Source organism: Enoplosus armatus, chromosome 2, assembly GCF_043641665.1.
Source record: "Enoplosus armatus isolate fEnoArm2 chromosome 2, fEnoArm2.hap1, whole genome shotgun sequence".
NCBI lineage: Eukaryota > Metazoa > Chordata > Actinopteri > Centrarchiformes > Enoplosidae > Enoplosus > Enoplosus armatus.
Genome location: NC_092181.1, coordinates 18576914 through 18649002, shown reverse-complemented (window position 1 = coordinate 18649002; position 72089 = coordinate 18576914). Strand labels below are relative to the sequence as shown.

The 72089-nt window shown below is 43.3% G+C and overlaps 1 protein-coding gene across 2 annotated transcripts; it reads left to right on the top strand.

The window, feature by feature from the left end:
• Positions 1–30476: 30476 nt before the first annotated feature.
• lef1 (lymphoid enhancer-binding factor 1) lies at positions 30477–69933 on the top strand. 2 transcript variants are annotated; one of them, XM_070919455.1, is made up of 12 exons: positions 30477–30677; positions 32774–32840; positions 34150–34274; positions 53074–53206; positions 53265–53267; positions 56517–56607; positions 57919–58038; positions 58834–58996; positions 59779–59886; positions 61661–61709; positions 62365–62406; positions 69854–69906. In XM_070919455.1, the coding sequence occupies exons 1-11, from the start codon at positions 30477–30479 to the stop codon at positions 62397–62399; spliced, it is 1095 nt and encodes a 364-aa protein (XP_070775556.1). In that variant the 3' UTR covers positions 62400–62406; positions 69854–69906. The 2 variants fall into 2 exon arrangements, with proteins under 2 accessions (XP_070775556.1, XP_070775548.1); XM_070919447.1 differs by lacking the exons at positions 53265–53267; positions 62365–62406 and having other exon boundaries at positions 69854–69933.
• The last annotated feature ends 2156 nt before the right edge of the window (positions 69934–72089 follow it).

Here is a 72089-nt window from a genome sequence, read left to right as displayed (position 1 = left end):
GCTGCTGCTGTTGCTTCTGCTGCTGCTTCTGCTGGTGCCAGATAATCCCGTGTTTGTGTTTGCATGTGTATACTGAAACATGCACAGTGTCACTCCTCATCAGTACAAAGGAGCTGTGATGTGAGGATTACCACATCGAAGCCACGCGGTGCTTTTGGTTTTGGACGATGGTTGGCTGCTGCGCACCAGCAGCCTCTGTACTGTCCTAATGATGTTGTCTGAGCACTGAGGGGTGGGGATGTGGGGGTGGAGTGAGGGAGGGGGGTGCAGGGGAAAATGGGGGAGGGGGGATGTTACTTATCTCCACTGCTCCGCAGCATTTCTCTTAATTAAAACTCCTATCTGTGTCTTTGAAGTTCATGAGTCAGTTTGGTTACGCGGAGGAACAGGGAGAAAATAAGGCCAGGGCTGATATTTATGCTGTTATTTCTCCACCTCTGATTCCTCCTGGTACTCGACACCATACTGAACGCATGTTGCTGCGTGTTATGCGAGTGAACGAGCATTGTTACGTTGTTGTCTCTTATTTAGTTATTTACATGAAAACAACCTAGAGGAGTGACGACGTAAGAAATGAGGCTGATAAAAAGGCGCTAGTGCTGCTCATTTTTCATTATAGGATGTGAATGGGTTTAATCTTATCACTGGCTGCTCCTCACAGCTTGTGCTGATCTCTCTCTCTCTCTCTCTCTCTGACTGCACACTCCTGCTTTCACAGGCCTTTCAGATTACAGTCAAATATTACAGCCCGTGACCAATCTCCAATTAACCAAATGTTGTAGGGGTATAGTATCACCCTTGGCTCCTTTCATGCTCCTTTAACGCCTTTTCAAGGGGCTTGAATATTTTTCACTTCTGTACTATGAAATATCATTCTGTTAAAGCCTCCTTACTCTTCTGCACGGCACCAATGGCAGCTTAACCTAAATAAATCAGTCTTCCTGTAATGTATTCTAAATCAGCTTGGAATTAATTGAACCTCAAAATTGTATTCCAATCAAGTAAATTACCACAGCATCCCAGTTTTGAAAGGCTGACCAAGGAATTTTTGTGTCTCTAATTTTCGTCACAAACTGGCATAATCAAGCGTTAAATGAGCTGATCTTTTGACAACATGGGCTACATGCATGCTGCTGGTTTACACGCGTCTCCTTTGTGTGCGTTTTGACGTGCTTTGGCAGTGGTATCGCTGTGACGTTTTTTTTTTTTTTTTTTTACCCTTTCTCTTGTTTATGCTTCACCATCGTGTCCATATGGTGTCTGTGTTTTTTTTAAAGCAGATAGGAAAATAATTAGAGGCTAAAACGGAACATTATGGGTAAAATAAATCACAGAGAAGCAGGCGGGTCCAATAACGGCAACTGAGATGCAAACTGCTCTGCCAACATGATCTGGATGAACAGATTGAAGTCTCTCTGGTTGGGAGACTATAAATGTTTTTTACAGCGTGTGTGCTGTGATTTGTTGACCTGCACGAGACTTCAATTGCAAGCAAACACAAAGCATTTCTCCTTCAAGTTTCTGATTTTTCCTCGAGTGCTTTTCTTTTCATTTTTTCGCTCGGATGAACCTCAGAGATGAACCTGAAAACTTTCTCTATTCCTTCACCTCTCTCTCAAGCTGCAGTTGTTCAAAGCTGGCATCTTCTCTGTTTTCGTCCAAGCAAAGAAATCAGAACCTTCATGTCCAGGTAGACTTTATGTGAAACTCCAGATAGCATGTTATTTATTTCTCCTTCTTTTTCGAGAGAACTTCAAAAGAATGACCAGGTAGTGTGAAGCACGTTTGATGTCACCACGGACAAATAGCAGCCGAGACTGATGTAAAGTTTGGAGAAGGCGAGGTGAAAAGATCAATATGAGAGAGACGTACTATATACCTTTGTGTTTTGAAATGATTTTTTTTGAGTCACTATGTCGACATAGACAAACAGTCGCTGTAGTCCGACATGAGACTGACATGGATGACGACTGTGGGAATGGAGACTGTTTGGTTTGGGTTTCTGGCAGAAGGTTTCCTGTTTAAACTACCATAAAATACACTTCTTGGGTATGTGGCTTTTAATTGCTAGAGTGTCATAATTCAATCAACTTGAGCTGATATTTCTGTGTTATGGTGCTGTAAATCTACAGCAGGCTGTGAGCAACAGCATGTGTAGACTGGCTTTACTCCTAAACAAGTTCTGAATAAAAGTGGGAATCAAACACACACTTTACAAAGCTCTTAAAGATGTAACCTCATTAAATCTCATTAAATCTCATTATTTCTCGTTAAAGCAGTATTAAAAGATTTTTTTCCACTTGGGGGCAGCAGAACAATCTGTAAACACAACATTGATATATTATCAGCTCATTAAGATATTCTGGCGAATGTGACACATTATTAGCATTCATTAGGAGTCCTGACCACTTCATGAATATAAATCTATATCATAGTCACTCTCCTTTTAGCTCAGTTTTTCGCTTGAGGGAAATATCTGTCTCTTTAGCTGCTGACCAGCTAGTTGCTAACCAGTTGTCTGTCTGTCGTTTGGTGCTGCGCAGGTAACATACAATTGTTTTTTTTAGTGCTTTTTCACTGAAAACAGCTGCCTGCTGCAGCTGAAAACCCAACATGAGAGCGGTGAGACTGAACCAAAATTCAAAATTCACTTCATGTTAAAAAGCAACTGACACAGGAAAGTGATTTCTTTCTCCTTTCTATGTAATTTAGTACTAATTACAGGGCTAATTGGGTTTCACTGATAGACTTTCAATTATTGTATTATTGTATTAATGTAGTAATTGTGTAATTGTAATTTATGGGCAAGCATACTGTTCAACAAATTTGAAGAATTAATTTTCCAATAATATAATGATATATACTTAGATTTAAATAGATTTGAATGAATACTAGCTGTTGTTTCAAGGAAATTCCTCTGAAACAAATCAGCAACTACTTATTAACTCTTCACAACTACTGTCATTTCTTTGTTCCTCCGTAAAAACTAAAATCAGAGAGCTGGTTTTTACTATGTTTTCTGTCTCTGTCTCTATTCTCCTTTTGCAGAAGTATCTTAGGAAATTATTAAGAAATTGCACTGACCCGTAAAATGAAACGTTACCCAGTAAAGTTGCTGGCCGTAAAACCAAAACAATAAGCTGAAAGAAGTTACAATGCTCTGTAGCGCTGAGGGGAACTATGTTTGAAATATTTATTAGCAGCTGTGAAGCTTCAATATAATCAACTTTGAGCTCAAAATAAAAAGAAAAATTGGAGGTGCAGAAGAAAGCAAAGTTGATGTGTTTATCGCTGATATCTCAAAGGCCAGGCCTCCAGCCGATACCAGATTTTCTAGCACCTCTATTACTGACACACACACACAGCCCAGGGCCTGGAAATTGCCTTTCTGTGTCCAGAGGCAGAAATCACGGGAGCATCTTGAGAAAATGCATCTGCAAGGACACAGACGTCCTCTTCAGGTCTAAACCTTTGATCCTTAAGAGACCCCCACCTTCCTTTTAGCCCTTAGGTACAGGCATCAGTGTAATTGAAGATCATTACCAACCCACAATGCAACCCTCTCAGCGACCGTCTCCATAATGGAAATGAATTGTGCGGCGCAGAGCACCTCACAACAGCAGAAAATGGAAGCCAAGAGGTAGAAGGAGCGAGGGATGTATTCCAAATTGAAATGAAATGGAAATATCCTGTCCATGGTGCCATTGGTTAGCCAAGGAGCCGAAACGAGCAAGATTACTGGCTTACATTTGTAGCTCCTCAGTGTTTTTGTTTTGTTTCGCTGAAGTGGGGTGGTATAGGGGGGTTGTGTGCGCACTTCAAAAGAATTTGCAACAAACCTAATTCATCTGAAGCGTAGGATGAGCTGGTAAGAAAGATGAAAGATGAAAGTGAGTTGGCATGGAAACAGAAAGCACATCAGTGCTCGCTGGCACACAAAAGGGCTGCCTGTGTTGCATGTTGCATTTCTGCGGGAAAGGATCCAGAGAGGCTTCAAGTGCTATCATGACCTTACACACAAAATTAGCCAATTATGACTAACTAGGGTGCTCAATTTCCACTTTTTTATGAGACCGTGTTTATCATGTTTTTCTCTATTTTTACATAGGCCTATAATCTGGAGCATAGAATCAACATTTTTGTTACACACCTTCGAGTATATTTCCTCCACACTTGTTATGTTGGAGTGTTGCTGATCAACATGAGAGTGCATTCAAGACTTCCAAAACACCTACAAAGCTCATTCCATCTCTGTTTCACACTTTCTTTCAACCTCTGGCTGTCCCCATGTCTGTTGTTATCACTTTTCATAGACGCAGGTGAAGCCTTAATTGGAAACCAGCGAGAGCCCATATATCTTTTTTCCATTTGATCTCAGGTAGGGGAATTCCACAAGTTGCTGCCGCACAGACCTCCAGTGCTGCTGCTGCTGCTACACACATGCAAGGACCCACGCACACAGACGCATGTATGCTCGGCACATAATAACACAAAAACACAAGTCGACAGAACATAAAGAACTGTGAGGATCTGTGAAGAGAGGGAAAGTTTTTCTGCAGACTGCAGCAGCATTCATGTGCACAAACAAACAAACACAGTCCAAGTAAGAAAAGAAAAAACAAAACATTAAAGCAGACAATCATTTCCAGAAAAGCAAACACTGTACAACGCTGTTGCCCCCAAACATTTGTGGTCAGAACATTTGAAACAAAGAGGGCCTCTAAACAGGTAAACCGCCAGGACACCGTGTTTACCATTTCATGTTCTCCCTCCGCAGAGGAGTTTGATCTTTTTCTCCTGTATATCCCGCAGTGTCACAAACACAATGCAGTGTCTCCGAGCTTCAAAGGCCCATCGGTGACAGGTTCAGGGGGAAAAGATCAAATATTCATTTCTGAGACACAGAATGGAAATTTAAATGAAATACAGTGAAAATAGGAAAATAACTGCTCGTGTCACTCGTGACAGGGACTCGCTCGAGAGGAAAAACCTTTGGGCTCTCCTTTGTGTCGTGTTTTATTTTTATAACATTGTTCGGTGTGGTGAAAATCGCTGTTTTTCTTTTCTTTAAATTTGCTTGCACAGAGTTTCATCCTTAAAATGAGTTCTTTGTTTGACAGTCAGAGAAACAGACAGAGGGTCTGATTTTAATTATTACTTCCATCTAAAAACCTTTTTCAGCCCTTTATGAAACCTCTGGGTTTCTCACTCCTCACTGTAGCCAACTTTGTGTGTGAAAGATTGCAGGCTTGTTTTGCCCCTTGATTAAAACTTTTTCAGTTTGTTGCTTGTTATGGCACCAAACGTTCTCATCGTATCATCACATTAGCTGGCAATTCCCCCTCTCGGCTCACTTTTTGCCCGCTGCATACCATCAACAAAATATCCCTCTGGGCCTCCGTGGCACGCCCAGCGAAGAGCTAATTGAATTAAACTGCATTAATATGACATACTGTATGTCCTTCCAATCAGAGAAGAGCCTCACTCTCTAATGCCTTCATGTTTATGATTATATGAGATATTGATTCCAACACTTAAAAGAGATGTGTGTTTTATCATATCATCCAAACAGCTCTCTCATGGTTGCTTGTTTACAGCGAATCCCGTCTAAATCGTAAACACAGATAGCAAACACATGCATGCAAAATTCCCACAGCAATTTGAATACCAGTCCTCAGCAAACACCCTTTTTACTCTTTCGATGCACTTGCAGAGGGAGCAACTTAATCTCTCTGCTCTCGGAGGCGAGCCGGGTTGTCAGCTGAAATATGGGCGGGCTGCGATTGCTAGCTTGAGTGTTTCATCAATATAACAACGATAACAACGGGGCTGACCTCCTGAAGCCTCCAAATCCAAACTTCACAGAGGGAAGAGGAGCTCCCTGTTAAGTGTGTGAAGAGGTGGAGGGCTTTAGTGGATTATTGTGATCCCTGCCTGGCTGGCGCATGCATGGGAGCGTCTGCGCTGAAAGGCAGGATGTAAGGAGGATCCGTCACTGCCATCATTGTTTTCCTGATGTCACTTTTCTTGTGCGTTTTCAATTTGAATGTGAGCATCATTGGCCACAGGTGTGCTAAAGATCTTAATGTTTCTTATCAAACTCACCGAATTATTCACAACAGCACAAAAACATCGCACCAAACACCAGAACAGCCAGGATTTAATTACCTCCTCTTTTTCTCATGCCGCCTCCCTTGTTCTCCTCTTCCCCATACTGCGCTACATCATTCCTTCATCTCCCCCTTACATTTTCTGTATGTGTGGATGCATCAGAAATAGGAGAGACTGCTCCAGCAGAGGAGAAAGCGGAAGGGAGACCAGCCGGCACATGTTGAAAGGCATGGCTGCTCTTTAATGTGGCTCCAGCTCGGGAGTCCTGGGCCTAATGAGGTGCTGTGGAGCTCTGCTGCTCCATCTCCCATCGCCTACACACCAGCAGCCCACATACTGCCACGGCTGCACCATTCAGGATCATTAAGGAGATGCTCCCAAATTCCTCTAGGGACCCTGAGAGAAAAGAATAAAAAGCCCTCAAGATTGGCACACACAAGTTTGGTTGAGAACTACGCTCCAGTCGCCAGCAGCCACACCCTACATCCAGCGCGCACACACATTATTCACTCACAGCAGATTTATCCTTGACCAACATTCAGCAGATTTGATCAGTTCTGTTTCCGATTCTTGGTCTGTCATCTGAGTAAGAAAAGAAAAGAAAATATGGTGAGCGCCACCTTCATTTTCTGCAGATTTGAGCAACCATAAACGGCCAGATATTTTGTGGTTCTTGTGAAACGTTTCAAATGTTTCGCTTGAGTTAAACATGCTAACATTAGCTGACTCTGGAGCATTATGACTACCAGTGGCTGTAACTGTCATCGATTGATCTGACTGTTATTTTCTCAATTAATATTTTAGTCCAAACTATGTCAGAAAGTAACAAATTGCTTGTTTTGTCCAACCTACAGAGAAATTCAGTTTACTTTCACATAAGATATAGAAATGCAGTAAATCCCAACGTTTGACAAGTTGGAGAATGTTGAATGAAACAATTAAACTATTATCAAATTAGTTGCAGATTGATTAATTTGTGATGTAATAGTCATGTAGACGAATCAATAAACATGCTTCATAATGATCCCTGCTTCTTATACATTTGGAACCAAAAACATCAGGATTCCACCTATTTAAACCTTTTTCTCTCAGTCATGAATGTCATCACGAGACCTCGATGATTAGGTGAGGATCACACAGATAATGATCAGTATGATTATCCTACCAAATTATCATAAACTGGTCTAATCTCATGAGGCTTGATCGGTCCACCATGTAGTTCAAAAATACTTCTAAATGAAGAAGCGACAGTCTGGACCTCCATTTCTGAGTCTTTACATTAACATGTTGAGATTCATCTGTGCATTCTGTTACCATCACTTAATGTGTACATGACATTGGGATACTGTATATGGTGTTTTACTCTTACTCTGAACAGTTTCTCTTAAACTAACTCATTGTGGACCAAGCTGTTATCAGTAAAGCTGGAGGCTTGTTCGAAATTCTAGCCCTGCATTATTATTACTAATAGAACTGCTGTCTTTTTGCTGTAACATTTCCGCCTCACCTGCTGTTGCCAGTTTGCACTTGTGGATTAGCTTTCAGGTGACAGAACCTGTCTAGATGCTGGGTCATGTTTGTCAAACACAGTACGAGCAGTTCAGGGCTGCGTTTCCAAAATAGGAATGGAGGTCACTGAAATGAATAAAGGTTTTGTTTTGTTGAATATTTACTACACATTTTAATCCCTGACCTCTCAAATTGTTGACCTCAGTTTGTAGGTTGATGTTGTTATTGATTTTAAACAGATTTCCACAAGTGTGTAGATGTAACTATATACATTTTAGTAGTAACTAGAAATTATTGGTGACAGTAATAAAAACTGTGAGACTTTTGCTGTTAAGTTCCCACAAAAAAAGAAATAAGGAAACTAAGATGTGCTGAGAATCATCAATACTGGATAACTTTACAGTATCTTGATAACAACAGCAGTTCCAACATCAAAGTGTGGCAATGAAAAAAGTACAAATTCCTGAGTAGAAAATATTGGAGCATGTGTACGTCTGTATATGCATGTGATGCTGCTGCTGCCGCTGCTGTGTGACAGTGGTATACGGCCCAACGAACAGGATGAATAATCCCCAACACCATCAAAGGATCCTCAACTAGGGAGCTCAGGCCATGACAGCGGCACATACAGCGAGTCTCCTAGCCTGTCTCATACCCCCTGGGGACAGCAGAGGCCGAGGAGAAAGGGGAGAGAAATAGAGAAATGGGGGGAAATGACGGGAGAAGAGAAGGGGAAGGAGCCCGGGAGGGGAAATTGGAAAGGGAGAGAAAAAGTGGAGAAAAGCAAAAAAAAATAAAAATAGAAGAGAGTCGTGGTTGAGGGGAAGAGATAACGTGTAAGTTCAAGAGTATTTAAGAACTATTCCTTTCGGTGATGGAGACAAAGTGTAGTAGATAGTGTTACGTCCCAGCCTTGGGGACTAACATGCAGTGTTGACTCGTCACTCTGCTCGCTCTAAAGAATGACCAGCTTAAATCACGCCTAAAGTTCAAAGATTTTTTTTCCAGGAAAAGCTTTGGAGTGACAAAACAAACAAAGAATTCACTAATAACAGTTTTTCAGAGGCCGTGAAGTCCCCGAACATGCTATTTCTTGGTCACATTGTGCGCACAAGATAAGAACGGCAACAAACCCGGAGCTTCTCACTCCTTCCAGTCGACACTGCTACTGTGGACTGTGAAGAGTTTACAATTGACAAAATGCTTTATTCACAACTATACTTACGCAGGATTGTAGGTTATTGCCTCATGCAAACTAAAACTCGCACCACAACTATACAAGCAAAGGACTGTCCTTTAGAAGTAGTTTATAAAATCACAAATATGTCTCAGATGGATTTACAATCAACTTGAACGACAAACGACCCCCACCCTCTGCCCTTTGACCCTTGATTCCAAGAAGGAAAAAAGGGAGAAACGGTAGAGCAGCAGCAGCAGAGGGGACCCTCTTCCAGAATAGACAATAAGTGTCGTATATACAGAGCAGACAGACGTCCAGCTGATGATCTGATCCTTTTACTGTATATGCCAGATCTACGGCCAGTCGCAGGAACATCCCTTGGTGAGTTTGAGAACAAAACAGTTTGTTCTGGTGCCTCTGTTCATTTCCGCTGACGATAGGCTGCATGTCCTGGTCAAACAATCTGATCTAAACTGTGCAATGACATGGAAGGAATGGGCTACTAAGGAGCAATATGACCAAGTCCCACACTATGTGTCCACTCTACATGTTCGTCATCGTCATCATGTTTCCCCCCCCCCCCCCCCCCAACTCTCCTGTTAACAACTATCACCTCTTTTATTTGTGACTTCCCATCTCTATAAGCTTCAAATCCTCTCCTCTCCTCTCGTCTTGGCATCAGTGCGTTACTGGCCTGCCTGACAGGGAAATACAGTAGATCACAGCTGGCTTGATGCCCACAGATAGAGCGGCTCCCCATCGTCCTCACACCACCGCCTCAGATCCCGGGCCAATTCTCCTGCCCCGCCTCGTAGGTCAACCTTGGCTGCTCTCTACGCCCTCGCGCTCCGTCCCCTGAGCCGATTGCCCAACCCACCACCCCTGGCACAGACACCTCCCTGCCTTTCCCTGCCAGATTTTTACACAAATCAAAAGAGGATACAATGCAGTGTTTTTGTTAAGAGATGGACATGTAATTAACCTTGGACCATGGGTGTTTTCACTCGGTGTCAAGACTTGTGGAGAGGTACGGAAGGCAGGTTAGCTAACAGTCAGGAATGTTTTTGCAGGAATGAGCATTGTGTGTGTGTGTGTGTGTGTGTGTGTGTGGGGGGGGGGGGGGGGGGGGGGGGTGCTAAATTAATGAAAAAGCCATCCATTAACCTTTGTGGCTTACTGGCTGCTCACTCAGCCTGGGTCTCTGGATGCATCACAGCAATATAAGCTGCGGACAGCATGTTAATACTTACAACTTAGAGACGATTGACAGACAATTAATCAGCAACTATGTTGATCATTCTTGATTTAAGTCTTTTTTCATTTTTTTCTAATTTTTCAAGCCAAACATTCCCTCGTTCCAGCTTCTTCCCAATTGTGAGATTAGTGATGCCAAGTGATGTGCAGGAGTCATGACTTGTGTCCATCAGGAGCAACATCTGAAGTAGTTTAACATCGTTAAAGAGCCACGAAGTCCACAGACGGAGGAGGTCGAGATGGTTGGATGGATGTCAATAAAACATCAGACACGGGAGACCAATGTTCGTTTCCTGTTTCCAGCCCACAAGACCACGATTGTTCACTGACCACAACCAAGCGGTTATTTATATATAACAATGACGATGAAGGAATCTTAACTTTAACAAAGTAGGAATTTTAACCCTAACCACAATGTTTCCCTAACCGAGCTGCTCTTGTGCCTAAACCTAACCAAACCTTACCCACTGTGTACGGTCAGAAAATGGTTTTATTTTTGAAACAATATTTTCAGGTTGTCCGTCTGTCCTTCTCAATGATATCATAATGTCTTTGAAACACACTTTTTTGCTCATTATTCAACACCATAACTCAGACCATATTTCACAGTCAGTTGGTCGGACACTGGACAGGTGACTCTTTTGACTCAAGGGTCATCTTGACCTCAAAATAGGTTTTTAGGCATAATTAAGAATGAATTGGGCGATTCCAGTTTACAATGAGTAAACAATAACTAGCACAATACAGGCTTTCCTCCATCTTGTCCCCTCTGCCTTTCCTGCATTTCTTTTCATTCGGAATCCGAATCAAGTGACTCAACGTAAACAACATATGGGAGCTAATTGTGATCCTGTGAGTGAGTGAGCTTCACCTACAGCTCATAGAGAGGGTCACTTCTGGAATTGCAGAGAAAACAAAAGCACCACAACTTGTGTAGATGTAATCCATCTTTACATGGTAATCATGTACATGTGTACCCATTTAGCCAATAAATGTATGATAATCATGGTGATAACTTCCACCTTCCACGTAGTCACTACATATATTATATGAGTCTGGACAGACGTGGATGTAAACTGCAACTTGACTGGAGGCATACAACTAATTCTAGTCTTGGACATTCACTATTACTATTCACTATTTTTCTGACATTTGATAGATAAAATAGAAAATAATCATCCAACTAATCAAGAATGAAAACAATCATTCGTTGCAGCCTCATTTATACTGTATTTAGGAATAAAAATACATCATGCCACTTCACAGACCACGCCCACGGTTCCCTTTTACCTTTACTCACTGAGAGGCCTGAGAATCGTCTGCGATGGTGTTACACTTAATTTTAGATTTGCACAGTCATACGACTCTGTTTCCAATATAAAGATATTTCTTGTCACATGACCCTCTAAGCCGTCCCTCCCCCAATCTGCCAGTTCTGCGACATTGTTCATCAGCAATTACATAAAGCCCTCACTGCCGCTACCAATGTTAGACAGCGTCTATTCACATGCAGATGTTACTAAATCCTCTCCTTGTTTTGTTTTTTTTTCCGGGGATGGCTCATTTGTTTTGGCTCCCCCCTTCCCACAGCTCCCCCTCCTTCTGTGGCTTCTTATTTGCGTTTATTGCCAAAAAAAAAAAGAGGTTAAGCCCAAATGTGGATGGTACAGAAATGTTAATTGGTTGCATGGTCTATATAATCAACCCCCGCATGCTCTGGGTGACTGTATAGATGACGACTGATGAATATTTTATTGTAGGCGTGAAGCTGTATGTGCATCATCCCATCCGCTCCCTCCCTTTCCAAAAAAAAAATTCTGAACAATAGGTCTGATATTTCTCTCGTTGCTGATTTATTTCTCCTTCTTTCCCCTCTCGTTCTCTGCCATCCCGTCTTTAAAAACAGGCTCACAGATGCCCCATCAGCAGGGGCTCCCTTTCATCATGTGCTGAATCCATTGCTCGCCATTTTTTTTCTTTCATCACCCTCACAATAAGTCAGGAATCATGGCGACATTACGCAATATGCTGTAACGCTATTACCTCATTGTCACATTTTAGCGTCGCCGTAAAGGCGGGCACAGTGTCTTCCAACACCGTAATCCAACAAATTCAAATGTCCCCCTCACACAAGAGAGACACACTGTGACTTCCTTCCTCTGCCAGACAACCAAGTCACACTGTGGCTGGTTGGCCATCTCTAATTATTTCATGCCCCGTGGTTCTGCATGTACAGGACATACAGCATAGTGTTGAAGAAGAATGAGGATGATTGACAGCCAGCCCCCATCCCACAGGAACTCATTAGGCTTTCTGACTAAAAGCTAGTGGGCACGCTCATGCTGCTTCTGCCTCCTTCTTCCTCTGGTCCTCCTTTTAGTCCAACATTCAGTAAGTTGGAAAAAGAAATGCCTGAACTCAGCTGCAAGCACAGAGTGAACTTACTGTGCTCTTATCTCATCTGATCTGAGGATCAGCCCAGAATAAAAGTTTTTTTTTGGGCTCCGTGCTCTTTCATTTTGAGTTTCTTTTTCTCTGTGAGGGTTTCTCTGCTCATCTCAGCCTCTATGACTCTTTTGCATTTTGGTTTTAGAGTGTTCTCCCTCTTTGCTCGCTGTCTCTTGCGTTCTCTTTCTATTTCTCTTTGGCCCTCTTTTCTCCCCCTCTCCCGGGGTGATACAAGGCAGTGGTGTGGGTTCTAAGAAGCCCTTGAAGTGTTGGCTCCTCTGAGAGTACTTTAAAAGGCCATTTCATCATGTTCGTGAAGCAGCACTTGAGACCAAGCTCAAATATGACTTATGTGAAACTAGCATAAACTCCCTGGAAAGTTTTGTTGCACCCCTTTACAGTTATATACCACTTTTCTGTGCTGTGGATATCAGCTCTTGCTGCTTGTTTGTAATCTTGTAGTTGGAGTATCTTCAGATCTTCATGCACGTACATAGTGTTTCTAGTTCAGGGAAAAGGAAAAGTGAGTCACTGGGTGCTGATAGGTATTAATTATGTTGAATTGTAACCCTGATCTGAGCTCTCTGGTTTCCAGAACTATTGAATGGCAGGCCTCAAACACCAAAATTGCTGACCGAAGAGCGTGGGGTGCAAAGACGCCTACTTTTAGACGTTCAGTGTCCAGACTTCACTGGGTTTTGTGGAGTGGCAATTATGACATGCCAATTAGACAGAGACAGAAAGATGGATGTGCAGCTCTCCAGTTTTTAATCCGCTCCCATGCTGGGAGATCTACAGACCGAGTGCATCAGATTTGGTTCAGTCACTGCCATTCATTAACACATCTGTTATCACACACAGACACGAATGTATGTACGGATGGGCACGTGCACACTCATGGATAATAGGCGGGGCTTTTTGATTAATTAAAAATGAATTCAAATAAATCGCTTGAAAAGCTGAGTTTGAGTTTCTTTAAAGCTTTTACCAAAATAATATAATATAATATATACATGTAAAGCACATATTATACAGTCTGCGTCCAGGGAAGAGTCTGGGATCGTACATGCTATACAGTTGTTTATTTACTCATCCAGCAGATACAGAGGACCATTAGCACTCCTATGGAGTCATGTTTCTGGCCACCTGGCGAACACACGTCCAGTATTCACCTTCTTTTAGCTCTTTTTCTATCTGGTTCTTTAGCTGCTAAATGCCCCACTACGTTCACCAGCTAGTCCCCAACTTTGTCTGCTGAGCAGGCGCTGCTCACTGGGTTTTTAGAGCTTTTTTCTAAAACAGCTGAACCTGATAACAACACTGATGAGAGCGGTGAGAGTCAGCTAAAACTGTAACGCTGTGGGCCGTCTTTCACCATGAGCTGGAAGACGCTGGAGCGCTCCGCTGAGTTGGATGCTAATTCTCTGTAGGTTCATCATTATTGATTATAGCTACCATTACATATTAAATGACAAATGAATTTAATTTCTTAGATTTTTCCAAGTAAATGCAATCAGTTTTATATAAAACTATCTCAGAAAGGAAACAATCAAACTATGTTCAACCTCAATATTTTGTTTTAGTAGGAAATGTGTCAAATTCAAGAAGCAAAATGCTCTCAACAGGTTTTATCGTAACATTAAATTAGTTTAAAATCAAGTTCTTCCTCCTCTCTGAGCAAATAGACTAGATTGTTTAATTAATGGGTTCATTTACCACTGCCATGGTGCACACACACACACACACACACACACACACACACACACACACACACACACACACACACACAAATCCTCACACACACCATCTCGTCTGAATAGATATATTCCATGTTATTTAAACAATTTTTTTGTGTTGTTTGAATTTATATTGACCCAGCTCCCCTCACCACAGCTGCTTGCTGTTTCTGTCTCCCAATTATTTTCCAAACACATCTGAGCTGAATCTGAAGTTCCCGTTTGAGCTCATGCAATTTAATGCAGACAACTACTTCTTCTACTTGCAGTGTAGTACCAAGACTTTAAGGCTCAACAGCTTGTTGTGGGAGCCGGGGTAAATACAGTGCTGTTTGAGGAAATGTTGATGGTGAAATCTCACAGTTTCATCTGTGATTAACATTATTTACGACATTGTTTGGCCTGGGTTTAGCAGTAAGAAATTAATGATGGATTTTAAGAAGGCCATAAACACAATCTTTTTTGGTGCCAAGCCAGTGGTTAAATATAAATTAAGAAGAAAGCGGAAGATCAATGGGACCTCTATCACTCTCAAATCCCCATTACTTTATGTTCTGTTTGATGTCTCAAGTGAAGAGCTCATTCACACTAAAATCAAAGACCTGTCATCCTGGTTGCAGTAAGAGGAGATAATATCATGGTGTGGGTCTTTGGGTATGGGTTACTTTTTAAGCCTTTAGGAAATTGTTGTTTCCCCTGGAAGATTTATTTGAGCTTTTTTTTTACTCTGTTGCTCGCTGCCTGCTGACCGACATGTTTACACCACTTATTGATTGTCATCAGGGACCAGTGAACAGTCTCGTGGGATTTTGACCAAACGGACTCCGTAAGATGAGACCTTTCCAACCATTTCTGCGATTACAGTATGACTGACTGGTACAATGGATTACTAAGCAACACAAATGGCCAAAAATGTAATTTTGACAATGTACATATAAATAATAAGGACTCTTCCGTCATCCTTTATGTTGAAAATTAGTAAATCAGCAGTAAAGTATGCAAACAGGTACATTTTACCTCACACTTTTGATATTTTCCCTCCTAAAATACTACAAATCACATGATTAAATGGAGATCAACATGCATTTATGCAGACTGCTCATTCTAGGTTGTTTCTGACTCCAGCTACAAGGGAAAGCTTAGCTCAGTGAGTCATCACAGACAGTTTTGTTAAGCTTGTGATATTTCTAAATAAATTCCTTTTGTTTTAAAATTAATTGCAAGTGTTATGAGGCACTCACCTAAATGACTCACTAAGCATTTCTAAAGAGAGAATTTGTCTACTCAGACTTACACTGAAATGAAAGTGACGAGCTTGTGTTTCCCCCGGTTCCAATGGCTTACTTCCCTAAAAGAAATTGTTTATGTAGCTCCTACGGGAATAGACACACCTATAAGGTTTTCACACAGGACTGGGCCATTATAGACCTAACCCCTCGTCCACCAGGACAAACCCCAAAATCTCATCACTCTTCATTTCTGAAATACTGAAACTGGTGACTTCATCAGGTGACAGGAGACGTACAAAAAACGTCAACCAATAAATCCATCGCAGGTTTTTAATTGATCCCACCCCTCTGCCCACATCTTGAAATAAAACTGCCATATTTCCATAACTTAGAATGATCCATCTAGAGCTGAAATGATTAGTCGATTAATCAATCAATCTTCAACTATATTTTGACAATCAGTTAATCGTTTCAGTCCTTTTTCAAGCCAAATTGCCAATCAATCTCTGGTTCAAGATTCTCAAATGTTTAGATTTTATACTTTTCTCTGTTTTTATTTGATAATAAACTGAATATCTTCGGCTTTTGAACTGTCGGTCAGACAAAACATGCAATTTTAAGACGTCACCTTGAGTTCTGGGAAATTGCCAGACCCTTTCTTTTTTCACAATTGTCTGACACTTTATAGACCACACAATGAATCGATCGAAAATCATTGTTAGTTGCAGCCCCAGATCTTTCCCTGTTTTATATCCAATCCTAATATCTTACTCCTCCAGGAAAAGTTAGTGAGATGCTCTCAAAATGCTGTTTGTAATTCTTATTTGTTAATTAATTTTCTCATCCCCTGTTAGAATTGTGTTTAGATGCAACTGTCTTAGCAAAATACGTTTTGGGTAAAAATGTGATATGTTTTTCCTGAGCTCTTCTGACAGAGTGATCATTTTGAAAATATCTGGAAAAATGTCCACAGCCAACGAAAGTATGGTTAAGGTTAGGCTGCTAAAACCACTTTGTTAGGAACAGGCGAAAAATCAATGTTGAATACTAACAATGGCACAGGATGTGAACCTACACCAACATCAAACACGCACACACACACACGCACAGACACACACACACACCTCCACACTCTTACTTTCTGCTGAGCTATATGAAATCACTTTTCTTCCTGTTCTGAAAGTTGATTTTACATTTCCCCCTTTAAATAAACTACTGTGTAGAAAATCACACAAAATACTGTTTGCATGTTTTAAATGCTGATTTTCCTAGGTGATAAATTCGGCCGTATTGATGATCTCTTGTGACGTTGTGGAGCAGGATGTGGTCATGGCAGATGTGAAAAGTGTTAGAGCAGCTTATTGCATGAGCCTTCACTTAGATTGCGCATGTAAAGCTGTGGAGGAAACCCACAAGCCACATCGCGAGAGTAATGAGATGAGACCGACGCAAACCTCAAGCAAGGAACAGAAGAAAAAAAGTGTTGTCCTGTCAGACGTCATGACTGAAGGCCGCTCGATGTAAATAAACACTGCGTCTGGTGAGTGATAGAAAGAGGGAGACAGAGTATATTTCTGTAATTGTGTGTGACCATGGATTTTAATTGTGCTGCGCCCAGAATGCCTCCACCAATCGGATTCCTCACTCAGGCACGCTTCAGGGTGACCGCAGAGGAACAGAAAACAAATGCTGGGCAAACAAACCAGCCCTGATCCGACACCACTGAGCCCATCCTGTCTTAGCAGCAACAGAGCTGTCAAGAGGCTTTCAGGGACAGACCCCCATTCCTCCACGCTTTCTCCTTAAGACTTTCCTCCCAGGATTTTCCTTTTTTACCCCAAATGATCCTCTCCCTTCCTTCCATCTCCTCTTTTGACTTTTCTTACTCCCTCTCCCTATCTATCCCCATGCTTTCTGTCTCCCTCCCTCCTTCTCTCCCTCTGTGTCACTCTGCCCATCTGGGCTGTCTGGTGGAGTTGGGAACATCGGTCGCTGTCAGGGGAGCTCAGTGGGGCCCTGTTGAAGACACAAAGGGCGGATTACTGCAGCTGCCAGTCACACTAAGACCCACACAGCAGCTCTTCGGAGTCTATTCCAGTGTCCTCAACCCTCACACCCAGCACTATCACAAAGGGACATCATTAGCTCCGGCACAAAGGAGCCCCCTGCTCACCCCGTCTTAAGCAACACTGCAATCAGGCCCACAAATAGCGTGATTAGTGAAGATAATATGCATGTGTAATGTATGCTAAGGCAGTGTCATCTGCTCAGAATAGGAAGAGTACGTCGAGGGGCTTTGTTTTTTGAGGAGCATCTTTCGCACAGATTCTGCATCTTGTCCGCTCATAATTGCATGTGTCTCTTAGTGGTTGTCTCACATTTCCAAGATGTTGTTTTTTGCCTGTTTTTGCATGATGTACCCGCAAACATTTGATCACTTTTAGTTGCGCGAGTAAGGAGGCCAATGTACATTATGAGCATCAGTACAAATTATATGATATAAAAGTGCATAATCAAGAAATACAAATGCTTTGTTTACCTTTCCTTTCCTTCCTTTTAAATAATCCTAAATCATTTTAAAGTGTCAGAGGATTAAACTTAGGGAGCATAAAATTGTAATGCTCAACTGAAAGGTTATATTATATATTAAGCAGCTTTAATTATACATCAAAAAGGTGTGTTTTAATTGGACTTTCCAGGAGAATTTCACTCCTTGTCTTGATGACGGCATCTGGTGAAAATATGTTTTTGTCTGAGAAATCATTACATTTGATCTTAATTGGAAGAACAAAGAATTCCCCCGCCCATCACTGACACATCACGTCATCGAACCACAATACACATCGTTTCCTTTTTGTTTGTTCTCTTTATTTAATCATTTCTCTACTATCATTGAGAAGAAACAGTTGTGCGATGTTGTGTTGGACCAACATTCATTTCTTCTTCGCCTGCTGTGTTCCAGTCCGATCTCCTATGACAGATCACGCTGAGCATCTGGCCGGATCTGCTAATGCACCGAAGCCAAGCAGCACTCAGGGTGCCTAAAACACATATTCACTGCTCCAACGCTCATGCTGGGTTGCCAACACTGTCCAGCGCGGTTATAGTGTTGGCTGTGGACTATAACTAATAATGTCTCCATTCATGCAGTTTGGCCAGTGACAAATACTGGATTCATTGCATGGAGGTCCGCTTTCTCTCTTCCAGAGGAACATGAAAATTTGTTCTTCTTCTTCTGTCTTTGGTCGCGCTATTCCACTGACATTCTGCATCCAGACTGCATGATGAGGATCAAAGGGTCAACAGCACTGGTGCTCAAGTCAATAATCTCAAGATAGCCTGGAAATCTTTGCAAAATGTCTCCTTGAGTGGATGTTCTAATTTTCTCTGGTTGGCTTACAGGGTCTTAAAGGAATACTTCCACATTAAAATGCGCTAAAAAATATGCTTATTTGCTTCCTGGTTGAGAGTTAGATGAGACAATCAATACCACTTTCATATCTGTCCACTGAATGTAAGGGTACAGCCAGCAGCTGGATAGCTTAGCTTAGCTTAGCATAAAGACTGGAAACTGGGGGAAACAGCTAGCCTGGCTCTGTTCAAAGGTAGTAAAATCTGCCTCTAATTAACAGGATATATCTCTTTTAAAAACAAGTGTAAAGACATGAAATTATATATAATTGCATTGCACATCTTCCCCTTTAATAGGTTTGTTGATGAACTAGAGTTTTCCATAACAATTGTTTTATCATTGACCTGGGGAATTCTAACAGTCTAGTGAATGTGTTAGATTAAAGCAAGGAATGATATAAAAATTAGGCTCAAAGGCTCAATAAAGAGGTTGGAAATGCCTTTTAAGTCTGAACCTGGACTAGTGGCTACAAAGAGAGGAAACATTCCCATGTTTTATGTGAGGTGGGAGGGATTTCTGTTGACGGAAAGGGTTAGGGTAAATGTGTGAACATTTTAAGTGTCGTGTGAGGAGGATTGGCCTCTCTTAAATCATTTTCTGTGTTTTTCTCTGTCTCTTGGTCTCTTCATCTGACATTGTAGTGCCTGAAAAAGGTGACCCCGACAGAACCGGCATTCCCAGACAAAATCAAACCTCTAGGCTGGATAGAGATGAGAACAGAGAAATGCACGAGGGAGGCTTGTTTATGAGCATCACTCCAAGTCAAAGCCAGGGCAATTCAAGTGAATCAGAAGAGAGCAAATGACATTAACAGCAGTGGGAAGGCACAAACACTGGAAAAATCAACAGAGGCAGTAGGTCACCACATCCTGAATGAAATGCCTTCCTGATACATTCCAATTATGTGCAAGGAAATTTGGAAAAATGGTATGAATGTTTACAGAACATTCTTTAAGGTGTGGTGGCACTAAATCTCACTCTCTCGCAGGCCTTGTCGTGACTACACTTTAAGAAGCAGATGGCAGGGCGAGGCAGGGCAAGAAGGATTTTGGCACGGCCACTTCACTATACATCCTCTGGGATTTTACTGTTTCAAATTTGGCTCAAATTGGGCCGCGACTTGGGCGAGACTGAGGCCAGGAGTTCAAACGCTCTCCTGGCCACATATTTCTGCTGTAATAAAATTAGCAACAAGACAAAACAGGCTGTAGATTTACAGTAGACTGTATGTCTCGGGGCCCCCCCATATTGTATGTATCGCACTTGAGAAATATTACCTGCAACCACATGTTGGAGCTCAAAGGAACTTGGAGGGGGAAATATGACATTTTCAGTTTAGAGTCAGCTCAGAAATCAAGGCCAGTTGCAGAGAGACGCGGTCTGCCTTTGATCTCCCCTCCCAGACCGACAAGAACAATAACACACTCATTTACTAACACACGAAGTCATGCATGCACACAAATAAACCTCACCTCAACACACATTTTCCAAAATCTTTTTCTACACACACAATTACTCACACACTATCCCAGACAGAACTTTTAAAGTTGGTGTTTGGATGTGTGTGAGGCATAACTTTTTGTTAAGGGCTCAAATATATCACAGAAAATACATGTCAATATTAGTAATCACTTTTATCAGAATTAATTAAAGCAGTGAAAGGATAAGTAAATCACTTTTGTCTACGCAAGAACGTGGCTATTCTTTTTTTTTTTCTCCATCGCCTGAGGCCTGCCAAGAAGAAATGACTCATTTTCAGCAATTTCTTCATGTTGGGAGACGTGGGGGGAAAACCCTCAGACAAAGGAATGAAATGAGTTGTTTCCCCACTTTGAAACAGAGTCAAACACAGCCTGCCTGAGAAAAAAAAAAACACCCATCTGATGCTTTTTAAATACAACAAAGGAGCGGAGCCAAGGTGCCTAACTAAACCTGTCAAATTGGCAGCATGTGCCTGAGTCTGGAAATGCTTTCCTCTCTAGTAACAACTCCCGGGAATTGTGGACTTTTCCTCTGTGAGACTAGAAGAAATCAATCAGCACAAGTATCACACTCCAGTGGTTTTAACAGTTAATATCCTGATGGTGTCGGCTGGTGCACACAGGAAATCAGCTGCCAAGCTGGTTAAATATTGCTTGGGCTCTTTTACACAGGCCCTCTTCAGCTGTGGGCCTTTAGACACATCCCCACTGATCCCACTGAGAAGGTACATTTAAATGGATGTGAATTTGCATTGTAACAAACCCAAAATAGCCACATGGCCGCAAACATAAACACATTCACTTTGATAAAGTGTCAAAAACCGACTCCAAATTGAAATGTCTCCAGTCAAAGCCCTAATGTTACAGAATATACGTAACTAATACGAGTGGGTCCAACTCGAGAAAAAAGAGGTGTAAAACAGCAAAGATTAAACTTGTGCATGGCAGATTTTCTTTATTTTACTTTCCAGCCTAAAAGAATGACAACATACCTCATCATTTATGACACATGACTGGTTATGGCAACTTAAAGCTGCTCTAATCAATAGTTTTTATGTTAACAATTGATCAAATGAGTGTGTGTGAGTGTGTGAAAGGGGTTGCTCATAGTGACGGACCCACTGGGAGTTATCACCTGACTCAGCTTCTTTTAGCTCGATGTCTTGGTTTTACAGCCCGTAACTTTGTTATGATTCAGTTTTACCGCTCCCATCAGCTCCATTTCCAGCCACAGCAGGCAGCAGTGAAAAAGCACCAGAAACACACACTACGCCACCTGCTCAGCACCAAAGAGCAGTCAGACAAAGTTAGCGACTAGCTGGTGAACACAGTGGAACGTTTTGCAGCTTAAGTGCCAAATATTTCCCTCAGGAGTTGGTAGAGACCAAAAACGTAGCCAAAAGAACAATGAATATTGGATTCATGTTTGTCGCTTGAAACACGATTTCAAATGCGAATGTTGTTCTGTGTCTGCTAGATGTGTAAATAAGCAACTGTTTGCCACTTTAAAAGTGATAATATGTCAGTTTGAGCATTTACAGCATGTTGCACTGCCTCTAAGTGGCCAAATCAAATTCATTATTGCATGTTTACATATTTTTTTCTTTTAACATGTTTTTGTTGCTTTACTTAGTTAAATAAAATGCCAATAATTGTACTCTATTGATGCAAAAATAACCAACAGAATCAAAATCTAAATTGGATTGATCAAATCTCAATAATACCTAGTCTTAACCTTCACTCGCCCAAGTGTAGTCACACACAATCTCCCACACCGATACACACACAAGCTCACACACACACACACACACACACACACACACAGTGAGTCAAACCAGGCTGGCTGTGTTTACTGTTTAGCCCTGCGTGTTGATGTGATGAGACACCCAGGCTGATAACACAGGGCCAGAGGTACTGCCGCTCCCTGTTTGATCTCAGGCGGCCGAGGCGCGCTGAGGCTGGGCGACGGGACAGACGGAGGAGCGGGGTCAGCGAGGTGTGCTGTGTGCTTGATTACAGACTGGATGGGGGCCCCGCGACCTCTTAGCAGGTCAGCTCTGACCCCTGACCCTGACACAGCAGGCCCCGACGCACTGCTCAATGCTTTCTCCAATAACACAGTGGGATGAAAGGAGTAGCTGTGCGCGCTGAGAGGACTGGACCACTTTCCCTTTGGACCTGAAGAATGTAGCAGCAGCAGCGCAGTGGAGGAAGGCCGGTGGTGAAGCTTGGCCAGCCTCTGGACATGTGTAGGCCCTGCGCAATAAAAAGGAGCCTTGTCATGCCTCTCTAACCTGATCAATTACACCAGTCGAGACCTTGCCCTTTCCCACAGCGTAACTGAAGGAAATATCTCTAAATTTTCACTTAGAGGAGGCTAAAAAACTGTAGAAGCGGTGCCTTTTTTTCAGATCTTCTGTTAAATATTTCAGTAACCAGTCATTTCAGATCATTCGTGCAGCAAACACACAGTTAAACGACTGCCCCTATCAACAATAGAAACCCATGGTGCCAATGGGCAAGCTCAGCAGATTCCTGCAAACTGACAATCCGCTGCAAAGAAGGTGGCCGTCCCAGCTGGGTGAAGTTTGTAGGTAAACACCCTCACCATCATTTTCCCTCAAGGCACCTGGGTCAGCCAAGTGTTAATCTGCCCATTAGTCTTCACGAGTGACAGCGGGACACTGCTGCATGTACACACACACAGAGGAGAAAGACTGCCTGTGCCTGTCATGATATTAAATGCCCCTGAGGATTATTCTTTTGGCTGTAGCGAGGCAACGCTCACAAGCATCAGTGTGGACGCGCTGTGCGTTGAGGAAAGTCAGATGTAGAGATTGTGTCTGTGCATGTGTGTGTTTGCCCAATGTTGTCCACCGATGATGGCGGCATGCAAGCATTCAGGTTTTTGAAGCTCGGAGAATGTAAGTCAATACTGTCTCGCCTGTGAGAGGGAGCCAAGTCTAGGGAGGGAAAAGTGATCCCTAACTCTCCCTCTCTTTCTCTGAGGAGCTTACTCAGTGCTTCTCTCTTTTCTGTCAGCATCACTGACTGGCGAGGATAGATGGGTGGAGTCAGGTGCCACTCGGTGTGAGTCATTCTTCATCTCTGCGAGTAAGACAATGGAGGAGTCTGCTGATTGGATTTAGTAATCTGCACAGTGGGTGGAGGAGTGGATCCTCATGAGGAAACTTGCTTTTCTACATTGTTTCAGTTGTTGAAATTCAGCATTTTTATTCATTCTTTTTTAGCCATGCTAGCTGCATGGATGGCAATGTCAGTCAGTCGGTTAGTTGGTCCACAACTTTAGTTGAAATATCTCAGTGGATTGCCATGAAAGTTTGTACAGACATTCATGATCCTCAGAGGATGAATCTAGCTGACTAGATAAGTTTTTACTTATCTAGTAAAAAAAATTTACTACATGGATTAGCACAACGTTTTGTAGACAGTTTTAGCTCCCAGATGATGAATCTCATCAAGATTCTTCTTTGGCGATCCCCTGACCTTTCCTCTTTCACCACCATGAGGTTGACATTTGTGGTTTTGAATAAAGTTTCTCAACAGCTATTGGACGGATTGCCATGAAATTTGGTACAAATAGTCAGGGGGACATCCGAATGAATTGTAACAACACTTTGGTCATCCCCTGACTTTTCATTTAATGTCATCAGGTCAACATTTTCAATTTGTCCAATACTTTGATTTATAAGCAAGTACTAGCACATCTAATGACATTCCCATCAGCCTCAGTTGTACTGTATTTAGTGCTAATTAGAAAATGTTAGCATGCCAACACACTAAACTAACATGGTAAACATTCTACCTGCCAAACATCAGCATGTTAGCATTGTCATTGTGAGAATGTTAGCATGTTGATGTTAGCATTTAACTGAAAACACTGTTGTGCAGCATTGCAGACCTGCTAGCATGGCTGCAGACTCTTTTTTGAGGGGATTTTTTTTTTGCCTTGATTAGATAGTAGAGGCAGATATGAAATGTGGGGAGAGTGGTGTATGACATGCTACAAAGTTCGCCTGCAGGAATTGAACCGGCGACAGTGATACCAAGGCCCTCCACTTTTTCTTGTTTTAATTTAACACAGGAGTTTCATGATGCTTGTTACCTTGCCTGCATTCTTGAACTTACTGCTTTCTATTTGTATACTCCAGCCTCTCCTTTCCAAATTGGACACATCCAAAATATATACATAGCATGACAAATTCCCCTCCTTTTCCATCAAGGAGATAATTTCTTTTTAATGACAGTTTGTCTGAGACAGCCTCCCGACAGCGCTGCCATAAATCAACAGATCATACGTCTGCCCCTCTCTTCCTCACCTTACCCCCAAGACACTTTCCTCCCCTTCAAGAAGATGACTCACCTTCCACCAATCAAAGAGCAGCACAAATAATCACTCACCTCGGACCTCCCCCGTTTTTGATTTGTACGTTTGATAAATGGGTGTCTTTTCTCGGCTTTAATTGCAAGCTCTTTTCATCATAATTTGATGTTTGTTTCCTGTCGTTTTCTTGGAGATGGCTGCGAGTGTGAGGGGCTATAATTTCTACATCAAGGAAGTTGTTATGAATGACTAGCAGGTGGAATAGGCAGGAGAGAAGGGATTTCACCACTGAACTCACCCGGCAGGTGAATTTAGGAACTGATATTGACAAATCATCACACTGAACAGGCTGACGCTCTCTCACACACACACATACAGAAACACATACACAGCACAAAGCGCAAACGGGAGATAATTAGGGTAATTTCTGTTTGAAGTATTATGCATTGCAATGAAAATAGACCAGATAAAAGATGAGACAATAATAGATCTAAAGAGGACCTTGACTGAGTGTTGTTCCAACAAAGACCATTTTGTTTGACACAATTCATATTGTCTGCTAAACTGATATACTCTCCCAACTTTATAACAGCGGGGGAAAAAAATCATATAAAACAAAATACGCTTAATATGCATTACGTTCATCAACACTTTGTATCTCACCACGATGTCTGTAGACCATTAATATATTTATTACCTTCTTCAGATTGACTACCGGTCTTCAAGGAGGGAGATAAGGAATTGAAATCCGCTGATGATAAATTATGCCGTGTGTATAGATATATTCCCTCCTTATATAACATGCAAAATGTAGTATCTAAAGTGAGAGACAACTGAATTCAGGTCACAGCGCAGCAGGAAATCTTCCTTTTCATGTGAGATCCAGAGGGGTCACTCTTATGAACTCATTAGGAGAGAAATGCTAATGTGGCTCTGTTTTTTTTTTTTTTTTTTTTTTTATATTCTCCCTTCCATCCTTCTCTCCCTTTTCTCTCCACTTCAACTTTCCTGGTTATTTTAACAACCAGGGCTGCCATACACGGAGCCTCGCTGGAGAATGTAATGTATTTTGATGTCAAGGGAAAGTGTGTAAGGTGGTTCTGACAGCGTCTTCATTACAGAGGCTGTCGTTTGTTGCCTTGTCATCAGTTCAATTCAATTCAAATTAAAAAGGCTTTATTGGCATGACGTTTCAAAAACAATGTTGCCAAAGCATCAAATGAAAATGAACACATTAAGATAGAGATACTGTATATTAATTAATGAATACATCATATGCAGTGCATGCGTGTGTGTGTGGCCTTGTATTATTCATGTTGTGGGGACATAAATCTGTTTACACGGTCACATTGTGGGGACTCGTCTTCCTTTTGGGGACAAAACGCAAGTCCCCATCAAGTCGCTAAACTAGAATGATTACACAGCAAACAAAGCCTCATCTTTATCTATGCTGGCATATTACGGATGTACTCATTCTACTGCTGCAAACAATATTCATTAAATATGTGAAAAAAAATCTATATTGCTCAGTGAAATATGTACATGAGTGTAGTATCCTGGTGAACAAGTGACCCCTCCTCACAGGCCTTCTGGCCAGGAAGATGGGCTTCTCTGCAGTGGTCTCTCATCATGCAGCAGAGGGCATTAAATAATGAATCTCTCACTCACCCAAGACTCCCCTTTGCAAGACCAGAATATGAAATTCTTGTAAACTTTTAGGTTATTTTCAAAATGTCCATACAGGAAACACAATTAAATTGACACCTTGAGTGTCTTTTTTTTTCCCTTGTTCCTTTAGAGGCTAATATGCACATTGTTGTATTTTACTTGTGAATTATCTGATGTTTGCACCGTGAATATTGTCATTCAACCAACTTCTACCTTACCTGCTGCTTAAAAAATGTATGTCTACTAACTTTCATTAGCTCCTAATATGTCCTTGGTCGGCAGGGAAGGCCTCTTTACATCATGACTAACCCGTGTTTTGTTGACATTGGCTTTACTAATAATTATGACTGTTTGGCTTTTCTTATAAATTAAGTAAAATAGAAATTACCACAAAGCGTCATTATTACACCAAAAAAGGAAATATTTCATGTTTTATATGTTATATGGAATATACATTAAGAAATAAAAAAAATGCATTCATTTGCCAAAAAGTCATTCACAAATGTATGTACAGTATGTTATCTTAAAGAGCAATATTACTTATGTTTGAGAGGTCTAATTCTAAACTTCAGTTGCAGAAATTCTTATAGACTTATTTGGGATTTGGGAGGCGTAGTTCTGCATAAAAAGAACCGTCATCACCAATCATACATCAGTACATCATATGAAAATCCATTTAATTTAACCATGTTTAACAGCTGGAGTCTCTAAGACCCCAAACAGAAATATTGTGCCATTTTCTGAAACGTCGTCAGTTCAAAATCATGTTCATGATCGATTCGCCCAAAAATAAGAAACGTCATTAAGTTTTGTTTTTGCGAGCTGTTAAGGAGGGCCTGGGGCCTCAACGACCCCAAACACAACATTAGGATTAAGGTTGGTATCCCTAACAGAGTCTTATTTGTTGTTATTTTTTTTTAATATCTTACAATGCCAATAAACTAAAACCAAAGCTAAAAACCAAACATGAATCATTCAGTCCTGTGATTCATTTTTCACAGTTTGGATCTCTTCACCTCTTACCTCAGGCCTGCACTGTCTCTTTTTACTTTCTTAATAGGTCTATACCAAAAACCGTTTTTTCCCCCCTTTCTCCTAATTTTATCATTAAAACCATATCCAAGGTGAATGCTGCAAAAGACACGGAAGAAAAAAAAATGTATTTCAAGGCAATGAGGTTGTTCCTAGCGTGGTTTTAGGGTGGTGGTGGAAGTAGGTAGCATCGTTTCAGATTGTGCCAGAAAAAAAGTGGCGGATAATTAAATTAAAGAAGTACTGTAATTAAGTAGAACCGACACTTTCTACAGAGCAGGAAGGAAAACAGCCAGAGTTTATACCTTGTATCACTTTTTTTTCTCCTCTAATTTTTTTGGCTGGAAACAAGAAATATAATGTTAAAGGGTTTTTTTAATGAAAGGTTTGGTTGTTCGGGTCTGCCTGTGTGAAATCTTTCTAATTAACTCTCTCTCTTTCAGTGCATGTATTTACGCGCGTGTGTGTTGGTGCCTGTATCCCGCGTGCGTGCACGCTCGTGCAGGCCCGTGTGTGAGTGGGCGCGTGTGTGAGCGCGCGTTTTCCGCTATACTCTGGAATGCAGCCAGTCTCGGCTCTTTTGAATCCACACTCCGCTTTCCAAAACCGAAAAGCCTTTGATCTTTTTTTTTTTCTCTCGCTGTCTCCTTACCCGGAAGAGAACCCCTCCCCCCCCCCCCCCTCTCTCTCTCTCTCTCTCTCTCTCTCAGCTGGGATGAACGCACACGTGGAAATGTTGGCCCGGCTCCACACTCGGACCAAATTTAGTCATACAAAGGCGAGGGAGAGCGAGGGGGGAGGAGGGTGGAGGAGGGAGTGAGGTGGTGGTGGTGGGGGAAACCGGGCGGGGGTAGTCGGGGGATGAAAGAGCCAGCCGCCGCAAGATCAAAGGCAGCCGCGGCTCCGCCCCGCTAACCCCACCTCCGCGCTTTATAAAGATCTGCCTCCCCATCCCAACTTTGATTCTCACGCAATCTCTCAGTGCTCAGACAGACACAGAAAACACGCTGCTTCCCCTTCTTTTTTTTGTTTATTTTCTTTTTCCTGTATTTTCTCATGAAATAATCGAGACTCAAACAACTAAACTTCTTCATTTCTTTCAACCATTCCCCCCCCCCCCCCCCGTATGTTCGTGGCCTGTTTCATGCGCATTTTGCATTCTTAATTAATTACCCAGTTTATTCATCTTGTTTACCTGTGTGTGTGTGTGTGTGTGTGTGTGTGTGTGCAATGTCTTCACTTCTTAACAGTTGTTTGTGGTGTCAGTTGGTGTGCCAATCATCGGTGCCCAAACTGGGTTTTTGCGTCCGTAATCGTTTTCATTTGTGTGTGTATGTGCTAATAACAATAATAAATGAAAAGAATGTCTGATCAAATATTTCATCCTTATCATCTTTCCATATAGATCATAATGGATCAGATGGATGCCTGAGACTTAAAAGTTTTTATATTTAGGGGTCGCTAACGTGCAAAAGTTTAGAGACCCCTGGCCAGTTATTTCGTTAGACCATTAGGCCTATATCCAATTTTGTTATCATCTCGCCACTGTGGCAAAATACTTAAATACATTATTTTGTTGAATAGCAATTGCATAAATTTAATATTTGAGAGAGAGTAAAAGAGATGTAAAACAAACAAAAAAAAACCAGACACACCCACCTCTTTCCCCAAATGTTGCTGAATAAATACATAAATGAATACACAATAAATCTACATGACCCTTTTATAGGTTGGTGGAACTGTATAGCCAAATATACACCTGATTTTTACACATGCAGACACACGCGCTAAATATTTGTTTTCTTCTTCTGCTGTGGCCTAGGGTTGTTTCCACTGAAAATGACGTTATTGCCAATTCTTGCGTTTTGATTAAATTCCACTTCTTCTTCTTCTTCCTCGGCCAAACAAGCTTAAGCTCGTCTTGTTTTTCCTCTATTTCTATTATCATTTTTATTTATCATGATTGTTTGAACCCATCACACACAGCGCGAGTGTCAGCCTCACCGCTTCTTCTTCTTCTTCTTCTTCTTCCACTTCCTCCTCTTCCCCTCCTGTCTGCCCATTTGTTGTGAGCCGTGTATAAATCTCTCTCTCAGGAGGAGTGTCAATCGGTGCGGTGTCAATCACAGCCTCGGCTTCCCTTTCATCTCTCCTTCCTCCCAATGACTGAAGAGAGAGCGAGAGGAGGAGGAGGAGGAGGGAGCACAGCTACATTACCAACACACACTGGTTACATTACACTGTGGAAGCAGTGCGGGAGCAGTGGGAAGTCGGGCCACGGCGTTTTTCCACTCTATCTTCTTTTCTGATTGTTTTATGACTTCTGATTTTATCCCTCCTCACCCGAGCAGCTTTGAGGATGTATTCTGAAGCATGAAAGCGGCTCGCTGCGTTGCTCGTTGTCCTGTCTAAGTGTTAAAACTGTGTTTGCCTCCAGTTGCACGTCCATCAGTTACCTTTTCACCTCCAGACGGTGTTTTGGTTTTGTTAGCCGACTTTTGTTTTTCAAGGACGCCGCAGCTTCTCCACTGGACCACCGAGGAAATATTTTTTTCTGACTTTTATAAATGCACTTTTTAACGTTGAGTTATTTTTTACTGGACCGTATCCGCCGTCGGTCGTGTGTGTGTGTTGACTGAAATAACTAGTGATGAGATTTTAACTCGTGGTTTGTCTCCCTTTTTTTTTTTTTCTTTTTTTCCCCTCATGACACTGAGGCGTGCACCGGACTCTCATTCTGAGCCTTCACATCTCGAGTTTTTCGGGTCTTAGTTTCAGTCCTCTTTTTTTTTTTTTCTTTTTTTTTTTTTAGTTTTGAAAAAAAGGGACGCCGACAGCAGCCACACTCCTGTTGCTTCAGTAAAAACACACCGGCAGCGTGTTTGCACGCCGCTTCCTCTCCGAGTGACTCACGGTCCACGCTCCGGTTGAAGAGGGGGACGTTTTCCCACTCGGTTTCGGGGGATTTTAGTGGGAGTTTATCCCCTCCTGTAGTTTGGGACAGTGCTGGCTTGTGTGTTGTCTTCAGTTTTCTTGGTGAAACAAACAGAGTAAAAAATAAAAATAACAAAATGCCACAGTTATCAGGCGGCGGCGGAGACCCGGAGCTGTGCGCTACAGACGAAATGATCCCGTTCAAAGACGAAGGAGACCCGCACAAGGAGCAGATCTTCGCCGAGCTCAGCCACTCGGAGGAAGAGGGAGACCTGGCAGACATCAAGTCATCTCTGGTCAACGAGTCGGAGAGCAGCCCCAACAGCAACAGCCACGATGTGAGTAATGTTGTGGGTCCACTGAGGTGGTGAGTGATGAGGAAGAGAGGAAGGTGGGTATCAACTCTGAACTCCACCAGAGAGGGAAACAGCCTGCCTCAGTAAACAAAGTTTCTTTTTATTTTTATTTCACTCATTAAAAGACCTGGTTTTCATTCAGCTTTTTGGCACTTTGATATTAATATCTCTGGGTTTGTCTGAATGGTGTGTCAGCTTAAAAAAAAAAGAGATGGGTGATGCTTTAAAGAGCAAATTGACAATATAAGCCTAAAATTAATTTCCTCCTGTGAAGACCCTGCTCGGCTTTATAATCTATGTTAAGCCCTTTTTATCATAAAGATTTATCTCAGACTAAAAATAAAATTGTACAAGCTCAGTTCAGGTGCATTTATATCCTCCACTGTCTCACTTTGTACTTTCTTTTTTTTTTTTGTATTTTGAAAATGTAGTGATGCCCCACAAAGTCTGCAGACCCAGTTGTACCAGCTTTTCTCTCCTCTGCATATTTCATCTTAAGCTCCCACAATAATCTTCTTTTTGGAAACATTATAGGCCTAAATGCACACTTGACCTTCTGTAGCAGTCATAGATCGTTCATTCGTAGTGAAATTTGGAAAACAAAATGGAAAAGATATTTGTAGATGTCAGAATTGGGGCCTTGTGTGCTGCCTGTGATAAGTAGGCTAATAGCTGTTTGCAGTCCGATAACACTCAGCAGCTGTAAACACCAGCCCATGAATCTGTGTAGCACACGTGGCTTAAAACCTACTGACAAACAGGACGGTTAATTTACTTCAATAGGCCACTGCTTATAAAATACAACCTAAACAAAAGGACAATATCCAATAATTTTGTCACCAGGATGTGCTTGTTTATCTATTTCTAATGGCATTCTCTTTTTCCATTATTGTCGTGTTCGTTTAACAATGCCCCAAAAATCATTTTTGCATGTTTTAGGGTTAAAGAAATATATTAAACACTTTTACAGCTACGTTTGTTTCTCCTCCGTCCTCAGTGATCAGATTTAAAAGGAGGCAAGATGGGTCTATCAGGGGAAATTCATAAATGTATAAATGTGTTGAATTCATTGTGTATGTAAATGCATATAGAATCTCAATGGAAGAATTATGAACGATGAATTTTTAATGTTTCTGAAATTATTACTCCCATGCTTTTTATATTCTGTGTGTAAGATGGCATTTTATTAGCACACGTAAAGACTCTTAAGTAGGCATCAAACGTCACCGTTATAATTTTGTTTTTAATTTTTTTCCATCCCTCCGTCGGTGCACTGACCTCAGGATGCAGGCTGCAGCTTCCCCATCGCAAAGTTAGTCGGCTGTTTTGTCATTAACCGCAGTGTTAATGAAATTTTTGGGCTACATCCTGAACGAGACGGCACACACGTTCCCCACCAAATGTCCTAGAGACGCAGGAGACAGAGGCTGAATGTTAATTAGGAATCCAGTGAAGTTGCCTCACTCAGCTTGAAGCCATCCTGAGGGGTCTGAACTCCAAAAAGAGGTCCTCTCCCCAATTCTGATTCGAGAAGAGAAAGGAAATGGATGTGCGAAAAGCAGGGGATTTTTCTGTCTTTCTTTCTTCCTTTTTTTTTTTTTTTAAAGCAAAAACTGTCTCCACCATTTTCTCTTTTTATGGGATGCTTTTTTATTTCACTTTGCACCGAGGCTTCTAATTTACAACACAAATGCACTCTTATTTATTTGAATTTCGAAGAAGGCTTAAAGTGAGAGATGAAAATGAGAGTGGACCTATGGTATTGAAAACAAGTTAATTTGTAAGCTCCTTAAGGACATGAAGCTTAATTAAGTGGTTCTTTTGAAGCTTTGATGCAGGCTGCTCCATCACCCCTCTATAGATAGTAGTGTGTGTGTGTGTGTGTGTGTGTGTGTGTGTGTGTGTGTGTGTGTGTGTGTGTGCAAGCTTGCTCTGCTTTGGTGACAAGCAAAAAGGGACGGCATTTGTCCCAGGAGTGTTTGTGGGTGTCTGACCGTATCAGCGTGTGTGTGACTGCGATCGAAGGCCCTCCTAATTGATTCACCATCATTTCACTTTTTTATTTTTTATTTTTACAGGCAGCTAGACAGTCCCAAATACCGCAAGATTCATATCATGAAAAACACAGAGACCATTCAGAAGATGGTAAGTGACACACACACACACACACACAGCTTTATGCAAGAGCTCATTAAATCAGCATGCATTTATAGGACAGCCAGCATGCCATTTAGCTTCAATAAAGCCCCCAGATTTTCTAAATAATTCGCTGGAGCTTGAGAAGTTGATGTGAAAGGCATGATGTGGAAAAAGTGCCACTACCTCATCCTCCCCACACAGAAGTGATCAGTCACACTCTTGCACTGTTGGCCTTTCTCTTATCAGAGCCTGTGTTTCTGTTGCTTTCAGACCGATAATCTCTCATCCAAGTCTAGTCAGAACACGCTATACCTTCATGGCCACAGCTACCTGTTACCTACCTCATAGATGAGGGTGCCTGCAGAAACAGAAAACAAAGAATACTTGGATTGAAAGGAGGATGAACATGTTTTAATTTGGGAATGATCACTGTGGCACATGTGGCACGAGCCTGGCCACAATTGGAGATAATTCACAATCACATTTCTGTCTTGCTCTTGTGTTTCTTATTATGCAATTACCCCCAAACTATTTCCTCCACATACACATCTGCCCTCCGGTCACACTGTCACATGCAACATGTTTCTGCCGCTCAGGGCTCATTGCTCCCTGGCTATTGTAGTCTGACCCCGCTGGTCATTATTAGGGCTTTTGAGGAGAGGAGTGTGTCGTCTCTTTGTTCCCCTTTCACTCCTGAATAAGATCCCCCTCAAACCAAACACTGGCTTTCCTCACAACAAGATCCATCTTGCCATCAGGGTATATACCACAAACACTCTCAACCCCTCCCCTCCCCCGGCCTTATTACGCGGCACGCAGTTGAGTGGCAAGTGGCGCTGTATTGAGGCCTCTTGTATAAAGCTCCCCCACTCAGGTCAAAGGCATAGAGGAACAGTTGGGGCGTCTCCTGTTTTGACACAGTCTGTATGTTCTTCTAATTGGTGCTAATTGGCACAGAGGGGCTCCATTGTTCCTCCGTATAATACGACCCTCCTCTCCAAGACGGGAAGAAAAGGGCACATACAAAAGGCCGAGGCAAAATAGGGCACGGGTTAAAGCGATCGACAGTGATATCATTACAGCATCAAAACATGCAGGCGAACTTTGTGTACAGTTTTGTCATTATGACTTGCCTGATTTATTGACTGAAGCACATTTGGAATTTATCATTTGTAGGATTTGTTTGTGTGTTTTTAAAGCTCCAGTGCAGTGTGAAACCCAAAGAGTTTTGATCTTGATAAATAAAAATTGTCTTCACGTGTGCCTTTTTGTTTCTAAGTCACAGTAAACTGTCACCTTTTAACTTTCTTATCAGGAAAACTCCAAGACATGTACAGTAAAGGCCATCCGTACTCGGGCTACCCAGGCTACATCATGATGAGCAACATGAACGACTCCTACATGAACAATGGCTCCCTCTCGCCGCCCATGCCCAGAACGGTCAGTACCAGCTGTTTTAAAAAAAAAAATATATATTTTTACAAGTCATGTTATCAATTTAACTCGGATGATATCATGACGTGCAATGCTGTTGGTGTAACAATGAACTTGAGCCTGAGAACAAAACCACTTTTTGCCAGACAAAACAAAGATCTACAACACAGCTTAACGTCTTCGTTAGTGAAGTCATTCAAGACTCATGAAGTGCACAAAGGTATAGGCCTTTACTAATGTTGCGTGGCAACGATATATAGTTAGTAAAATCTCATTTCCATCAGTCAGTTGACAGTAAAAAAAAAAATCACTGATTTTAATTAGGAGTGAGAAAAGTGACTCAATGTTATTTTTGTCAGTTTATTCGGGGTATGACATTTGTTATTTTCTTTAGTGGGTTAAGGGTAAGGCTTATGGTTTTTTTACTGAGTTAAAAGTTGAAAGTGCTGGTCTGAAACAACACATTTGCTTTGTTTATTAACTTGCACTTGTGGAAGCGAAAGCAAAAACAAACATGGAGGATGATGATAGACCGGCAGAGATTTAACGTCATGTTGCACCTGTTCAGGTTAAAACCAAGTTCAGGCACTGTTTCGGATATCACCGTTTAAGACGTGGACTGAAGTGCGATGACAAATGTTGTTTGTAAACTCGGTCATAGTAATGCCACTATTCTGGTAATGTAACAAAGAGCATGCAGACTGAGGAAGAAGGAGGAAGGCAACCTGTTGCTTTACCTGCCTCGCTGTCTCACGTTACTTATCAAATTTCATTTCACTTTAAAGAGTTAAACAATACTTACTACTAAAAGGACTGCAATACTTCAAATCAGCACCGTGCGAAATGTTAAGGTATTGCAAATCATTAAAAAAGTGATCATTAGCCAATATATTGTTTTCATGGCTTCTTTTTAGAGAAGAATAGTATGTTTACAGCGCACCAAAGGTCTTGTTTCAAAAATAACCCCCAAAAACATAATGTTCATAATGTTTACTGTTTGTGATGTTGTGTAGTATCTTTGCGCATTATTTACCCTCACGTACCAGCATTGTTTATTCCCGTCCCCTTGACAACCATATGTGACCTTTGGAAACCGAATGCCTGTCATACTTTCCAGAAGATTAACATGAGATATACAGTGTTTCTCATCTTGTTAAAATCTTAAGTGATGCATGTCTACATGACCCAAGTGAACCCTCTAATTAGCCCAGCATGACTGAGGAGGCCTAAAGGCAACGTTACGTCTCCGAGGCTGCCCTGCAGAGCAGTTTATAGTACCAGGGGTGGCGTGTGTTGTTGCAGATATCGTCCCTGTAACGGTATTAATTTCAGGCCAGCTGCAGGTCTCTCACTGGCGGCTTCCTGTGTCTGTCCCATTTGCAAATTTCTCCTCTCAAGACAGACATAAAATGCAGGGCACACCAGCAGCTGTCCACTCTAATCCTGTTTTGTCCATGTCTCTGTATCACACTTGGGAAGACAACCAGCCTCGGTCTGGTTTTGGTGCCTCCATACAGGAAACAGTCGCACATGGTGCAGAGGAACCAAGAGCCCTGGGTTGTTTGGGCTTTTGCAGTGCATACGACTGAGTTTCATCAGGGTAAAGTTGTGAAATGTGAGCTCTGTGTTATTATAAGAATTGGCTTTCGGAGGCAGATGTGATTGTCGGGGGCAGATGCCACATGCTGCGTGTAAAGGAACCTCGTTCACACGCAACTCTATCGCGGAATGATGTTAAAATTGCATTTCTTCCCCTCTGCCAAAGTTGCAGAGGGTGAAAGTATGTGACATTGTGGAGAAAATCTTAGCCTGATTACCTCATGATATGCCCACGATGACGCTTTCCAAATTCTCTTTTTATGGCTTATTTTCTGGTCAATTTTTATCAATTATTCCATCGTAAGCGCTGAAAAACTTGCAGAGGTCTGTATGGAGACCAGCTGACTGTATGAGAGGAAATTACCCCTCACTGCAGATGAATTAGGCCAGGCAGTTAGGCAGCGTACTTGCTGCCAAAACTTTTAAAGCCCCGCTTTCATTTCATTTACCATGGCTGCTTTTTTTTTTTTTTCGCCCAATTTTCCCCCTCACCCTGTCTTCAATAAAACGGTAGTCATTTTATATACGTTTCTCTCACTTATCCAATAAAAAGAGCCAAGGCTTGGTGGAAGGATCACGGAACATGAGTCCTCTGGCTTTCTCACTGATGTCAGCTTGCTGCCTCTGCTGCTGGCCACCGCAGCCACAGTATCTGCAGGCCTGGGATCGGTTTTCACTGAGATCAAAGGCACATTCTCTCTTTCATTCTCTTCCATCCCCAGCCCCACCGCCGCCCCCAATCCCAGTAGTTTAGATTGATTTCCATTGACCATGACATTCCTGCACATGCCGTCCAGTCATGATGGAGCTTTTGGGAGTAGCTGATTGTCAGCAGATTTTAGGGCTTCTAGCTTGATAAGTCGCCTCCGCCACAAGATCTGAGATTTTGGTGTCAAGATGCTTGGTGGTGTTCAGTTGCATGTACATGTGGATTTAAAACAATGTTGACCACTTCAAAGAGTCACTGGTGTGTTATGAATACCCCGGTGTTTACGTAAACCTATAGCTGTTCCAGGATGTGGAGTCTGAGGGTGTCCTGAGCAAGAAGTGTAGTGAGTTGGGAGTTCACCACCACGTGGTGTGAATCCTTCTCTTAAAGGAGCAAAAAGGAACGTTGTGTTTATGACGCTTGGAACGGGTTCCTAAGTAAGTAATTTATTTAATTTAAATTGATGTTGTACATGACTAATATTACTCATCGTCTCGTCTACAATTATATTTATGCACACAATCGGCTGGTATATTTTAAGTGTATTAGTGATAATAATAATAATGACACGTCAGGTTTTTTTGGTCAGAACATTTGGACTGATGACAGTGACAGAACAGGCCCTGTGCTGACACAGCACAGAGTTGTTTGTTATTATGATAATATGTGTACATCTTACAAATTGCCTGCCGTTCGCCTGTAGACATCAACTACACTTATTTATTTCAGTTATAGTCAGACTTGAGATTGAATCATTTAATAATAGGACTCAGACAGCTTTGAGAACTGATATTTTCTGTCATGTCACCTCACTGACACAACAGCAATGTTTTCCTGTCCCGGGTCTCTGACGCATATGTGAATATGTCAAAAACCCAATTTAAGCATATATATCAACAAGAAATCTAATTTCTAGCCGTGCTAAGTTTCTCTATAGTTTAGTTTATTATCCTGATTAAAGAAACACGTTTTTCTTATTTAAATAAAGCCAACAATAATCTGGTTACTTCAGTAGACGGAGGTACACCGATTGTCTTTTCTGTCGTCTTGATCAGGGTTAGTGTTTCTCTCCTTCCTGAGCATTTTCAGATGCTTTAGATGATGTGAAGAGACTTGTCTACATGTAGTGATTCATTCTTGTTGTTATAAACTGTGGCCTTTGGTGTATGAAACTAGGAAAGATCACTATGAAGATAGGGAAGGGTTGTGTTCTCTCTGGCTTCTGTGTCTTTGTGATTGTTTGTATTGACAAATGAAACTGATGCTTTTACGATTTTTGGTCCGAATTATCATAATACCTCATAATGGTAGTGATGGTGATGGTTTGCGAAGTATGATCTTCAAAGCATTTAGGATGTCATCTCTCTGGGTTTGATGTGTGGAAGAAGAGAAGTTCACTGCTTTGAGGGGGTTTTGTCTTATCTTTCAATAAGTGATCCTGCAGCTTCCTGAACTCGAGTGAGGATTTGAAGATGACAGCTTCTAAATAAAGATCAACACGCACGTGATGGACAGTGCCTATTTTTAAATGACCTGAAATCTATTGTCAGATCATGCTGCTGTTGTCTCATTAACATTTTCCTTTTGTTAAAATCACAAAAAACCCTGTTTTACACGCTCCTCTATAGGTTTTGAATAAATCCTACCACCTCTGAGCTCATGGCATCCGACCAAAATCCCTTTTGAATAAACTCCTAAATGCATCGTTGACAAGATAAAGACACAACTGCGTGTTCTTAGCTCTGAAATGTTGATAGTGCAGAGATACAGAACAAGGTTTTTCACCTGACTGTGAAGATGTGTTGTTGATCGCCAGCTGCGTTGGAACAGTCTCATGGTCTGTGCAACAGCTTGAGGAGAGGAACGGATAGAAACGCTGATTTTTTTTTTAGGCAGAGTTTTGCTGCTGTGGTGGTGAGGGGTGGGAGGGGGATTGGGGGTGTATGAGAGCTCCCTCTCCTTTGCCGTGCACTCTTTTTCCCTTTGGACCCTCAATTGCAGATCCTCATGGCGAGAGAGAGGGGGTGCAGCGCTGTACTTTCCTTTGATGTAGTGGGAACGTGACGGATCTGCTAGCCAGTGTCTCGCAGCGTGGAATCACTAACCCAGGCTTACCTAACGGGATTTGGTAGGACCGCTCTGGTGTCCCTCAGTGCCATGTGTGTCCTGAGCTCATGCCCCCAGCACTACCGTGGAAGATCCCTGTTAAAGAGAACACTACATTTACCAGCAGCCTTCCATGTCCACACATAATGTTCTAGATGGCAGTTTATGGCACCTTATGTCATTTTTTTTTTTTTTTTTTTAAAGTCTCACTATATGATGGACTTGCTGTGTGAAGTTTACTACAACTGAATGAAGCATTTTGCCTTTAAGTAGCTGGACTCCATATGATCATCCCACTGTCAGCCCATTTCATTTTCTATAAGCAGTCTTTAGAACAGTACTTTAGTGTAAAAATAAATTAAGAAAATATAGTGACTGCCAAAAAGACAGAAGTATAATCGGCTAATTTTATGCTGTATTCCAAATCGGTAATGTTCTTCAGTCAGGCAGCATGCGTATCAAAGAGTCACGCTGACATTGATGTCATCTGCTGTGCAGCTCTATCAAACTGTGAAATATGTGTGTACACATGAAGGGCAGCACCAGGGACCTCACACAGAAGAAACACTTGGCGTCTTAAGGCTCTTTTGTAGTGCCGCCGGGTCGTGGTGTTTTATAAACAGCAACCATTAACGCCAAGGTTCCTCCTCGTCCTCCGCTGCATGGTGATGCTGGTTGACACATTTACTCCATGTGCACGGTGCTAATGACGCCATGTGGTTGCAATCACCTTATCAGTGTGTTTCATCTTGTTAAATGGAGCTCAGCAGAGTGATAGTCTACCAGGACCAGGAGATAGGCACTGCTGTGTGAGATGAGAACCAAAAGACGATAAAGTTTTTGGATTTTGTTTTTCTTGATAGTGTGAGGGCATGTTGATTGATTTGGTATTTGTAATAGTTGTATTTCTATATGTTGGTAGTTGAATTTCTACATTCTCTGTAATTTTATCGTTTTGTAGTCTGTTAATTTGTGTTTCAAATTAAATTTTTTTTAACTAAAACTAAATTAAACTGACATGGCAATTTTAAGGCAGTGTAATTACATAAAAAAAAAAACGAGTAGTAGATGTAATCAGAAACCTCTGACTTCTCTCAGGTTTTAAAAATGAGTGACTTGGAAGAAAGACAACTATAGAAGAAGTTAAAATCATTAAGTGTTGAAGGTGCTGAAAATGTGTGTTTCTATATGTGGTCGTGAGCATGACACGCAGGCGCACACTTAACCCTGGTTGATGTGTATTTTGGGCATGTGTTACTGCTCAAAGCAAAGCACTCATAGATGATGACACTTTCTTTGCTCCCCATCCTCCCACTGAATTGGATGAAGCTTAACCAGTCGAGCTGTGCTGCCTGGAGCCAGCCAGTCAGGCTGCCACGGACAGACCGCTGCTCGAGCCCACAACACCTGCTCAGAGGACTTCACTCTTCACCAGCGGCCTGCCGCTGATCTCCAGGGGTCAGTGGAGGGCCTCGCCAAGGTTGTCCCTCATGCCCAATTCTGTGTGAATGGGCCTGGGTGTGGACTTCCTGTAAGGGTGGATCAGAAATGGAGACTAGAGGGCGGCGAGTGGAGTGTGTTTTGTCAATTTATTGTGCAACTGTCGTAACTGTTGGTGATGTTATGACTGTGCATAGTTAAATGGGATAGTGGGTGAAGTCTCTTTGACAAAGATGTTTTTGTTGGACATCAGCTCAGTGCAAAATACAATAATAGTTAAAAACATTTCAAAATCAAGCTGCCAAACTAGTTTTATAGTCGCTGTTTGTCTAAAAATATGTTTAATAAGCCTCTACAGCACGTTTCACTTAATTGTCCATCTTTAAGCTGTGACTGAAGCTTGACAGTAGTCCGTCAAAGCTGATCACAGTTCCTCGCTGTTCCCTGATACAGTCATAGAATGAGTAAAAAACATGAATAGCTTTATTGACTTCATCCTGACAGCTTGTAGGTCTATATAGAGGCGAGCAGTGTTCCAGCTAGTAAACTGCAGAAAGGGGAACAATAGGGCCACAGGAGTGAAACATGGGTGCAAATCCTGCCGGCTGTGTCCAGACTTCAGAGAAGCTCAAACAGCCCTCACTTTGTCCGGCTAAGAAATGGAGCCATGATCAATAGCTGCTCTGTTGTATGAAGTTGGTCAGTCTGTGGCGTGCTCTCGCCCTCCCTCCTTCTCTTTGCTGTTTCATATTTTTCAGAAGCTCATTATTTCTTTCTGCTGTGGGTGTGAGTGCTAAAGAGGCTCACATGCAATGTGTATCTGACAGCGCTGAAATATTAATGGTCCCCAGTGTAGGAGGTTGGTATAGGGCCTGCATAGTTACAGTACAAAGGGTGCCTTCTCGCCACCAGGCTTTATTAGTCAAGCTGTTAAATGAATAGATGGATATAGCTTGCGCTCTTTCTTCATGCCTCCTTTTGTGTTTTTGCGCTAAACATCAAACCGCTCTCCCTTCGTCCAGCAATTTCCAACACATACACTAAATGGGTGTTGGATGGAGACTGGCACGTGCACGCTCGCATGCATGAGCGTAAGAGCTACGCTACGCTGCTGAGCTTTCTGTGGGAGGACAAAGAGGAGGGCTCTGCTATCAGTTCGTTTTGTGTGGTCTTGGCCATAAAAAAACACCCTGTTCTTTGACTGTGAAAAAAAGCCTGTCTTTAATTTTTGGGAAACCCATAAAAGTTTGTCGCTCCTTTCATATCGGCTGCAGAATTGAAAACAAATGCTACATTCTCCCCTCCGCTCCTTTGAACTGGCCAATTATGGAGTTGTGAAAATAAAAATCAGTCTGTAGATCTCTCTCTCTCTCTCTCTCTCTTTTCCTCAGTCACTTTCTTTTTTTTTTCTCTCCTCCCCCTTGTTTTTGAAGAAACCGAGGGGGATCACTGATGTCAAAGTCAAAACCAAGAGCATTAAGAAAACTGGCGAAATGCAATACAGCTGCAATCCGACATGACGCTAGAAAATAGGGCTGAGGAGCAGAAAGCCTCTCTCCCGTATTCCCAGGGCGCGCAACTGCTCCCGGCCTTGGCTTTGATCTCTTCAAAGCCTCCTGCCTCCTACTAGATGGAGAGTCTTGGCTGCCGCTTGTGAGCGCTGGAGAGAGGCAGGGAGGGAGGGAGGTGGGGGTGTCTTTTGGAGGGGGGGGGGCTGGTGGTGAGCCGTCGTCTTTTCCTTTCCAGGGCTGAAATCAATCACGGTGCCGAGGCAATTATGTGTAATTCAACCCCAGCCAGATTAGTGACTCTTGTTACCTGAGCGACCGGAGCTCTGTAATCTGTGAGACACACCGGCCTCACCAGCAAAGGAGTAGCCAGGAACAGGCGAGGGCACTTGAGGGAAAGGAGGGGGTCGAGGGGAGAGGGAGAGGTGCTGAAAAGCAGGCTGCCATGCTGCTGTCCAGCAGAGCAGAAAATCGGAGTACAATGGAGTGATTACACTTGCAGATGTAGCCATATTTATGACGAGGTAGATAGAGAGAGCAGAAAGAATGACGAGTGCTGATTGCCATGGAGCTTGCTAGTTAGTGTGCTAACGAGCCGGGTCCCTTTTGTGTTCAAACATGTGCGTAATGTCACCTCCACCGCGCTTCCAGTCCTCCCCCACCATCCGCCGCCCTGTCCCCCCTCCAGTGCCATATCTCTATCCCTCATGCCCTCCGCAGCCGGCTCCGAAATGCAAGCTTGGCCAAGGCTCCTGCCCCAGGCGCCCAATTTACTATGGCTGGAGAAAAACTCAGTGGCCCCAAGTCACAGAGGAAAACAGCAGAGCTGAATGCTGCTCTTTCCCTGCTGCTGCAGTTCGTCTGATCTGTGCAACTGTTTCAGTGTCTTAACACACAGCAGTGTAACAATTTACACCCTTCTGCTTTTTTTATGTGGCTTACTGAGGAGATTTATCCCAATTATGTTTGCTCCTAGTTTAGGCAAATCAAGAACGTGGTAGGAGTTTGATGCTCATGACTAATACCACCTAGCGTACGTTATGAGATTATTTATTTGTATGACTTTTTAAGCCTATGATATTTCCGTGTGGGATTTTAGAAACAATTAATTGGAGGTTGGGTGGAGGGCAGAGGAAAGATTGCAGATTCACACTATTTGTATTTAATTGGAAAATATATGATTGCTCGAGCTTTGATTCTTCCCCTGCGCTCTGTCTGTAAGGGCTGATGTCACAGGGATGAGAACAGGGCTTTGTTTTTTTCCCTCAGCAGTCACTTGATGCAGGATGATGAAACCCACAAAGATATCTAGCAAGAATGTGTTTGTTCATCTGATGAGCTCGCCTTGTGCTCCATGTTCCTTTTGATCATCAGGCTGCTTGGTTGGTGATGGAAGGCACTTATTTTTTCTCGAGGGATGTACACATTGAATAAATTAGATATACCGTCCCGTTGTAATGAACGTTGTTGATCAGGACCTTGATGTCTGGTGGTAGTTTTAACAAGGCAGGCTGACAGGGAAGTGGAGCTGACTCTAAAAATATAAAGGTCACGCTGAATGGATTATGTGGCATCAATGGAGCCACCGTCCAGCTCAGCAGGAGCCCTTAAATCCACTAGCAGCCATAACCCTCGGCTCAGGGGCCAGGTGACGCTTTTCATGTCCTCCAATGGAGAGACATCACAGAGGCCTCCTCCACTTTGAGCTTCCCGTCATCAAACAATGCATCAAAACATCAAATCAATCCACCCCCACTGCATCCCTGTCTTTTGAGATGAAAGATGGGGGAATCGTAAGTGCCCACTGTGCCCCACACCTCAACTCTACATTTTCAGATCTCCCATTGGAGAACAGTGACGCTCCTTCCATCTCGAAGCAACACTACAGCGAACATGTTGTGCTTGACTTTTATTTGAAAAGTTCAACAGTGGTTACAGGTTATTATAGTCTCTGGGACTGCAACTGCAGGATTAGCCTACCCTTCTATGGTAGATATTGGTATGCATGATGCATAAACTTGATCGTACGCAACTTGAACGGAACTTGCGTTAACAGCAAAGGAAAGAAGGTTTCATTCAATGTTCCTCATGCTGACTTTAGAAATTAAAGTTATTAGCAATTATCTGAATGGCTCAAAACTTACAAAATATCCTACGTTTTACCATGTCCTGCCTCTGTTTGTTAAGGTTTCAAGTTAAAGGCAATGACATTGAAGATATACATATATGGTTTGCAGTCTAGAAGTATTAAAGATATATTCGCATTGCTTGTTTTATCCGACCAACAGTCCAAAACCCAAAGACATTTAGTTTACTATCATACATGAAAAGAAAGTTCAATCCTCACATTTGAATGTCTTTTGCTTGGAAAATGACTGAAATCGATTGTTTAAGTATTTGCCATCGACTAATTGTTTCAGCTTTGTTAAATTGACAACTAAGGTAGAAACTTGTGTTCAAATAACTCAAAAAAGTAACAGCACATGTTACAGCTCACTCAATCGAACATTGCTGTCTTAAAAGATGAAGGAGATTATATTAAAACATGAGCAGTCCACACTGAATAAATCCAGCTAAGAGCTGAATTACAACCACGGTGTGTTCATTGTATGGCTTATCCTTCAGATTTGCAGCATCAGGTGCATGAATGTGCCCTATAATGTTGCTGTAACCATATGCCCTGAGCCTAAGGAGTCCCTTTTGTGCTCCAGAAATTCACTATTACCATTTCTTTAGAGGTATCAAGGGATAAGCAGACGTTGTCCGTTGCCATGTTGTACATGGTCATTGTTTTGTTTGTATTAAAGCCCACAAAACCCTGCCACAAAGCTAATTGATGGGGCGGAGTTTTCATGTGACCGTTCGAATCCTTGGAGAGGTTCTTGAAGTGTTCCCTGCTTCTGTGGGGATGAAGAAAAGCCATTTGTTTGGAGGGGATCAGATTTGAATAGCTTTGTGCTTTTTCATTCAGATCTTAACAGGGGCGTGTGCGCCTGGCTAGACAGAAACCCTAAAATGTGTGGTTTGATTAATGACTAATTCCAGGCTGAAAGGCAGTTGTTGGTAGTCTTTACCAGTTAATCCCTTAAAACGTAGAATCACACCCAAGCAGTGGGCTGCTGGTATTGTTGTACGGTCCATAACGTGAATGAGCCGAAAGGTTTGCAATGTGATCCACGACCATGAATGCCCTGAAAGCACTGTGGCATGAACCGTGCCTCATTATAACCTGAACCGAAACGGTCATATCATTTGTAACATAATGAAAAACACAGCTTTGTCTGGGTGCTTGTCTAATTATGTAAAAATATCCCTTTGGAGGTTAAAGGAGACGAGACGTGTATATCTTCAAGCGCTATGGTTCATTGAGGTGAAAGGTTCTTTGAGCATTGATCATGCGACTACGGGGGCCAAGAGTTCAGATCAAGGCCAGGACACAGGTGTCGTGAAACCTGAGGCAACAGGGCTTCTTGTGACCTGCAGTTTTCAAAACATTACATAACCTACACACTTAACCCGGTCACAGGAAATTTAGTCTGTTTTCTGTGATTTTTATTTTTGGTTCCCTTAAGTCGCTCACTAACCCATCAGTATTTTTATTCTTTCTATTCTTACTCGTCATGTTGGTGGGTGCGCATCTGTCTGAGTGAAATACAGAAGGAAAACTAGGTCAATACTCTCTACAGCTCAGGCAGAAGCAGCTCTCATTCAATTCACCTCCCCATCCACATTTTCCTGGTGTGTGCCATTGAAAACCTTCCCCACAAACACGGCAGCGCCTCTACAGCCGGCTGCAGTCTGCCTTCGTCCCGGCACTCCCTGGCTAGCTTGCAGTGCTAATATTTACCCCTTCCTTTCCGTAGATGTAATGTGCTGTGTTGCGTTGGAGCTAGCTTGGGCTTAGTGAGAAGAGAGGTACTGTCTCTGGCTCTCGTCTCCACAGGTAGAGACACACAAAGACCCCCACCAGACTCTATTTTCCCCCTCAACGCTGAGCTCCCAAATCCAAACTGACAGCCATTCATGCCCAGAATACCTGGGCGAAAGCTGAGGGGGGGAAACACTATCTAGGTGTAGCAGGCAAATCCGCTCTTGTTCAACGGATCTATGAAGCTCCTGCATAAGGCAACTCATCAGCACTTTTCCCCCCATTCTGCACTGCATTTTCTCTCCCTCTTTCTCTCCCGTCTCTGGTATTGTGCGGAGGCTAAGGTTTTAGCGCACTTGCCACACAAAGTTAGCTTGTGCTGCGATTTTATTTGTGTACATCTCTCAGGGCCTTCGAGTGTTGTTGTTGAATGTGGATGTTGGCACCACCGTGCTGCCTGGCATGAATGTAGCTACTCAGCAGACCAGAGCTGGCTTCTAATGATAAATCATGCAGTGTGTTAATGCAGCAGCAGGGTTGCTATAAATAGTTGCTGGAGAGGGATGCCGATTGATTCAGGAAGAAAAATAAAGTGTGCTCCAAACATTTTCCGCTTGTGGTCAGCTTTTAAAGGCTGAGTTTGAAAAAAATAGGGCCTCAAGATGAACATTACCACTGGTTTGAAACAGCTGATCAGGTAAATGAGGCAATGACACAGCTAAACGCCCAATGACTCCTATTTTAACACAGGTAGACACAGAGTCACCAGATAGCTGTGTGTATGTCTCCTTTGTGCTACCGGTGCTGAGAAATGGCACAATTCTACATGACTGGTGTCTTTTTCAGGTTGTTGGGATTTTCAGTTAACATGTCTCAGTAGATCCAAGGCAAGTGATGACTCTACAGAGAGCAGCCATGTCCTTTGTGGGGGTATATATGCCTAGTGGGTGCTCAAGTGTGTGTGCGGTCTGCCTTTTGTGTATGTGTTTGCGTGTGCGCTCGCAGGCCTGCTGACAGTGGCACTTCAGCAGAATGTTTGCCCTTTCCTCAGTCCTTTGATGTGACCAGGTCCTGCTGCGATAATGAGCCCTGTGCCCCGCCGCAAGGTGAACATCCTGCAGTTCGCCCAGGGCTCTACCAGAGCAGCGGCCCAACCCCCACCACACACACACACACACACACACACACACTCTCTGCAAACACAACAGTGGAGGAGCCGACCTCCACTCAGAGCTGATCAACTTCCACACAGTGTTTGGATATTGTGAACACGGTGACAATCCTTCATGTGGCATAGAAACATTTCAAGCCCAAAATCTGCACCTGTACTTATAAGCCCAGTACATATCACATTAGGGCCTGGCAATATGGCTGAATATGGTGATCAATATCAAGATTTTTCCAAGATAGCAATACGTTATGGAATATGTATGCAAACATTACATAGGAAGTATGAATTATTTTTCAAAGCACTTAAAGGATAAGTATGTTGATGTTCTGTGTTTTCCCTCTTGTCAACAAATCCCATGAAAAGACCAAAACCAACAATGAATTGATCCTACTAACAGGTGTTTTCTGTGTAGCCAAAGCCTGATGCATCTTATTCCTCTGTCCCATAGTGTCCAAAAATGATTAAAAACACATCAGTGAGCCAAACCAGCAGCAGCTAAACAAACTGTTGCACTGGGTGACATATTCCTTCATTACAGTAAACATGGGCACTGTAGTTTATTTGTCCAATATACCATCCTGCTGCTGTAAATACTCACCAGAGTACCATGTGTATTAATTCGCTGCAGAAAATAGTCCCAAACAAATGCACTGTTTACTCATGTTAAAGTCACATTTTCTAAAAAAAAAAAAACTACAGTTCCCAGCAGTTTTAGGAAATGAATAAGCATTTTTTAAAAGTGAAAGTATATAATGATGTTTTTAAAGCTTTACATTTTAAGTAGGAACGACTGGGCTTGGGACTGAGAGCCACGGGCAGGTTTTTGAGGACAGAAAGTGTTATGAGACGGACTAACATGTTGCTGGTTTGTTTTGGTCTTTTCATGGGATTTGTCGACAATAACAAAAATATAGAATACCGCCAGCCTCATCCTTTAACTCTGTGGACTGATATGTATTGCATCAGCAAAACTGTTGACACATGTGAAACAAAAAACTTAACAATTATTTTAGTTGCAATTTGCATAAAAACATTATTATTTTGTAAATACTAACACTATATTATCATATAGCTGTGACATGAATTCACCAAAATTCAATATACAATTGAACTCTTGTCCAATAATATACCGCAGCTTCTTATTCAAACCCTCATGACCTCTTGTGTGACCTTTTGACAGCCACAACTCTTTAAAAACAGACTGGCTGTTGTCATATTGCGCTCTCTATTTAGCTTGCTGTGGCTTAGCAGGGAAGAGAAATAGCAACTGGATCATTTCTAATGTTCTGTTGCTCTCCCCCCCCCCGTTTTTTAATAGCTCCGCGACATATAGAAATTAAGAGTTGAACACTTTTAAAAAGCGGATAAAGTCTTTTCATCTGGGGCAGGCATATTTCACACAAATTATCTTCCTTGCACGTTCAGAATGTCAGTATGCGAGCTAGCGTGATTGGTTTGCTTGGAGCACACGCACTTCATGCCAACTGAAGGATGATGGGTAATCCACCTCGGCCTATTCACTTGTGCTTGGTGGTGGGAAAGAAGGCAGTCAGCTGTTAATAGCGCCTTTGTGTTCGTATGTAGCATGTATGTGTTAAATTCATTAACCGCATGGTTATTGCAGTCTCTGATCCTTTCACCATGTAGCATGACTGTATTTTACAGCGTGTCTACGTGCCTTTCGAGTTGGTGTTTTGTTTTTGTTTTTTTGAGTGGATTCCATGTTTATGCAGTGGCATGTGTCGGTCATGTTTGTTAATGTGAAGTGTTGGCTTGTGCGTCTGTGTGGGTGTAACGGTGGTATTTAGAGGACAGCGTGACAAGTTTCCTTGCATGATAAAAATGTGCTGCAACTAAAACCATAACATTGCGAACAGTATGTGGTACTATATGTGGCCTATTTTTACTATCTAAGTACTTCATCAAACTCCATTCTGCTTCAAGTTTGTTGATGTTCTTTTTAAACCTTTTGTGTCCTTCCCATTTTCACCAACTGGCCTCGGCCTTCAGTGTCACTGCTTCTCTTCAACTTTTGGACTCTCGAGTAGCACGCGGGATTTATGATTGAAATAAAAGGAGGAGGGAGAAGGAGAGATTGGGGGGCTTCACAGATGTAAATTTCTCTCCAGGGCAGGCTTTTCCTGTTATTCGTAGCCTCCTCCACTCCTGTCCCTGTGGTTGGCTTCGCTTGTTCGTCTCATTACCCCGGGCGCGTGGCGCTCCTTCGCTTGCTGGCGGCCCGGCTTTCTTCTCCATTAATTGGGTTTCGTTACATTAAGCCCCCTGGCCAAGGGGCCATCCTGCCAATAAAACATTCCATTTTTAGCACTCCACTCGAAGCTGGTGGGGTTCAACCCGCTCTGCGAATGGTAATTGGTTATTTATTTAAGCTTCCTCAGGTTGGTCTCCACTGGTTTTGGTAAAGAGGGAGGGGAGGAGGGAGGTGCCGTCCCTTTTCTTTTCTGCGCTGTAAAGCTACTATGGGAGAATGTTTGCTCTCTTTTGTTGGAAGAAGGTTGGATGGCTTGCACACAAACACACCTGAGAGTGAACACCTGGTCTGAGGGTGACTCTGTAGGATTTCAGTACTGGGCACACCCTTGCTTCATACTCCCAACTTTCGGCATATACAGAGGCTTTCCATCTGTAATCTCGTCTTCTTTATGTCACATTGTCGGTGGAAACAGTAGCCAAAGATGGTCTTTAAACAATCAGAGGAGGGTGTGTGCTCTCTGCCGGTGATTCACGGTTGGGAATCATGCCATTTTATTGGAAATTTACTGCAAACTCTTGATGATACTGTTAGCAATTACAGAACGATTTCTTGCCTCATCTTTTTTCTCTTTTTTTCTTCTGTTAATATCCTGGGCCATTTTTGTTTTTTGGTGCACCCTTTTCGCCCAGAGTGCAGAAAATCCCATGACTAGATGAGGTTGGGTTTTGGGGTGAGAAGGGTTTCTTAGTGAAAAGATTTAGCAGCATGGGAATCCATCGCCACCACTTGAGCTGCCATCTCCCCAGCTGTTTGTGAAACACCTCACATGGTTTCCACACACTTGATTGTAGCTGCAGGCGCGAAGAGTCCTCATTGCATATAAATTACAGAAGTGGGAAGCGATTATTATAAAATTCCTGCTTTCCCTTTTTTCCACTCCACTCTGCAGAAGTGGTATAATTGAGTGGAGTACAAAAGCCGTGCTGTGAGGGGAGAGAGGGAGAGAGATGCTAAAAAGGCAATATTGCGGGGATAGTTATTGCATATACCACATAGACACACGTACAAACACGCACACTCATGCTCAGAAACCATGGCAGGATGTTGGTGGAATCTGACAGAATACAAGCTCAGAGACACCGGCGTGCCGTCAGAAAAATCCTCCCTCAGAAAAAACAAAAAAGGAAACAAAAACGAAACGTCCCATTTCTCTTCCCCACCCCCATTTTCAAACAGCACGCCAAGTCACTGGCTCCCCGTGCTGAAACACACTGGAGTGTCTCCTCCATGGAGGGCTCCCTGCCAGCTCCAGTTCCGCACAATGAATTTCTCTTAAAACCACATCTGAGGGGTTCTTTAGAAGGGCCGGCCAAGCCTGGATATGAAATTCCAAATGGAACGTTTTCTTTTCAATCCTCGCCGCCTCTCTTCTTTCGCTCTCCCTGAAAAATATGAATAGAAAGATCCTAAGCCTATTATTTCTCCTATACAATAAAAAGGGACCTCCAATATGGCCGCCCTCCATCGCAACACCGCTGCTGCTGCTGCTGCTAAGGGCTTTTAGAGTCAGGATGGGGATGAGAGGGGATCAAATTGCAGCGATGTGGCGTGACCCTCACGGTTGTGGTCACTTGAGTGTCTCCAACTATTTCCTCCAGGAAATTGGTAAAAGGGTGTTGTGCTTTTTGTGTGTAAACTTTGCCAAGAGCTGCAAAGTGGGTGCAGCAAGCCAACAAGTCTCCACCTGGAAGAATTTAAAATGGTGGCTCCATGACGGCTGTTAGCACGTAATGACCGTAACTTTAAAGGGAAACAGTCAAAACGTGAGGATTGTACTGATACAGTTTACCCCATCATACTGTATGAATGTTTAGAGAGATATGAAGATGTAAGAAACACAAATGACAATTCATTGCTCTACCTTTCTTGTGTGAATGTAAACCATGGTTAGTTATGGCATGCAGTTTATGTAAATATGCACCCAAATGGCCATGAATTCTGTATTGGTCACAGAGGCCTGCAGGTTTTTCCCTGGTGGATTTTGCCACAATGAAGGCAGTTTATTAAGAAGTTGAGAAAAATGGGATTTGACAGCTGTAACTGGGAAAAGCGTAAAAGAGGGCTTCTCTTCTATGGGAGAAGCCTCAAGCTTTCTTAGTTGCTAAGGAGTCATTCACCTTTTATTTTTTTTTGCGGAATCGTAGTTTGTGTGTGTGTGAGCAAGTATGAGAGAATAACTTTTGTTCCCACTGCCGTTTTCTTTCTGCTCTCTCTGCTACAAGTTGGAAAAGACTTCCAGCTAAAATGATAATCCCTCAAGTTCTTATCTCATTCCCACAGGATAACAAATGGGAGTGGAGAGGCGTAAAATAATATGGGCGAGAATGCTGTCATTTAGCCCCTGGTGTAGGCATGTCCCAGCCACCCCGGTTAGCTCTCCTTTAGGGTTAGCAGCCCTTACTAATAAGCCCTTCCCCTCAGTAGGATGAGGTCTGACACTCCCACACTTGCAGATTATCCCGTCACCTTTGACTCTTGTTGACCGGGGTCAAAGAACCACACTCACCTGGGCTAATGTGAGAACCCTCTGCTTCATGGCTTAGTTGGGTTAGGCGGGATTTGTCTTGTTTTTGAAGTTGGCAGTGTGTGTGATCTCAAATGATACAATGTGGACTGTGCAAGATGATTGCATATGAGGCTCATATCAAGAGAGGAACTGGGTAAGAAATTGGCCCTGGGAGAGGAGATTCCCAGGCCGATAAGGAGTCTGATGCAGATGACGCGTCATGTGGTTGAGGATACTGAGATCTTTTTTGACACACACACACACACACACACACACACACACACACACACACACACACACATACGCCACACATACTGCCCTTTGTGTTCGCGGTTAGGACGTTCCCAGAAGGTGGGGAGAGGGAAAGGGGGGTCTTAAGTTGAGACCGGTGCCAGTCTGCGAGAGGTTCGGGGAAAAGCGGACATTCCAGCCGCTCTTGTGTCCAAGGGGTTTTGTGAGTGTGTGTGTGTGTGTGTGGTCGGAGTGGGCGAGGAGGGGCACCAATCACCACTTAGCACTGCAGGAATGTCACCTTGGACACCTCACAAGGACAACAAAGTGTGAGCTAATAAAGAACAGTCCCTTGTTTGTTTCGTCTCCTCAGAAATGTGCGCTCATACTAAATTTAAAGGAGCTCTTCCACAACATTATTAATCAGGTGACTGTTCCCGTGAGAGCCTCTGATTACAGTTTTCATGCAACTCTTTGATTCAAAGCTTGTGGGAGCTGCTTGGTGTAAGACGTGTCTCACCCAACAGTGAACTGATGTCTCTCTGATTAGCCATATATCCTGTGGAGGTGATATTTTGACTCCAGCTCAGCTCTGGGCTCAGATTGTGAATAGTAGATTTAGCATGGCTAAGCATTACCATGTGTTCAGTGCTGCTGAAGCATGTAAGCGCTGTTGGCTGGGGGTTGGGGCCGGGTTTTTTTGGGCCTGGCTCTGCCTATTTTAGTTGTCAGGGCGCAGGTCAGCCGGGGATGGGGGGCCTGTGGCCAGGCCACTGTTGACGTGATTACCCCTGCATTAAGTACCGCTGCAGACATCTGTCTTACTCGCGCGCTCTCTCTCCATACTCAACCCCCCTTCTCCTCCTCCTCCATCCCTCATCTCTCCTTCCCCCGGCTCTTGCTCTGTAATGAACTCCCCTTATTCACCAGCTAATGACTGCCTTTGATCTCCCGCCTTAGACCTCTGCTCTAACTCTACCCTGCGAATCTCTCTTTTCTCTCCCCTCTCTCTGCTCTATCGCCTGTTCACTCCTATTCCCTCCAGCTCTGTTTGCGTCTTTCTCTCTTTTGCTGTCTCAAACATGCTCATGTACCTCTTTGACTTGTTTTTCCTCCTTCCTTCGGGGAACAGGGTTTTCGCTCCTGCTGACCTAGGCTAAACAAAGTTTTGAGGTGCTGGGCTCAGGCTACTAGAAGAGAAGAAATTGAAGGCGTTTACTTTTTTTTTCCTTGACCATACTATTAAGCTTCACCCACATCAGCAAGGAGGCAGATCACTCCCACTAGTGCAGTACCAGTCCCCACATCATGTGGAACTATGCAGTTGAAGCTGTATGTAAGTCACCACTCTTTCATATTGTTTCTAAATCTTGTTGTGTTTTTCCTCCTCAGTCCAACAAAGTCCCCGTGGTGCAGCCGTCCCATGCAGTCCACCCACTCACCCCGCTGATCACGTACAGTGACGAGCACTTCGCCCCAGGATCCCATTCTGGTCATCACCCCCAGGATGCCAACAACAAACAAGGTAGAGACCAAGCGAATGGATCAGAACATGACACAAAACTACAACCACTGTGTGGCAGCAGGTTCGCTGTAATAGAGCTTTGTGAATGTTCCATGTTCCCTAACATTCTGGATGTCATCACTTATTTCAAATTCAGTAGCAATATTTTCAAAATGGACAGAATCTGAACTACTTCAGTAAGCAAAAGAAGGAGTCTTAATTAGGGTGTATGTCGATACAGATCCGAAACCAGTGCTCTCTTTTTCATTCATTATTTAAAATCTGTATACCTCACTGGGTGGAAGTCAGCGGGATCTTTTCTATCTAAGTTAACATGAGACCAGGGATCGCTGTGGGACAAAAACTTAACTTGACTGTAACTGATATTTTATGATCACATCAGCGAAGACTGTATTTAATGTAATATTATAATGAGCGTGATTGCATGTTACTCCCCAGTAGGGCTTTAATGGAGAGATTTTACAGTACCAGATTTAGTCAATATGAATTGTTAAATTTTATTTCAACTGGAATTCAGAAGTCTTAAAGTTTTACACATCACCCTTAGAGAAACAGGGTTGAACGGGGTTACCACAGTCCTCGTTTATGCTTTGCGAACTCAGATATAAAGTGTGATTTTATTCAAAGTGTCGTAATAAAGCTGAACGGTGAACTGAACCAATACCTGAGGTGTATCTGCCAACACTGTCAGGAAATCAATAGAGACACGCAAACCAAAATGTGTCACAGCACTGTCCTTTCCATCAGCTCTAAACATGAACTCATTTGAAGCTGCCGGTGGGACGGCGCGCTGAGCTCTGCTGCCCTCTCCCTCTGCACTCTTTGCCTCTCAGTAACAACATCAAGCTCCAGCTCTGACAGCTGCAGAGGAGCTCCTCAGCCCCGCGCAGCTGGAGACTTTGGCAGCTTTCTCTCGTATGCGAAAAGACGTGGGCCCTCCATAGTTTTGTCCCCGCACCTTTTCTCTTCTCCCGGCTTTCTTCTCCTGCGCCTGCCAGTTGAAAAGGAGGAGAGGGATCAGACAGGATGTAGGCGATGATGAAGATGATGATGAGGCTGGGAGGTTCTGAGGGACCAGCTATAAATAACAATGTAGAACTGAGCACGAGAGCACACGGTGTAGTGAGATGAAGGGAGTGAGACGGATAAAGAAAGTGTGCTCCACATATGTCAGAGGAATCATGCATCAGACACATTTTGTTGAATATTTTTCTAATGGAAGCAGGAGAGAATTGTGTTGACACGGAATTGAGCAGCAACTACACTGTGTGCACATGCACGCATTAGATTTGAGAAATTTGTTGTCATGTAGTACAATTTATGAGGTAGTGCTCTGCGTTTTTACTGTGCGTGTTGGTCTTGCCGGTCCACAGAGATCCACCAAGTTTCTGACAAACACTGAAGAGCAGAAAAGACCCCTGGAGGTCTTTTTTTCTTACTATATTTGATCTTTGCACTTGCAGCCCAACAGAAATCCATGTCCAAGCAATCCAGTTGCAGAATTAGCTGCAAATGGTTTCCCTGGGCATATTCAAGTGTGTATACCAGCAGAGCTAAACTGAAGATGCTCAAAACGAAATCTCTCTCTCTCTCTCTCTCTCATATCGACCATTTGCTACTCTGCCTTCCTTAGTGGGCTCAGACTTTGATCTGCTCGTTAATTATGAAAAACAATCATGGATTTTCTCATTATGAGCTCTAATATGCATAGGGCCGCAACGCCGGACAGAAGGGCGAGCGGGGGGGGGGGGGGGGGGGGGGCTTTGAACATGTTACATTTAAACTTCATATGTTTTTTGTTTAAAAGAATTTAAACACAACATGAGAACACTCAAATCATTTGAATTTAGATTATTTCCGTGTTTTTCAATGAGAATCATGTTGGAGTTGCTCGTTGTGAGAGGAAATGCGAGTGTGAAGCCTTGTTGGGTGTCGACAGGAACGTGTGAATAGGGGAGTGAGTAATTAGGCACCTTAGGGGTGTGAGTGACAAGGTTAACACGCTGGGGCTCTCTCCTCCTCCCTCACCGCCTCACCCCTTGCCTCCTTCCCTTCTGCCCTCAGGAAGGCCCTCAGGAGTGTTGCGTGGTGGATTAGTGGGCAGGGGGTAGTGCTATGCACGCTATGAATCCAGCCTGCAACATTGGCTTTGGAGATATAAGCCCCCCGCTCGCCCTGCTTCTCTGAGGAGGGAGGCCCCTTCAGACCACAGCCTGGAGAGAGAAAGAGGAAGAGAAAAGATAGAGGCAGGCAGAAAAGGCTGGCTCCAGCAGGGATTAGAAGATGGTGCTAATCTGGAGGCATTTGCCCTCTTTTCTTTCTGTGTGTGTGTGTGTGTGTGTGTGTGTGTGTGTGTGTGTGTGTGTGTGTGTGTGTGTGTGTGTGTGTGTGTGTGTGTTTGAGCACACATGTACACACATTGTGCTTCTCTGTGGATGAACAGTTATTCCTGATATCTACAGACGTTCAATCGTATTATTACTCGCTCAGCTCTAAAATGAAAAACAGATCTGTGTTAGACAAGAGGACGTGAGTCGTTACAAATTTCGTTAAATTTTAGTCATCTTACAGCCCCGTTCCCAGTTAAGTCTTCCTACAAAAAGGGACCCCTCAACCTTGAAACCCAGCTGGAGCAGGCGAGCTGGAGATGGAGGAGCTTAGTCCTGAAGATCCACCGACAGTTAGTCCAAGTCAATCCCGTGTCTACAGGGAGAGCTGTAGCTTCTGCCACAAAGAGGAAGCCTCAATTAACCAGCTTAAAGACGCTGAAATGCACTGGAAGGACTCGAGCTAAGCGGGGGAAATATTATCCTTTTCTTACTGGTTGATAATGTGAGGTCAAGAAGCACGTTCAAGCCCCGACATGTGCACCGGAGTAATAGGTTTTAAGCAAAAAAAATCTTCAAGCTCCACTACTGCTACAGTTTGTTTTCAACTGTAGCTCATAGTCTTCCTCAGCAGATGTTCGCCCAGTTGTCATGGATTAAAGCTAGCAAGTAGACCTTGAGTTGTTTTCTTTTGTCAAGGTCAAGAATGAACTTTCACAAAGTTGTTGCTCAGTATATGGATACACTTGTTTTGTAATGAGTTTTATAAGGACCCTGATGAAGGCCATGAGCCGAAACACGTTGGTCTTACAATAAAGTTGTTCTTTATACAAGTGTTGCTGTAGTTTTGACACTGAACTGAACTTCTGGCACTTGCTGGTTTACGGTCACATTTCAATTGATACTCCACAGGATGCACATATAATTGGAAAAACTGGATTTCGACATTTTCTAACAGTTGTGTCCCGTTGTTGTTTGTCTAGGAATGCCGAGGCATCATCCTGGACCAGACATGCCCAACTTCTACTCCCTGTCTCCTGGAGGAGTGGGGCAGATCACGCCACCGCTGGGATGGTGAGTCACAGACAGACAAAAGCAAAAGCATGCACAGTTGATTGATGTAAACAAGGAGCAATTACTGTCCTGTCTCTTCACATCAGATGCACACTGATACTAGGCTAGCTCTGTGTACTGAATGGAGGAATGGTGGCCTGCAGCAGCAGCCTACACAGGGAGGTCTGCTGTTGTTTCAGCCACACTGCTCCTCTGTGTGCCCAGCACATGTCAAACACATCACTGCATACGTGCCCCTGCATAACCATATGGCTGCTTAACCCTCATCAAAGCTTCCTGGAAACACTTCTCTCTCTGAGCCTCACTTCATGTTTTTTTTTGTATCTTTTGCCTCTTTTCATTTGTCCTTTTTTTTGACTGCGTCCTTGTCACTGCCATTGTTCATCATATCTTACCCTCCTTCTTTCTTCTTCCTCACTATCTCTTTCTCTGCCAGCATGATGTTTGTAAAGATGGAGCTTTAGGCATACACTGAGTGAAGCCAGATGGAGGGTGCAGGATCAGGCGACGGTTGAAGCCCAGACGGTCTCCTCGTGCTTTCCTCCTCAGACCCCCTTAAATCTGAACACCTACAGTATATTAGCCCATTTTTTGGTTTAGGAACTTTGTCTCACTTTTCCACCTGACAAGTCCCACAACAAGTCCCTTGTACAGAGGAAGCATTGTGTTTGCAGTACTGAACATTGCTGATCAGTAAATTCCATGCTTCACAAGAATCTTTTTGTCTATAACAAACATTTTCAAAAACCAGCAACCAGTTGATTGAAACATAACCACAGCATGATGAAGTGAGTGTTGACACAAGAACAAAAAAAATGGAACAAAATGGAAAACGGTGATGAAGACATTATGGACCCACTGATGGCAAGAAACAAACTCTTATTATTTATTATTTCAGAAAAATGGTCTCAAAGGGTTTGAGCTGACCAGGGGGAAAAAGCATATCTAAAGTTTTCCTCATGTTTAGCATAACTGTGTATTCAAAGCAGCTCTGAAGGAAAGTCAAACAAATTGAAACAGATTTTAAGAATACTAAAGATATATACATCTAATATTGCAGGAAATTGGTGCCATAAAAGATCTAGAGCTACAAGATCCAGCCACAACCAGTGACTCTGTTCTCACTGTCGTCTTTTCCGCAAATAAATATTTCTTTCCTTCTTTGTGTGCGCTGTTGCAAGTGTGCATCCACTATCACTTCTGAGAGTTGTTTTTTTCCCACTTAGGAGGCCTTTAGGGGACCCTTTCCATGCTACTGTCCTTCTCCGTCCTCTTTAATTAATCAACGTCTGCCGTCTACTGTTATTGCAGGTTCTCACACCACATGGTGCCCGGCCCCCCAGGTCCCCACGCCACAGGGATCCCCCACCCGGCCATCGTCAACCCACAGGTCAAACACGAGCCTCTGCATGAAACAGATCTCATGCACATGTGAGTCCCGCAAACACAAAATCAAACACCCTCACACACTTTTATTAAGCCTCTGTTCCTCCCCTCACCCCCTCTATGAGCAGTTTTCTGAGACGACATACTTCCAGGTATTTGTGCACTCCACCACTACAGTAGGCCATTGCTGAACAAACCCTCTGTCAGAGCCTTGTTCTCATTCCCTTGATGTGAGCAGATAAGCAGTGAGGGCCCGTGCTCTACTGATAACAGGCCTATGCTTCATTTGGCCTCAGGGATCACAACACACTTAGCCAGCAACAGATACAGGTCCTAGATTAGTGCTCGGATGAACTGAATTCACATCCCCAGTGTGTGCAGTGGGAAGTGCTGCGAGCGCCCTGAAGTGGTTATCACTGATATTTCCATTATTCATGGCCATCGCAGTACCAAGACTGTACTAGTATCAAAAAGGTTATTAGAAAGTAAGTCAGGATTGGGAGCAGAGTCCCTTTGAGTTTTTGAGCATTTGGTTTGAAGCGATTGCCAATGTGCTGTGGACGGGAAGGTTTGGTTGCCATTACTGGTGAAGTAATCTCTCTGCATGAAGGGCTACGACTGTACAACTGCACATGATTAAAGAGGTAGGGGGCCCATGGGGTGGCAAACCCTCACGCGCTGCCTCACTATTGGCTGAGAGCAACCAGACCCTCGCTGCTTTTGTCGCCATTGCGGCACCACAATCTCTGTCTTCTTTTTCATTCTCTCATTTTCAAACTATTTTGTTTCCTCCTCTTCTTTACCTCCATCCGTGTTGTTTTTTTTGTTTTGTCTTTACAGGAAACCTCAGCACGAACAGAGAAAGGAGCAGGAGCCCAAAAGACCGCACATCAAGAAGCCGCTAAACGCCTTCATGCTCTACATGAAAGAGATGCGTGCGAATGTGGTCGCCGAGTGCACGCTGAAGGAGAGCGCTGCCATCAATCAGATCCTGGGACGAAGGGTAGGTACACCGACCTCAGTCTCTTTGTCTGTCACTCAAGTTTATCGTTGTTGATTTTGAGTTAAATCACCAACAGATCACAGTTCAAGCCAAGGCTCTAAAGAGACTGCATGGACTGACTTCCCAGGCCCAATTAGTTTAAGAAGTATTCCTCTCTCTATTAACATACAGTCTTTTTATGAACTAGTTGTCATTATTGTCGTAATGATTGCCCCAGCCAATTACTTCCCTCTCAGCAGCACAGATACAGACTGCCTATCTAACTGACATTTCATCAAATTGGCTTTAATAAAATATGCCTGGATAATGGCACGGTTGGAAATGACAAAATTTGTTCCTTTTGAGGATTGGGAAAAGAGTGGAACCACAGAGCCATGTTAAAAGCCTTAACGAATAGGCCTAGCGGTTGAGGCAGCCAGCCACAGCAAAGCCTAGTTTGTGGCCTGCATAGAGTAATTGCTCGCTGACATAGTTTGAATAAAAAGCGCTGCTAAATTGGAACCAGTGTTTTGATATGAAATCAAAGTTTTTTTCCCTTCTCTTCTCTCCCTCGCTCCGACTCTTGTGCATGTTAATCTCTTCATCATGTGTCCCCCTTCTTCTTTGTCTCTCTTTTATCCCCCTCTTTCTCTACACCAAACGTTTGGAAGTTGAAAAGGAGATTTTTTATTTTTTTTTTTTACCAAAACACCAGCACACTTCTCTATGCAGGGAACATGCAAGTGCATGCCAGTTATTGACTGTATGCTATTTTTCCCCTAATCTCCTTTGTACTGAAACAGTGGCATGCTTTATCTCGGGAAGAGCAAGCTAAGTATTATGAGTTAGCCCGCAAGGAACGGCAGCTCCACATGCAGCTCTACCCAGGCTGGTCTGCTCGAGACAATTATGTAAGTATCAACAGAACAGATTGGCAGAGGTGCGCGTGCTTGTGTGTATGTTGATTTATGTTGTTTGTTTATGTCAGTGTCGCATGACTGGTTCTTTAAATGGCACACAATAATGACAACACACACACTAATTCACACTAGTCGGCTTCATGCTAATGGGGTCCATTTGTGGACCCTTTGTTTCAGCCTAATGTGTAATTCATAACTCTGTGATTCACTGTTATATTACCATCCACACTAAAATGGATTGTAGTACCATAGACATTATTATTGCCACAGTAAGTGAAAACTGCCTGGTAATGGTTATCCTCGTCTTTGATGTTCCATACCGGCATGGATGTAAAAAGCACCTGTTAGACTGAGCTGAGGAGGCTGGATCGTACATGCAGCATTCGGCAGCAGCAACCTTTGCTCCTCTCGCTGCCCCTTTTTGTTTGTGAATGTGGGAGGTTCAGCTGGATTGAAGATGCAGTCTGTTTTTGGTGTTTATTACAGTCTGCGTGCGTGTGCATACGTGTTTGCGTATTTGCATGGAAGTTGTCAAATCTGTCTCTGTGTCTGTGGTGTGTATGAATTTGTGAGAGAGAGCACCAGTCTTTTATTAAAAGTGTGGCTCCGGCACTCACATTCACTCCACCACCAAAGTGCTTTGTGGTGTTTATCTGCCTCCCCTCGGACACCGACAGCATCCCTCCTCCTTCTGCCTCCACTGCTCCGCTGCCAAAATGCCTCGCTGAGGGGGGAGACAGTTTCACAGCTCTGCTCCCAGTGAAGCATAGCACAGTTAAAGATACACAGCATCAGCTAGTGACAGTTAGCCCAGTTCCCATTTAATTTCCAGCTTTGTTGGTACAAACATATTTGATGGGTAGGAAGAAAAAAAAAAAAAGGAGTAGAGGAATGGCTTTCTACTTGGCATACCAAAGAGATAAAGGGAAGCGATATGTTCAACGCAAAACATTTCTTACAAGTAAGAAGCGCTATTCTGTGACCCCTCCCACAAACAAAATCTTCAGCTGTACACATCGTGCCTGGAAACACCCAAAATAGGTAACGCACTGGCATGGAGAGCGCCTAGCATTCATAGTTTTGCTGTGTACCCCCTCTCTCATCCTTTCTCTCACCCACTCTCACTTAGGCTCTCTTCTTCCCTGTCTGCCGCAGCAGTAGAAGGCAGATTAGCTCATGAATAAGTGGATTAGCAGACTTTGCAGCAGGAAACCAAAGTGCTGCTCATATTTGACTAGAGCGACTCTACGCTGCTATCTATACCTATAGTCTCCCCCCTGGGGATTTAGCATAAGCTATAAATCCTTACACACTCCCACCACCTCGCTGGAAAGAGAGTGGCGCTCTTCACAGTCATTGAGCTAGACTAGCCTAATTACAGTGAGCATTTTTAATTGCACTGCATGTTAATATATGTCATTAGAGGGACTTCAAGGGTAGTGGAAATGTGGCAAAGGCTTGTCACAACAGCAGGATGAGCTAGCTCTATTCGGTTAGGATGGTCCCAACTCAAAAAAGGCCTAAAAATGTCAGAAAGAAAAACCAGTTGAAAGCAGGTAGAGCACACTCAACATCAGCTCGGACTCTTGGTTGGTCCGTCCCTCTCAGCGTGGCAGTTTGCAGTGGAGTCCGGAGTCCAAGGGATGCTGGTTGGTTGCCCAGCAGGGGATGAGTGAACATGGCAGTCAGCAGCAGGATACCAGAGTGGTCTAGTGAGCGTGAGTGCTGGAGCCACACTTTATGTGTTCCTCTGTATATTTTTTAGGGAAAGAAGAAGAAGCGGAAGAGGGAGAAGATGCAGGAAACGGCCACAGGTAAGCAACGGCCCCTCCAGTTCCTTCCTCTTTTTTTTTATTTTTTTTTATTGTCTGTCGCATTTTGAAGTTGTGAGCTGCACCATCTTTCCACAGACCTACACATCATCTTTTATAGTATACTGCTGCATTTTTATCAATGCACACTCTGTAAAGCTGTAAAAGCAAACAACTAATCTCCCGGTAGACAGGGACAAACGCCTATAAAACTGACAAGTAGTAACCAAACTAATTCTGGCTTCAGTAGACTGGCTTGATTCTGTGCAGGCAGCATAGTCCTTCACTCAGTTTTCTTACAGACTTTCTTTGTATACATCCCTCTGTCCATTTGTCCCTTACCTCTCTTTCATCCCCATCTTCACGTTACACCTACTTTGGGATTAGTCTGTCCATTCTATACGACTACTTACCGATTCTGGGCTTTGCACTATTTGTTTGCCTGCTGCTCTACAGTATGTCTTTCTGCTGACCTTGTTTAGCTGCGCTTATGAGCCTCCTCTCAGCACTGCAACTGTAATCCATTGAGAATTACATCTTAAGTAAAATGTCAGTATTTTTTCGGGGTCTGCACACTGTGTAGGCCAAATGGACGGTAAAGATCTATGCCGTCCAGATACCTCCAAAATTTATTTTAAAAAGATGCAATTTTCTGCAGGTACAGGCCAGAGAATGAAAACGGCGTACATCTGAGACAATGGTAAGACAAACCCTCTATCCCCTCCCTGTCTGATCAGTTCAATATATGTCAAGTCTTTTGAAACTGCTAAACACTGACTTGAGAGTATGTACTCACAGACTAATCCTAAAAAGGTCCACCCTAACCTCGCCATAGTCATTGTGTCAGCGGTGTTAAGGCCTGAAGAGGGATTGTGCTTTGTGTGCGGAGTTTGCTCAATGGCCTCGGCACAATAGGCATTGGATTTTCTCCGCGTGTGTGTGGAAACGTGCGTGTGTGTGTGTGTGTGTGTGTGTGTGTGTGTATGCTGAACTGGTCGATTGAATGTTTTTGTGTTGAGCACTGGTTGGATGAATGATCATTTGTTGTGTCAGCAGTTGATGGCTTATTTTTTCTTCCATCATGCGTTAGAAAAATGTCCAAATAAAAAGTATTGCTTAATAAATCAGACAACTCATCCACTTGTGTTTTCTAAACATGGACTAAATAATACATCTGAGAACAGTTTTACTGGCCCAGAACATTTTTTTTTTTTTTTTTTTTTACAGCTCAGCCCCATATGGACTACATGTGTTGTCTCTCTGCATCTTTGTGAAGCGGAGCAGGATTCAGCAGCTTGTTTGGCAGGAACTTAATGAGATGCTATACCTTAATAAGATTTCATGGTATCTGGGGTTTCAGGGTGTCTATAATTCCTTCATAACAAAGGCACTCCGTAGTCGTTTTTTTTTACATGTGAATGATATGTTGAGAAATATTGATTCAGATGACCTGTCAAACCCTCAATGAACTGTCACCTGCCCTTTTTTTGGGTTGAAAGAAGGATTAACGTTCCCAATATGTGGCAAAGGCAACTCTATTTTCCCTCCTTCAGTCGTCTTTACTCTTCTCTGGATCTTTCTCTCTCCTTCCCTTCCTCTCCCCTCCCTGCGAGAGTCTGGCAGCATCCTGTTGTTCCGCTCTCTCTCGGCGGCAGAAAAAGCCAGGCAGATGTGACAAATCTGGTCTTACGTCGAAATCACCCCAACCAGACAAAGGTTTTCCACTTGATCGATTCCTGACCCAGTGGCTCTCTCTGAACCCAAAATTGGGCTGCTTTTCTTTTCCCTCTTTTTTTTTTTTTTCTCTCTCTCGCCACAGCCGGTTTTCAAAGCGCAGAGAGAGCTAAAAAGCACTTTATCTCTGATCCAATAATTAGCAGCGCCTAGCCGCAGCGGGATGGACACCCTTGCTGATTCTCAGTGACAGCCTTAAACTAATATGCATAATACCAAGGATACTGCCACAACTCCCCAAGCCCTCAATTTATGCAGATCCCAAAGAGCTGGATTGAGGTTAGCTCGGTGTAGACGCCAAAAACATCTTTTAAATGAACTCGTTTGTCTATTTCTTTTCATCTGCCCTAGCCCCTACCCCATCTGTCTCTGCTCCATATGAAAAATCTGAAAGGAAATTTGTTAATGAGTTAAATTTGAAGGCACAATTTGAACACCTTTTTTTTGTGTGTGTGTGGTGGTTCAAACACAGTGAACGTTTGCTCCATTAGTTGATATTTTTAGTGCTTGTGCAGTCATAATGAAGAATATTCAGCATAATAAAGTGAAATGCTTCAGTCTAGGTAGATTTTATGAAGGGAAAATTGACTTAATGCATGTTCATATTAACATATTTTATGGCTTCGGCTGAGTTTTTCTGCCTGTGAGGCAAACCAGGAGTTGAGTGTTTTTGAGCAGTGTTTTATGGCTTGCCGTTGGTTCTCTTTTGTTATCTTTAGCATGTCAAACACTGGGTCCGCCACACAGCTGGCTCTCACCACAGTGGAACAGCACTCTGAGAAGTCATTACTCTGACAATGTGAAACGAGGGTTTCTGTCTCCTCCCCTCGTCACTCCGTGCACCAGCCTTCTTTTTCTTACGCTGACTGGAAATGTGCAGTTTTACTCCACCTTTCTTCACCGTTTCTGCACCCTTCCTTTATTTTGCTCCTCTCGCCCTGTCAGCCTTTTTGTCTGACTAAGCCCGCTGATTCACAGCCTTTTGAGATAGTTATCTGGCCGAGACACATACGTGCCCTCCAGGCTTTCTCCTGTTTCAGCCGCTGCACATTTTTTTCACAGGGGGGAGACACTCTTAACAAAGGTGCCCTTTTTAATCTGGCTAGCGGGGCCCATGGAGTTGCAAACACTTGCAAACTGCCACAAAACTGCATGTGAGTCATCTTGCTCAGACTTATGAAGGTGCCCTTTTGTTGATATGCAAAATGGACATCTTTTTGCCCAAACAGTTGTGCAAGAGGTTTTATTTTCAGTCACATGATCTCGGATATCTTGGCTTTTTTTTTAAAAAAGATGCTTTACAATGATTAAGGTCTGGTAAGTGCACTGAGGGTCATTTCTAACCACAAGTCCTGGTCCAGAAACATGAAAGAAAGTGTTGTCCAAGCAGGAGCTTTGGTGGCTACTCTCTCTCCTCCTCCTCCTCTCTGTCTCTCCCTCTGATGTGTGCAGCCAGAAGTCAGCTGTCAAAAGACTTTGATGAGCGAGCAGGGAAGAAGAGGAGAGAGGAGGGCGAGTGTGTTCGGGGGAAAGGGAGGGTAAGAAGAGGGCCAGAAGAAAATCCCTCATTCTCTCGAGTTCTGAGTTTACCCAGTCTCACTCGACTGCCACTCATCCTTCAGTCTCCATCCCTCATTTCTTTCCCTTTTCCCTCTTTTTATTTGTTGCCTCTCATCTTGTCTCTCAGACCTTCATCACTCTCTGCACAGTTCTCTCCCTCACACACACACACACACACATCTGAGCAGGCAGCCACACACTCCGGCTGCAATTAAGCAAGATTCAGCGTCTGCCTCTATTTCCCGAGTCGTTTCAATTTGGCACAGAGCCTCTAGGCCACAGCGGCACAGCCCAGTGCCTCCACACCCGCCTTATTAGTGACCTGGGATAATTGGGGAAGGAATCCGAATTGCAAACCCCCCCCCCCAAAAAAAAAACAAAAAAAAAACACACTGACTCTGGGTCTTGCTCTGAGCAGCACACAGGAGATGAGAGGATGTTTTTAAAACTGTACACGAAAAAAAAAAGAAGCAAAAATAGTTAGGAGTGGGTGGGTGGGGGTTTGGGCTTAAATCAGAGCGACGCCCTGGCTAATGTTTCTGTGGGTAGGAAATAGATTCGGAAATGTTCACCCCCACAGTCCTCCCGTTCCCTCACTCCCCTGACCTCCACAAAGCCGGCTCTGTGAAGAAAAATGACCCTCTCAGCACAGAGTATATGGACTTCCAGAGGGTGGCAGTATGTCAAACTCGATGTAATTTTAAGTATGCATATGCGGTTTTAGCTCATCAGTACAAATCTTTTACACTGACATGGTTGTATCCTGGCCTGGCAACTTTATTTGACATAAAAAAACCTTGGGGGTGGGGGGTATAACCCTCTTAAAGGTCTTTGTTTACATGTGAGAAAATGAAGCTGTAGTGCTCCCATTGTTTAGACTGGGGCTTGAAATTTGTTTTGATTGAGTCACGGGCCTATTGTGTTGTGGTTTGGCCAGCTGCAGTAACAGTATGAGGGTCCAGTCTCTTGGCTTTTTGTGATGTCTTCTCCACTTCCTCTCTCTCTCTCCCTCCGTCTATCCCCCCCCCCCCCCCACCCCCCCAGCCTCACCCCTGTGGCTCCTTGAGGCACTGCAGCCCTTTTCGGAAGAGGCGGACATATGTGACCTTTTTAAAAAAAAAAAAAAAAAAAACGTGAGATGCTTATCTCTGAATGAAAGGCCTCCAGGTAACACGGGGGCACAGACAGGAAGAGGACAGTGGTGCAGTTTATTTTTATTTTACTCTACTCAGTCTGGCCATTGTTAAAGGAGGGAAAACCCTCACCCCCAGCTCAATCTTATTTTTTCCCCTCTTTCACTCATTTTCTGCCTCTTTACTCCCCTCTTTGCTCCTCCTTTTCCTGCTCTGCTCCTCTGTCCTGACGGTGAATATAAGTGGCGGCGGAGGCCTTTGAAGCGAAACCACAGCAGAGGGAGCAGTCATTGTGCAGCAAGCCCCCTCCCTCCCTTCCTCCCCCCTGGCCTGCAGCAGCTCAGACTGAGCTGTGCGGGGGCACACGGCCAGACTTCAGCTGCCCGGGCCCCCAGCGACGCCGCCTCAGATGTGGGCAGCGCCTCCCACTACCTCCCCCACTCCTCCTGTACTCCCCTAGTCTCACCCACACATGCCTGAGGTTTGGGGTTTTGGTGACTCCCCCTCCCCTTTCCCCTTATGACCACAATCAGACCCCACCCTTCCCTTCTCCCTAATATTTAACACTCTTTCTCTTCCCTCTTTTAGTTTCAGCCCCTCCTGACTGACTTATTCGTTTCTGATAGCCCCTGTGGTAATGATACAACATCCCCTGAGCCTGCCTTTGATTGGAGGTTAAAAATTTAAATGCTTTTTGTTTTAAAGGAGCAATTTCTTTTATGCTGAAGGTCTCAGAGCTGAACAAAGTGATGACAGTGCAGAGGATTTTGTTTCAAACATTGCATTGTCTTCCAGTTGTCTTTTTTTTTTTTTCCCTCGTTTTTTTTTCTCGTTTTATTTTCCCCTTTTGAAAAGTGGCACTGCCACAAATGTAGAGAGGAGGCTCCCTTTCGAAAAGGTGTCACAAAAGCCAGCTGTACGATCCAGGCCAAGGTCACTGCCGAGACACGCCTCCGCACCAGACTCTTATCTAAATGTGTGGACAATTACGTACTACAGCTCGCAAGTCTGTTAGTCTGAGCCAGGCTGACCTCAGTGGATGATGTAACTCAGGGTTGGCACTTTGTGTTTGCTGGATCTCAGGTGGAAATAAAAGAGGCAGCGGTTTCATTATTCATGTACACATCGGATTAGAAAGACACTGACAGAAATATTTGGTCTGTTTCAGTCTGAACCAACGACATTCATCAGTGATGGCTCTTGTAACTCCTGCTGATTGTACGTCAGTAATCAATTGGTCGATGGGAGCATTTTGCTTGTAAATGACCTCAAATCAGCTGCTTTTCTGCATTATATAAAGTAAATGGAGAATATTTTTGTTCAACCTGCTGTACAAACCGTAGTTGTGTGTATTTTTATATTTTATGGTCCCAGATCTTAACAATTAACGTGATAAATACGATGTTATCATAACTGATAAGAATGATGGCCAAAACTATGAAAAAAAGATACTAGTTGTAATAAACTGGATTCATCTCTCAAGTTCTCTCTCTCTCTCTCTCTCTGTCTCTCTCTCTCTGTCTGTCTCTCTCTCTCTCTGTCTCTCTCTCTCTCTCTCTCTCTCTCTGCCATGGTAAAGTCTGCGCCTCAGCCTGAGCTGGAGACACCTCTCTCCACTTGGCTTATTTTTAGAGCAATTTGTCGGCGGTGTTTTCCTTTTTAATGGCACCAAAAGAAACCCCAGAGCTGTGTGTGGGGAGAGAGGGAGCTGAGGAGGTGGGTGGGTCGGTGGGTTTGGAGGTTAGGGGGCTATAAGGCAGGAGGGCCCCAGCTGCAGGCACTTTGATTTGGCTTGGGAGGTGAAAGCGGCGATTGAGACGCGAGGTTGTGCCAGTTATCTTAACCTCCCACACTTCAAAAGCTAGGCGAGAGCTTGTCCAACTCCTTCCTCCCTCCCTCCGTCCCGTAGAGGGAAAGGCATCGGGGGGAGAGAGAGAAAGGGGGTGGGGAGACTAAACCTTTCGCTAGCCCTCTGAACAGAGGAGCGTTTCATTTCCTGCAAAAAAGTCCAGCCGGCATTCCTGAGCACTAATGTAGAGGGAGGAGGAGGAGGAGATGGAGGGAGGTGAGGGGAGAGGAGAGGAGGGGTCAAGTTGCTCCTGAATCCCAGTGTTTGTGTCGGCTGGACCTTGTGAAGAGCTGGCCTGGTGCCCCCTACAACCAACCACCACGCAAGTACACACCCCTGCCGTTACCACCAACCTTTTTTGAAACGTCCGAACACACACACACACACACACACACTTCTCGCCCGCAGCCCCTCAGGCCTCTTCCCCAGGCAGGAAGGCCAGTGCTTTTCATGTCTGTGGTGGGGGAAGGAAAAATGCTCCCCAGGAAACAGGGTGCAGTGCCGGGCGTGCGGGCCCGCTTTGAGATCCTGGGATGAAAAGAGAGAGGGCGGCGGAGGTAAATAAAAGCGACAGGGGCTCTCTCTTTCTCTCCGAGCGCTGGGCTCCTTTCAGTTTCTGCTCTGTGCAGCTCAGGGTCAGCTCTCCTCGGGAAAGGTGGCCTCTGTCCTGTTCCCTTTTATCCACATGTGGTAAAGCAGTCTGCAGGGTGGTGTGTGTGTGTGTGTGTTAAGACGTTTGAGTGTTAAGATGCAGCGAGCAGCAGGGCTCAGCTGACTTCTCTCCTACAAAAACACACTCTTGGCTTTGCCACAAGGGAAAAGCAAACTAATACCGTTTCTTTTTCCTTTTTTCGTCTTCACAAAACATCCATCTTTTTAGTCGCGGGAGGCATCCATCCACCTCTGTCTCTGCCTCTCCACTTTGATCACAGATTCTATTTGATGCTGCTCGGGTCTAAAATAACTCTCTTTGGCTTGTCAATAACTGAAGCTAACTCTGTTTTGTTAGCTCAAGCCCGGATCATGAGAGGGAAAATAACTCTTTTGCAGCTTGACAAACAATTTCCCTGTCAGGGAAAGGGGCCAATTTCACAAGAGTCCTGTGAAGTGGATTGAGCAGTCAGGTAACATTTTTTACACAGCGGCGTCAATCTGCACCTGAACTGCGTTGGCTCAGATAATTACCAACATAGTTTCATGAACTTCGCTTGTGTTCAACCAACTGGGTCAATGTGGTGATCCTGCTGTGTGGAGAGCATTTCCTTGTCTTGTTTTCCCCAACGCCCACCTGCAGCGGCGGCCTAAATGTCAACCAGAAGCCACACAATTGGGCGCTCGCCTTGAGAGAGCGAGAGGAGGAATGAGTCAGTCAGGGGAGGGCAAAGACGAGCGGAGCGCTGCCAGCTGGGTCACGGCAACCCCCATGTTAGACTAGATCAAAGCTAGACCGGCCCACATCCTGTCACTGACCTATAACCCCTCTGTTGTTCAGTGTTTTGCTCACACACTGCTGCAAAGGCTTTTCATTCAATCACCTGTAACACTAAAAAAGAAGGAGAAAAAAAAAAAGATTGATTATGTACAGTAGACGTTAACGACGGTAATTTGTCCCTCCCTGAACCGGAGAGGCATGCTTGCATGATGAGAAACTCTTGAGTCATTCTGAGTCATCTTGATATGTCTGGTTTTGGTTAATGTGACGTGAATGTGACCAGTGTTTTGGTGTGGGTTACTGATGTGTTTCTAATCCCCCCCCCCCTTCACTGATGACAAAAAAGCAGCATTTTTTTGGATACAGATGAAGTTACTTCATAGTTAGTGTGGTTGATTGATTGTCTCCTCTTTTGTTTTGTTTTTTTGTTCTTTTTTAGGAGGAAAACGTAACAATTTCTCCACATGCAAAGCGAAGGCAGCAGCTACGGGCCCTCTGCTAGAGATGGAGGCCTGTTAGATTCCATGAAGACCCGTAAATCTCCAAACTGAAGCCTCCAGTTCTCAGAGGACCCCCACCCCCCCCATCCTCCTCCTACCCCACCACCCACACATCCCTCTCAACCTAACCCTACTCCCTTTCCCTCAACAGTCACCACCACCACCAAAAACACTTCACTGTTTGACTCTACTCCCTTCCTGAAGGCGCCTGCTGTAGAGACACTGAACTGAACAAGACAATCATGATTAGTAGGAGCACCCTCACGCAACCACGTTCTCTCACCGAAAGTCCAGATAGCATCAATTTGACGTCTGTGTGTTGTCAGTTTCCTTTTACAATCAGCTTTACTGCAATCCAAGGCACTGCACTGAAAAACAGCAGCAATTTTGGTGTGCGCACAAACTTCACCACTGCACCGCCCAAAACACCTGTTTCTACGTCACTGTAATTTATTTGTCACCTCGGTTCCTTTGTATAGTTCATTAGGCCGACATTCACTCCTTCAACACCCCCCCACCCCACCCCTCCCCCGTCTGTCTCTCTCCCTGGATTTTTGAGACCATTTGGGGTTTCGCCCGACCGACCAAACACCTCTTTTTAGACTGCACTAAGGAAGACGGAGGGATCTCATCTTGTCTAAGAAACGTCCTCAACACGCCATTTTAGTTTGTTGCTGACCAGTTGGTGCAAAAAAGGATCCACATTTTGATTTGCTTTTCATTTTAGACTGAGTTTTTATTTTGAATGCTTTTTTTGTATCTTGAACCCCTTGTTTCAATTTCTCGGTGTATATTTTAGTGATTTTTTTTTTTTTTTTTTTTAAATATTGTTTTTTATATAGTGGTATATATGAAAATAAGCTTTGGACACAGGAAAGCCATTTTTCTTGTTGAAGCATCTTGCAGAAAATTGAAACTTAAGGCTTCTTTTGATAACTATTTGTAACAAATAGTGACCTCGAGTCTTGCTCAGATGTAAAATAATGCTCAGTATGTGTACTTTTTAAAACTGTCAGGATATGTCAATTTTCTTGGTATTTTTGCAGGCAACATTAGGACAAAGGCGAGAGTGATAGCTCAGAGGCCTATATTTTATTGTTCTAAAAACATGACAAATGAAGCAGATATATATATTTACCCCAGCACTTGGCAGTCTTTCTTTTATTGCAATGGACCTTTGTCTTTTCTCTCTGGTAGCTAATAGTGTGGTCTTTAGCCATGTTGTTTATTCCATGCAAGCATCTCTGTAACATTTTGATTTTAATGCTCTATTTTAGTATTACTTGATGAATTCCTTTTTTTATTATCATATTTTGGGTCACTGTCATCTTGGTGTAGCATTTTGCTTCCCAAGTGGTCATATTTGAACTGTTTCAACATGTTTTTTGTTTGTTTTTTGTAAGAAAAATAAAAAAAAGGCACCATTGGCTCATTTGATCACTTGTGTGGTGGAAAGACCAGAGCTAGAAGTGCCAGATGTAACGGTCTGTGTCGTCCTTGGAGATTGTAATGTAAGTATATATGGGTACTGCTATGTGTTGGTGGTGTAAATCAGGTGTAACACATTGGATATAACATGTTTCAGTCTCTGTGGAAACTTCAAAAAGCTTAAAAAAATTGACAAGCAATTAAAACTCCAAACGTCCACAACGCTTGGGGCTACATTGATGCAGTTTTATTGCAATGATAATGAAAAGAAACCTAGAAACCTACGTCATCTGAGTATAAAAACCTTTCAATTGGGTCTCTTTTCTGTTGTCGCTCAATGTAAAGAAGTATCAGGTAAACAGACTTTAAATTCTGTAAAAACTTAAGGTAACAATTGAATTTTTGAAGAAAACACAACATGTTTGATGAAAGAGCCAAGATCAAAGGGAAATTCTATTTATAGACCAAGCTGAGTTGTGCCTGACAGTTATTTCAAGTGAAACAGCGCCACCTTGTGTTCCTGTTGGGTTAACAAGTCATTTTGGAGAAACCAAGCGGTAAGGCTAAACATTCCCACAGTGTGTAATGCTTCATAAAATTATTCTTTCCATACATTCAAGTCAGTTGCATTTAGAAAGCCCAAAGTTGCAGTCTTTTTTCATACAGAAGTCCCTCTTCGTGTTTCACTTGACTGTGTTTACTTGTTGAGCTGCAGTGGAAGGATAGTAAAATAAAAAGGCCTTAAAA

Excerpts from the sequence above, each read along its gene's own strand:
- lef1 (XM_070919447.1), top strand. The coding sequence starts at position 30,477 with ATGCCACAGTTATCAGGCGGCGGCGGAGACCCGGAGCTGTGCGCTACA. Across the intron at positions 30,678-32,773 it reads CCAACAGCAACAGCCACGAT|GCAGCTAGACAGTCCCAAAT; the intron begins GTGAGTAATGTT and ends TTATTTTTACAG. Across the intron at positions 34,275-53,073 it reads CGCCGCCCATGCCCAGAACG|TCCAACAAAGTCCCCGTGGT; the intron begins GTCAGTACCAGC and ends TTTCCTCCTCAG.